The sequence below is a fragment of the Gossypium arboreum genome, chromosome 12 (genome assembly GCF_025698485.1).
Source record: "Gossypium arboreum isolate Shixiya-1 chromosome 12, ASM2569848v2, whole genome shotgun sequence".
NCBI lineage: Eukaryota > Viridiplantae > Streptophyta > Magnoliopsida > Malvales > Malvaceae > Gossypium > Gossypium arboreum.
In genome coordinates this window covers 7022371-7094459 of record NC_069081.1, presented here as the reverse complement: position 1 = coordinate 7094459, position 72089 = coordinate 7022371, and the positions used below count along the sequence as shown (strand labels likewise).

Here is a 72089-nt window from a genome sequence, read left to right as displayed (position 1 = left end):
GATGATATTACTAAACTTTGGCATATGTACCTAGGGCATATGATTAAGAATGACATGGTAGAATTGAGCAAAAGAGGACTTCTTGATGGGCAAGTAATTTGCAAACTGAAGTTCTGTGAGCACTGTGTTTTTGGGAAGCAAAAGAGATTTCGATTCACCAGAGGAATCCATAACATGAAGGCAACGTTAGAGTATATTCATTCTGATATATGGGGCCCATCTAGAGTGCCTTTGAGAGGTGAAGCTAATTATATGCTAACTTTTATTGATGATTTTTTCAGAAAAGTTTGGGCATTCTTTCTGAAGCAGAAAAATGATGTGTTTTTCGCATTTAAGTCTTGGAAAATTATGATTGAAAAATAGACGGGAAAACAAATAAAATACCTCCGCACAGACAATGGCTTAGAGTTCTGTTCTGATGAGTTTAATAGACTATGCAAGTCAGAAGGGATCGTGAGACACTTGACAGTTCGCCATACTCCACAGCAAAATGGCATTGCAGAAGGAATGAACAGAACGATCATGGAGAAGGTTCGATGTATGTTGTCCAATGCCAACTTAACAAAGTTGTTTTGGGCAGAAGCAGCCTCTACTGCATGTTTTTTTATCAACCGATCTCCATCCGTTGCCATTGAGAAAAAGACTCCACAAGAGGCATGGTCTGGTAATCTTGCTAATTATTCTGATTTAAAGATCTTTGGGTGTCCTGCGTATGCTCATGTTGATAATGGAAAATTAGAACCGAGATCCATTAAATGTGTTTTTCTTGGTTATAAAGCTAGTGTAAAAGGGTATAAGTTATGGTGTCCTGAAAATAGAAAAGTTATGATTAGCAGAGATGTTGTTTTTGATGAAACTGTTATGCTACCTAACTTATCTCTTAAAGACTCTTTAAATAAAGAAAATCAAAAGTAGGTGGAGCATCAGATTAATACAGAGTCGACTCCTCAAGCCAGTACAAAAATTGAGAATGGAGTTGCTTCTTCACCACAATACTCTATCGCCAAAAACAGAATTAGAAGAGAAATTAAACCTCCAAAGAAGTATGCCGAGGATGATCTAGTTGCTTATACTTTAAATGTGGCTGAAGATATAGATGCAAACCAATAGCCATCTAATTATTCTGAGGCAGTTAGCTATAAAGACTCAGAAAAGTGGATGTTTGCTATGCAAGAGGATATGAAATCACTCCAAGAAAACAGAACATGGGATCTTGTGAAACTTCCTAAAGGCAAAAAGGCTGTTCGTTGTAAATGGGTATTTAAAAAGAAAGAAAGGATTGAAGAGCCTAGATATAAAGCAATGCTTGTTGTAAAGTGTTACAGTCAAATTCCAGGAGTGGACTTCACAGATGTATCCTCCCCAGTTATGAAGCATAGCTCGATTCGAGCTTTGCTTGGTATTGTGGCCATGCATGATTTGGAGCTTGAGCAGTTAGATGTAAAAACTATTTTTTTGCATAGAGAACTTGAGGAGGATATTTACATGCAACAACCAGAGGGTTTTACAGTCTCAGAAAAAGAGAGTATGTTTGCTTATTGAAAAAGTCCCTTTACAGTTTGAAACAGTCACCAAGACAGTGGTACAAGATGTTTGATTCCTTTATGACTTCTCATGATTTCAAAAGAAGTAGTTTTGACATTTGTGTTTACTTTAAGAAAAATAGTGATGGTTCTTTTGTGTATCTACTTCTTTATGTTGATGACATGTTGATAGCAGCGAAAGATAAAAGGAGAGATAAGAAAGGTCAAAGCCCAACTAAGTGAAGAATTTGAGATGAAATATTTGGGACCAGCAAAGAAGATACTTGGTATGGAGATTCTCAGAGATAGAAAAGCAAGTAAATTGTAACTAATTCAGAAGGGATACTTTGAGAAAGTTTTTTGCGGGTTCAATATGCAGAGTGCTAAGCCTATTAGTACTCCTTTAGTAGCCCATTTTAGACCTTCATCGGCTTTGTCTCCATAATCAGATGATGAGATTGAGTACATGTCACATGTTCCATACTCTAGTGCAGTGGGATCTTTTATGTATGCTATTGTGACAGCCCTAAAGTGACCCTAGTCGGAAAGCGGTTTCGGGACCGCTAAACCGAGTCATCGAAGTATTTGAATATGATATTTATTGTCTAAAGTATGTGAATAAGAATGTGTGAAAGTTTTAGGCGTCGATTTAGTCGATTGCATGTGAATTTAGTTAATAGGACTTATGTGTGACACTTTTGAAAGGTGACAGGTTAATCTATAAGGACCTATTAAAGCATGTAGTGAAAACAATGGTTTTGCATGTCAAATACTCCTTTTTATACATGGTGGCTGGCCATGATGGAGCATATATTAGAATATGTGGTAAATCTCCATGAAATGGCCATTATTTTATGCAAAAGAAAGGAAATAAAATAAAAGAAATACTAAGTATAATAAAAGAAAAAGAAGAATAAAAGTGGGATGAAAAAAAAAAAGAGGAAATCGGTTTCTCCTTGGCCGAATTGAAAAGAGGAAGAAGGAGATGAAGCAATTTGTCATCTTAGGCAAAATTAAGGTAAGAAAGTTTATGCTAGTTCTTGAAATTTTAGTGGATATTGAGTGAGATATGAAGTTATTTTTGGTAAACCATGTTGAAATTTTGATTTTGGATTGAGTAAGGTTTTCGGCTATGGAGATTAATAAGGGTGATGGTTATGTTTCATGCTAAATCTACATGAACAATAGTAGTTGCTTACACCTTGATATTTATGAGTTCCTTTCTTGGTTCTACCTTAGATCCATGGAGTATATTTTTTTAATTTGGTGTTGATGGAGGTTTCGGCCATGGGTAGAAAAAAAAAAAACTATAGATTTTGAGATTTATGTTAGAAGCTAATGAGTGAGAGTTGGATGAATATTATGAGGTTAAAATTCATGGGATTATAAGCTTGTAAGATTGAGGATGAAATTTATGCTTTGTGAGGGTAAATGGTTTAAAAGGAGCATCCGGCCATGATGTAAGAATATGATGAAGTGATGTTAAATGCTTTGAATATTGAGTATGTATCGTTATAAGTTGAATTTAAGGTTTGTTAAGTTGTCCTTGTCATTGCCGAATGTGTGTATAGATAAAGAAAACTTGTTAAAGTGCTTAGTTAAGTGATATTAGGTTAATGATAGGTGTATCCGGTCATAAAGGTGTATATGAGGAAATGTTAGATTAATTGTGTTAAATTGCTCAATGTGATTAAAAATGCGTATGACCATTTTGTATTTGAGCTAAAGGTGGCCATATGACCTATCAAACTCCTTGTCATATTCGGCCATAAGCTAGCATAATGAGACTTTAATAAGTTAAGTTTGTTTGAATTAGCTCAAGAGCTTAGAGGACCAAAGTTGGATAAGGGAAGAGAAAAAGTGATCGAATAGCCGCCGAAATCGTTCGACCACATCCGAGGTAAGTTTTAAGATTTAATCGTTGAGTAAATTCAATCATAATAGGACATAATGAGTTGATTTAATAAGATATGATGTGGCCATGATATGTCTTAAACCCAAATGGTAAGTTCATAAGTGTTTGGACTTGGAAATTTAAGAGCAAATTGTAATAATTTGCTTGGACAGCAGCAGTAATGTGATTTTAGAAAATCACTATAAATTGTTGGTGTGGAATTATAGGCTGAATAAAATATGTAATCAAAGCTTAGTTGGTCTAGCTTCTTATAAAAGAGACCGTGGAAGCAAAGAAATTTCCTATAAAGAGATATTTAAAGTTGTGCGGGACAGTGTCGGAATGACTCGAAATCCCTGTTCTGTTTTTGGAAAATCATTATAATTTGTACAAAAATGGTTATAAGATAAGATTTATATGCTTAGACTCCTTAATGAGTCTAGTTTCAAATGGAATCAAATAGAACACATTATGAATTCTGTACAATGAAAAATTTGATTCGTAGTGAAGAGTGGTCAGATTAGTCAAACAGTGAAACAGGGGAAACTTTAAGAAAAATCTGGTATTGATTGGCCAAACCTAAAATTCTGAAAATTTTATGGGTGGAATATATATGAGACTATATTCAGGGAAAATTAACGGCAATTGATTTTGAGTTTTGTAGCTCCAGTTATAAATAATTTAGTGACTGTTCCTCAGGAAAACAGCTTGTGGTGAATATTTGAATTTGTTGCAAACATTGATCAAACTAATTGAGTTGCTTATAAGCTATGGCTGAAATTGATGTACAAGATAAATAAATATATGTGTGATATGTATATGTGGTAAAGCCGAATGGCTAATATGAAATATATGTGTGATATGTATATGTGGTAAAGCCGAATGGCTAATGTGAAACATATGTGTGATATGTATATGTGGTAAAGCCGAATGGCTAATGTGAAATATATGTGTGATATGTATATGTGGTAAAGCCGAATGGCTAATATGAAATATATGTGTGATATGTATATGTGGTAAAGCCGAAGGGCCAATGTGAAATATGTACGAGATATGTATATGTGGTAAAGCCGAATGGCCAATGTGAAATATGTACGAGATATGTATATGTGGTAAAGCCGAATGGCTAATGTGAAATATATGTGTGATATGTATATGAGGTAAAGCCGAATGGCTAATATGAAATATATGTGTGATATGTATATGTGGTAAAGCCGAATGGCTAATGTGAAATATATGTGTGATATGTATATGTGGTAAAGCCGAATGGCTAATGTGAAATATATGTGTGATATGTATATGTGGTAAAGCCGAATGGCTAATATGAAATATATGTGTGATATGTATATGTAGTAAAGCCGAATGGCTAATGTGAAATATATGTGTGATATGTATATGTGGTAAAGCCGAATGGCTAATGTGAATGTTGTAACATGTGATTAAATGTACATGAAATTTGGAAATATATTCCGGGTAAGACCCGATGACTACGTGTGGAGATTATGTCCGGGTAAGACCCGATGACTACGTGTGGAGATTTTGTCCGGGTAAGACCCGATAACTTCGTGTGGAGATTTCGTCTGAGCTAAAGGTCTCGCCGATAATCCGAGTAGAGGTTAAAGCTATAAGACTTTGTTATAAGAATTGTTTATAAATATATTCAATGCGAAAGGTTAAACAGGTATGTACTCCAAGTTTATTCGCAAGCTTGATTTGAACTAAATCATAAGGTAGTTATGTGATGCATACGAGAGCAATCCATGAGACTATTCCTATGAGTATGTGACATCGGATCAGTGTGAGAGGTTATGTGAAATCATACAATATATCTATGTCACATGAGCTCACTTTTATGTGAAAGTTTATCGCCTATTGTATATGATGAGATGTGCATATTCGGTAAAGGGATGGTATGCTAGAAGGAAGAGTGAAATAAAAATACGAACAACTATGTTATAATTTGATTGTTATCTGTTGACCTTGCTTAAAACTTACTAAGCATTGAAATGCTTACTCCGTTTACTTTGTTTTCTCTGTTTTATAGATCTCATTTGGAAGCTACAGGCTCGGGGATCGTCAGCAACTAGTCACACTATCACTATCCACTGTTTGGTACTGCTATGTTTTGGAATATCTTATGGCATGTATAGAATAGACTAGTAGTGAGAGGATATTTTGGTTAATGTATAGGACTACCCTTTTGTTGTAAGTCATGCACCTTTCGGTTTTGTGTAAATTTGGATAGCCATGCGAAAATGGCATAAGTATACTTTGATCATAGCATTATAATCGTTTTGTATGTCGTCCGTCGAGAGGTATGGAAATGTTGGTAACGGTTAGTCATGGGAATGGTTATTCATGATCACTTTTGGTATATGTATGACAGACTCTAGTTGATCCATGGAGGATCATGAAATAGGTAAAGTTTACCTTAGAAATAGATGCTGGCAGCAGCAGTGATGTGGATGTGAAAAATCTCTAAAAATAGTAGGAATGGAATTAAATAGCGAATAAATTATGTAATCGAACCATGATGAATCTATTTTCATAGGAAAGTGACGAAACATTCACATGAACATTAGATTATGAGATGTTAAAGTTTTCGTGAGACAGGGCCAGAACGGTTTCTGGATCCCCTGATCTGACTTTGGAAATTCATTGTAAATTAACCAGAGATATTTAGAAGTCATTCCATATATGTATAGATTCATCTTTGAGTCTAGTTTCTATAGAAACAAACGGCATCAGTATTGAAGCCCTGTACAGGGAGATATCCAAATCGTAATGCATGAAGGTCAGTGTAGTCGCACCCTGTAACAGGGGAGGATTTAACTAATAAAATGTACTAATTGGACTGACCAAAAATTCTAGAAAAAAATCTGTAGATGGATATATGAGTCTAGTTTCGGGGAAAAATTACGAATCTGATTTTCGAGTTGTGGAACTCAAGTTATGATTTTTAAGGTGACAGTGACACAGTTAGCCAGTCGTCTGGAAAAATTTTTAATTGGACTGTGAGAGTAAATGAATTAAGTCGGTTAGCACCTCGTGTTCGACTCCGGCAACGGTCTCGGGTACGAGGTGTTACAGCTATGGTTTGTTCACGTCTAGATTTATCATATGCAGTCAGTGCAGTTAGCAGATACATAGCGAATCCCAGTAAAGAACATTGGAAAGCAGTTCAGTGGATTTTAAGATACTTACGAGGTACTACTGATGTTTCCTTACAGTTTGGAAAAACTAGAGATGGAGTCATTGGGTATGTTAATGTTGATTTTGTTGGAGACCTTGATAGAAGAAGATCTCTCACAGGTTATGTCTTTATAATCAGAGGTTGTGCAATTAGTTGGAAAGCCACTTTGCAAACTACAGTCGCTTTGTCTACCACTGAAGCTTAGTACATGGCGATTACTGAGGCTTGTAAAGAAGCTATTTGGTTGAAGGAAGTCTTTAGTGAACTCAATGAAGACCTTCAAATCAGTACAGTATTTTGTAACAGTCAGAATGCAATCTTCCTTAGAAAAGATCAAATGTTTCATGAGAGAACAAAACACATTAATGTTCGGTATAATTTTGTTTGTGATATTATTGCTTGTGGTGATATTATTGTGAACAAAATTAGTACTTATGAAAATCCTACAGATATGATGACTAAGTCACTTCCTATAGCCAATTTTGAGCATTGCTTAGACTTGGTTAGTGTTCATTGTTGAAACCCTTAAGGGGTTTTATGGAAGAGGTGGAGAACTTGTTTGTTGAGAGTTCGCGATAAAGAACTTGTTCATTGAGAATTCGTGTCAAGGTGGAGATTGTTAGAATTAAGTGACTCGAATCCTTATTTAAATAAATACAGTGGTAAAATAAAATAAAAGTAAAATCCATATAGAACTACACTTCTTTTATTTTATTTTAGAAATTAAACTCCATCTATTTTATATTGATTAGAATAAGGTGTTTCAATCTTACTACACTCCTATTAGAATATGGTTTTACAAGCCTATAAATAGGCATAGTCTATTCCTCTTGTAATAATTCGAATTCGACATAGTGAATTTTCTTCTCCTCTGCCCGTGGGTTTTTTCCCAAAAGGGTTTCCATGTAAAATCTGTGTGTTCTTTATTTTATTTTATTTTGACAAATGCAATGATAAACAGGTTGATGAGTTGTTGAATAGGTCTCTTAGGCTCTTGGATGTGTGTGGTGTAGCCAAGTCTGGTTTATTGCAGGCCATAGAAGATACCTAGAAACTTCAATCAATTTTGAGAAAAAAATGTGATGAAGCTGAAATTATTGCTGAAGCTAAGGGATACTTAGCCTCAAGGAAGAAAGCAAAGAAGTGAATGAACAAGTCTTTGAGAGGTTTGAAGATTAAACCTGACTTGGAATATGATGTTGAAGCTACACTTAACATGTTGAGAAAGGTAGAGGGAGTTACCCTCACCATGTTTGAATCATACTTATATTAGATCAATGGCGCAATGATGCAACCAAAATCTCTTGACTGGTCATTGTTTTCCAAGCAGATGCACTCCAAGCCTGTAACTTAGGATGGAAAAGTAACAGAAACCAACGAATTCGAGAAAATGAATGCAGTTTTAAGCACTCTCATTGATTACAAGGCTAGAAAATGTAGCAACATGAGCACTGAGAATGCACAAATTAAGTTGGAGTCATTTTGAAATATTTTCAAAGTATATATAGTATTTCAATAGTTGCAAAAATGAAAAGTTAGTAACCAGAAGTTAATGCCAGTTGGTTATTAAAAAAAATTTGTCACTATTTATAGTGATGAGTTATGTAATAATAAATAGTAATAATTATGTATATATGTATTGAATAATTATATTTATTGCTAAAGATGATTATTCGTTTGGAAAGTTATGACCCTAAGAAGAGATATAAAGCCTCCTATAAATAGGAGTGAAAATTCATTTTTATGATATACCAAAAAAGTATAGAAACAAAGTTTCTTTTTATTCTCCTACCATCTTTTATATTCCTAGATTTTTTTTATGAAGAAATATTTCAGAAATTCTTTATAGAAGTTGATATCCTTTCTATGCTTCGCTCAATGCTTAGTGGACTGTTTCTGTCAGTGCAAAATGTAGATAGTCATTGGGCTTCATTGTATTCTTGAGGTTCATTTGCCAGTAACTTTTTTGCATACCATAATATAAGCGGGGCGAATAGGTCCTTAAAGAAAGTGACATTGATACATGCATTGAAACCATCATTAACTTTTCATAAGTTCATTTTTATCCCCACAAACCAACAATTTTATGAGAAATTAAATAAAGTGTCTGTTTATTATCTTTTCACATGACACTACAAGCATGGTACTATGAGGATGGCTATCAGCAAATTTGGTTGCATCGAGGTCAATGATCTTGTCAAAATTTGATTTAGAAGAAATATTTATCGTAAGGAAATGTATGTCCAATTTATTGTTTTACTCATTTTGAATGAATTAAATTTCAGCAGTTCTTATATAAACAGTGTTGAATAAAACAAGTTAGTAAACAGAAATAGATAAATATAAATAAATATTTATATATAAAATAAAATATAAATAGAATAATTTATATTTCAATTGTCAAATAATTAAATCAATAAAAACTGTAACAAAAAGTTGAAATCAAAAGGAAGAATAGAGATTTTACTAAATGTTGAGGCCTATTAAACATAGTTTCCTTAAGACATATTTGGCCACTCCTACAGTACTTGGAGAAACGTTGATCGAATGTCTCCCAGGATACAACAACAATAATGATCAAAGCAGTAGCACCACTGTGGTGATCAACGACCGAATGTTGCCTTTTTCTATCACCGGAACATTGAAAAATATGGAGAGGAAAAAGAAGAGTTTTGAGAGCACAAGAATTTCAGTGTGAGAGAGTATTAGTGTTGGAAAAGTTCTACAGAATACATAGCCTTTTTAGGTATTTAATAGGGAAATCTTCCATTAAAAGAGATTACGTCTGAGGAAAAATAATTTCATGTTGGGCTAAAATATTCGCAGACCCATTTTAGGCTGGTCTGAACATTTTGTGGCGCCCACGTCGTATAGGTGCATCCCAACCCCGTCGGGTTTGGACCTGCACCCCCTGCGTGCGAGGTAAGGTTCCAAGCTTAGTTATTCAATCACTCTTTAAGAGGGTTCCCATATATATGTACTTTTCACATTTGGTATTTAACCAATGTGGGATCTAAGCCTTTACTTTTCCTCAACAAATATTTCCAAGTAGCTTACTTTAAGCATCAATTTCTCATTCATCACTCAACCATTATGAGCATATGATATACCATTGTAAAGGTCTCATGGAGTAGAATATGAAACCATAATTTTATGATTCAACTTTCCATCTTTACCTATTGAGAATATGCCTCAAAGTTCCCATAAAATGTAATTTTTCCAACAATCCCCCACATGAATGAAAATTTATAGCTTTATCGAAAAACATTGACTTAATGTGGTGATAGAATCTACGATCAATAGTTGCATAAGATATGTAGGTATCTACCTTTGAACTTTTCTTTGTGAAAGTATACTTACTTTACTAGCTGACCAGTAAATGTAATATCCTTGAACTGTTCTTTCTTTTGTGTAAACGATAATATACCTCACACAACTACCTTCCTGGAAAGGTTTTAATTCTCATGGGTATGTTCATATAGCCGTGAACATCTCCTAGTTCTGTAAGAGTTCGAGAGAACTATGCCCTAATAGTCTCTTTGAAGTGGCCCCACTTCACTGTCACATAGGTGACTAATGTTGTTCGGCTCACCAAAACACACAATAGTCATTAAAAGCATTGTTTAACCTCTCTCATTTTTTTAGTCACTGTTTACATCATAGGAACGGACTTGGGATAAGAAACCCCCACGGTGACCTCACAAGGTCTATGCAATTAGGTTGTCCCTTTGAACCTAAATCTTTGGATCTCTAGTCAACTAGGTTGGATTTTCCTTCACATAGCGTCTTTAATTTTCATGGGCTTTAGTCCCATTCCTTTTGATGTTTTATCAACCTGATCTCGATTTAAACATTTAGTTAGTGGATCCACAATATTATCTTGTGATTTTACAAAATCAATAGAGATAACTCAGTTTGAGATCAGTTGTCTAACGGTATTGTGTCGACGACACATATGTATCGACTTACCATTATACATTGCATTCTGTGCTCTACTAATTGTTGCTTGGTTATCACAATATATGCATATTCTGGGCACAGGCTTTGGCCAATCAAGAATATCCTCCAAGAAGTTTTGAAGCCATTCTGCCTCTTCTCCAGATTTGTCTAAAGCTACAAACTCAGATTCCATTGTGGGTCTAGTTATAATCGTTTGTCTTGAGGATTTCCACGATACAGCTCCTCGTCCAAATGTAAAGACATATCCACTTGTGCCTTTGATATCTTGAATATCAAATATCCAACTGGCATCAGAGTATCCTTCTAAAATAACAGGATCTCTAGAATAATGTAATCCATAGTTCTGAGTATATCTGAGATATCTCAATATCCTCACAATTGCTTTCCAGTGGTTTTCACTTGGATTTCTTGTGAATATGCTTAAACTACTCACGGTGAAAGCAATACCTAGTCTAGTACAACTCATAAGGTACATTAGACTGCCAATGACCCTAGAATATTCCACTTTTTTAGCGCTTTCACCTCTATTTTTAGACAGATGTTGGCTTGTATCTACTAGAGTTCTGGCTATGTCGGAATCATCCTTGCTAAATTTCCCAAGAATCTTGTCCACATAGTGTGACTAAGTCAATATGAAACCTTCAGATGACCTTTTAATTTGGATACCCAAAATCACATCAGCTAGTCTCATATCTTTCATGTCAAATCTTGAATTTAACATGTCTTTGGTATGTTTTACCTTTTCATTGTTACTTTCAACAATGAGTATGTCATCAACATATAAGCATAGGATTATATATCCAATATCGGTAGTTATGACATACACACATTTGTCAGACTCATTAATCTTGAAGCCATTTTTCATCATGACATTATCAAACTTTTCATGCCATTATTTTGGTGCTTGCTTAAGTCCATATAAAGACTTCACCAATTTACAAACTTTCATTTCTTGTCTCGGAACTACATGACCCTCAGGTTGTACCATATAGATTTTTTCATCAAGATCTCCATTTAAGAAACCTGTTTTAACATCTATTTGATATACTTCTAGATTTCACAATGCAGCAATTGCAAGTATCACTTGTATAGAAGTTATTCTAGATACTGGAGAAAAAGTATCAAAGTATCAAGACCTTCCTTTTGTCTATAACCTTTTATAACCAATCTAGCCTTGCACTTATCAATTGTTCCATCTACTTTCATTTTCCATTTGAAAATCCATTTAGAATTTAATGGTTTAATTCCTGGAGGAAGATCCACTAGTTCACATGTATGATTTTGCATGATGGGATCAATTTCACTTTTAATAACATCTTTCCATTAGGTGCTTTTGAATGATCATATAGCATTATTATACGTTTGAGGTTCAACCTCTAGCATAAATGTTAGAAAATTTGATCCAAGAGACTTTTCTACCCTTGCTCATTTACTTCTTATTGGCTTTATCTCAGTTTCAACCTTGTTAGGACTATTTTCATCTATAGTCTCTAAAGTTCGTTTTGTTAAACTTGAATAAACTTTTCTAGCTTTACAAGGGAAGATATTTTCAAAGAATGAGACATTCTTTTATTATAATATGGTATTCTTGTGAATGCCAAGATTTTTCAATTCATACACAAGAAACCTATATGCATTGCTATGATCTGCATAGCCAATAAAAATACAATCCACCATTTTAGGACTTATTCTCATTTGCTTTGGTAAGAAAGTCATTACCTTTATAAGACACCTCTACACTTTCAAGTAGTTGTAGGAAGGTTTTCAACCTTTCCATAACTCATATGGTATCTTCTCCATTTTCTTGTGGGGAACCTTATTTAAAAGGTAATTAGCTGATAGAATAGTTCCCCCCACATGTTTTGTGATAACCCAGAGCTTCCTAGCAATGCGTTCATCATTTACTTTAGAGTCTGATTTTTTCTACTCGGCTACTTCATTTGATTGAGGAGAGTATGGTGGTGTCACTTCATAAATAATACCATGTTGTGCACAGTATTCACCGAATGGTTCAACATATTCACCATCACTATCATTTCTCACCATCTTAATCTTTTTATTAAGTTGGTTTTCAACTTCCTACTTATAGAGAATAAATTTCTCTATAGCTTCGTCTTTGCTCTTAAGCAAATACACGTAGCAATATTTTGTGCTGTCATCAATGAATGTAATAAAATATTTATTCACTCCTCTTGTTTGAACAAACTTTAAGTTACAAACATCGCTATGTATTAGATCATGTAGTTTTATATTTCTTTCAACAGTTTGAAATGAAGACCTTGTTAATTTTGTCTTAACATAAGTTTTACATTTATATTTATAATTAATGTGAAATGAGGGAATGTGCTCCAAATTAATTAATCTACGTAAAATATCATAATTAACATGTTCGAGTCTACCATGCCATAAATCAAATAACTCAAGCATATAAACAGAGGAAGAAGCGACATTTTTATTCATTGTCTCTGCTTTTATAGAGATTGCATTAAGTTTCCACATGTTATTTAATACATATCCCCTTCCTACATACATTCCCCCCTTAGAAAAACTAGTTTCTGGGATTCAAACACCAGCTTAAAGCCGTGTACACTAAGGAGTGTCCCAGAAACAAGGTTCTTATGTATGTTAGGCACATACAACACATTTTGAAGCTTGAGTTCTTTGCCAGAAGTCATCTGCAAAATCACAATACCCTTCCCCTTGATCCTAGAAGTTGCAGCATTGCCCATATGGAGCTTCTCCCCATTTTCACAAGGTTCCAACTCAAAAAAAAAGTCTTCGTCATAACAGATATGACGTGTGGCACCAGTATCAAGCCATCATTCTCTTGAATTTGAATCAACCATGTTGACTTTAGAAATCACAGCACATAAGTCCATATCTTCCACAACATTGATGGGAGTTTCCATTTTTTGTCAAGAAACAAAATTAGAATTAGAAAATTATCAAACTTTTGTTAGACGATAGAAATCTAATAAAACCCAAAATAAAAGTTTATATGGTCTAATAAAAAATACAATAAAACAATGCATCAGGTAGGTCACCCTAAAAGAGATGTGGTGTACTCAACACGCTTAAATACCAAGTCTTTCAAAGAACCAATCCTAAACATGCATTCTCATATTGTTTTTTTTTAAATTCACTGTTGATAAATTTCCTTTTTAATTCACAATTTAATGCCACAATTAAGCCAAAAAGTAAACAGAAAATTTCCCTTTAATTTTGTTAAACGGTAGAATTAAAATTTTGAAACAAAACCAAAATCAATTTTGTTAAGCGGTAGGACTAAATCTTGAAACAAAATTATGTAATTAAATCAAAATAAATTCTATTAAAAACGAGAATAAATCCTAGAATAGAATTATTTGATTAAGTCTTCGTTTGAAAAAAATTAATATTGAATAAAATCTTGTTAAACAGCGGAATAAATCACGAAATAGATTTTATTTAATTTAATTCTAATTTGAAAACAAAATTAAAATCGAATAGAATCTTGTTAATCGGTGGAATAAATCCTAAAACATATTTTATTTAATTTTAATTTCTCGTTTTAGAAATAATATAAAAAAGAAATAAATATGTTGAACGGCGGAATAAATCCCAAAACAGATTTTATTTTAATTTAAATGCTCGTTTTGGAAATAAAATCAAATTGTTATAAAATCCGTTGAATGACGGGAATAAATCCCGAAAAAGATTTTATTCACTTTTAGAAAATTTATTTTAAAAAAAAAGATATATATTTTTTTCTTTTTGCCTTGGTGTCTCGTTCTTCTCGGATTAGAGAATTGCAAATGATAAAGATCTATCTTAAGATATTGGACAAAACACGCTAGTGAACAAAATAGATAAATATAAATAAATATTTATATATAAAATAAAATAATTTATATTCCAATTGTCAAATACTTAAATAAATAAAAACCGTAACAAAAAGTTGAAATCAAAACAAAAGGAAGAATAGAGATTTTACTAAATGTTGAGGCCTGTTAAACACAGTTTCCTTAAGACATATTCGGCTATTTCTACAGTATTCAGAGAAACGTTGGTCAAATGTCTCACAGGATACAATAACAACAATGATCAAAGCAGTGTAAAATCTGTATTATGCAAAAATTAAATTTGAATAAGTGCCTGCCATTAAAAATTAATTTGCAACAGATAATAGTTATATTATAAAAAAAAGTATAAGTGTCTCATGGATTAATTTTTAATAAAGTAAATTACTAGTTTATTATATACATGATATACATGCATAGTTATGATTGGGACATATTTATATAATATATATGATATTTATATATTTTACAATCATGAAAAGGAGAAAGAAAGAAAGTTAATGAAAATTTTAAGCAACGCAAGATGCCTTAAGCCGGAAACATATGTTTGTTCGATGATTTCAAATACAAATAATCATTTCTATTTCAGTAAACTTCCAAACATGAAAGGTTATGACTTTTCAAAAGGCAATTATGTACTTATTGGTACATTATATAAAGATGTTTGGTTGGAGTTGAATTAATTTAATTCATTCCATCTAATTTGTGAGTGAATTTTTATTTCAAAAATATTCTTTTTTATGATATATATTTAATTTGAGATATGAAATTATTTGTTTATTGAAATCATGATACTAGTAATTAGCATTTGGATGACATTGACGAGACATTATTTTCATTATTAAAAATGAAAGTTTGTAGATGATTATATAATGTAAATAATTTTGGTTGTTGTTTTGTTAAATAACCTTTTAAGTTAAATGAATTTTATATATGATTGCACATTTTCTATTCTATGTTATAAAGTTTGTACTAGAAGTGGTTTTAACTAGAAATGAAATAAGTCATATTTATATATATGGTTAATTTTATAGTTAATGTAAAATAGTGGAAACCATTAACTTATATAATAAGATCAAAATTCTAGTATGAAATATTCTAGTTAGAATATATAACATGATAATTATATAGTTGAAATCGAGATCATATTGTGCATATTTGCAATGGTGCATGTGGTTTTTAACATATGTCTTGGATATGATCTATACTCTTGTGGTTCTATAAAGTTTTTGAGATGTAAATTTTGAAATTTACTTTGGAAGTCATGAATCGAGATCTCGTGAGTATGAAAATAGCACTATGAATGCTATTTGACTTATTTATGTGGTGGACATGATTTTGATTATAGTAAACAAATAATTGCTAATGTCCATAGGGAAGGGTGAATAAATGTGTAATTTTATAGTTACTTGATTGGAAAATTGATGGTCCCCTAATATGACTATATATGTTACACCCTTATACATATATGATGTGTTAAGAAAAATAATGTTATTTGACTATTAATGCAAAAAAAAAAGTTTTAAAATCATGTATTGACTTTGAAAAGAAACTATGACAAATAGAAAATATGTTGTTTAGTTTCACCAAGGGACTCTTTACAACAATTTACTTGGTGAAAAAGAAATGATGTATGGTTTCATATATTTGGTGATTGTGAAATTAAATTTTGGATATCAAGAAATAAATAAAGTAGTCAAATATAAAATTTTCATGATAAGAAAATATGAAGTGATCACTATAATTTCACAATAGTAGAAATTATATCATTGATAGTATTCTTTTGCGAAAAAATAGGATGTTAGTCTTGTGAATTTTCAAGACACAAATAAATATAAAGTTTCACCATGTGGTATAGATAATTAACATAGCTATTTTGAAAATTTGAAAATTTAGGGATATGAGGTATAAACTTATAATATTTTAGTTACTCATGATGAAAACTCAATTAACGCTGGGGATAACGTCAAGCCTTGAGTTCAATGAGACAAATTACATCATTAGTATGTGATTACTAGCATATAAAATAATATATAATATATCACTCCAAGGTAAAAAGTGTTAGGTTAAGGATAAGGAAAGAATGAGAGTATTAAACTCTTAATGGACCCATAACATAAATATGTTAGAGTGCAGAATTATGATAACACTCTTGATGAGATCTACTTATGTGAGCGGAAGTGTGACTGCTTCTTGGAGTTCAAGGGTTTGGCTCTAATAACACCCATGAAAAGAAGTTACAAATACATAACCGTAATAGTGTCACTAGATATTGTGCATTGACTGGTATTAAAATCATTGTGTGAGATGTGTTAATACTTGTATAATATAAAGTTTATTTGAATTTTAGATTTCGAAACATGTTGATATCTAAGAGATTAAAATAAAGTTATATGGTAAATATGGATTAAAATTTAGTGTTGTTCAAGTTTGTAAATAAATAAAGTTAGAAATGTTGTTAAGTAATACGGTTTAATTGTGACATTTGGTACCCAAACTCGACGATCGGTTTGGGTATAGAGTGTTACAATACATGTACAACATGTTTGCCTTAATGGAATTACAATGCATTTACGTCCAAATTCTGAGGGGACCATCATTCGAGTGTTTGGTTCAAATCTATCCCACATAATACCTAATCTTCATTCTAGCTCAATGCCTTAAAAATGCTAAATGGTTATTTAGCACTTAGCCCATGTAATGACAAGTCAACAAATACAAGGAATGGCTTAAAATTTTTTCCTTCGCAGCATACCCATAAAAAATCACAAATTTACAAGCTTATATTGTAACACCCCGTACCCGAGACCGTTGCCGGAGTCGAACTCGAGGTGCTAACGGACTTAATTCCTTACTTAAACAGCTTATACAATTCATTTTTAAAATTTCCAGACGAGCTGGCTAACTGCATCACAGTCACTCTAAAAATCATATCTCGAGTTCCAAAACTCGAAATCCAATTCCGTAAATTTTTCCTACAACTAGACTCATACATATATTTGGCAAAAACCTAGGAATATTATTCTTTCACCATTCTCTTTCAAACATTCACTTTTCATCTTTCTATCAAATTGAGGGAAAGAAAAGCTCAAAACATTGAAGTCGTCTCTAAGTAAGCATCAATTTTCATGGGGAAGATTCAAGCTTCTTGAAAACTGAACAATAAGGGTCTTTAATACTTGAGTTTGATTTGAGTTTTTGAGTTGTTTTTTCTTCAACTGTTGAGAACTTGAAAATTGAAAAATATGAGTCTTTGATGCTTGGGTTTGATCTGGATTTTTGAAATTTCTTTCTCAATTGAAATTTTAACTTTCTTTTACTAGTTTTTGGTTTTTTTTTCCTTTGTTCTTTTTTAGTTTTTACCTACAAAAGATCTCATCTTTTCCTTTATAACAGCAAATAAGATAGAAAACAAAATGAGGAAAAAAAATTGCCACCATCAGTTGATTAGCCTTGCATTTCTTAACTTCATGGTAAAGTTCTTACCTTTTGATGCTTTTTTTTGGGGGGATTATAATGTACTTGTTTTAGTACTTTGAATTTTTTTTTAATATTTCAATCTAGGTTTTATTTTATTTTATTTTCTTTTTTGAAATGATTTTGACACAAATGATATTCCCCACTGTGGTTAACGGGTGTTCGTTAAATCTCTACAATATTATGCTCTCAAACAGCTCTGCCTCACCCTTTGTTGTATGAATCTGTCATTGCTTTACTTGGTAGTGTCTGGTAAAAAGGAAAAAAAAACACAAGGCCATAATCACATGTAATACTCTTGTACACGGTAAACCAATGATTTTAATAGCAAAAAATGATTTCATAGAAAACTATTCTTTCTTTAACAATTAATATTGCTTTCTCGTTTTTTTTTTCCTTTTTTTCTTTTACATTTTATGCAAATTCTGCACAAAATAATATGTATATTTAGATTTCTTATGTAAAGTTTTCTCTTTTCTTTGATTAGAAGGGTTTACTCATTGGCTAGTAATAGTATACTATTTTTCTTTTCTTTTTTGATGAATTTTTTATTTGTTTGGTTGCTTGTGCGGGATTATCCAAGCATTCATGAAAGGGTTTTTTTTTTTTTTTTGGTTCTTCAAGTTTGGGAATGATTTGGTGGGTTTCATATCAAGTGGTTAATTATCTTTTTCTCTTTTGATGGAGAATATATTAAGGTCAACTAGATTTTCCTTCTTGATGGTTGTTTTGAATTCAATGAAACCAAAATTTTAAGCTAATTTTATATTGTTTAGCATCATATTATTTCAATTTGTTTAAGAAGGAAGATAAAGGTGGTAAGTTCTTTTTTAGATATAAAGAGAGAAAAAAAAATGGAGAAGAGGCTAATTCATGGATTAGAGAAGAACAAAATTTTCTCATACAGTTTGTCATAAGTTAGATTCATCTAGATTGGTATCTTTGCCTTTCAACCTACAGTTAGATGCAAACCAAGAGAGGACTTGAGGATCTAAACCTTCTAATTCGAAGTTTGATCACATCGTTTCTTTGATTCAGCAGAATCTGATCACGAACAATCAACGATCTGTTTCTCCATTGGTTCAGCGGAATCTATTTTTCTTTTGCTTGTTTCTCGAAGTCCAACCTTGTGATTTTTTTATCCTAGTTTAATTTTTTATGGGTTTCCAGTGAATTATTGTGTTTTGAATTTTTTTTGGGGGATATGTTGCATTTAATTTGATTTGGGTTTGCTTTTATTTTGTAGGTAAGCATGATTGTATGCTTTGAAGATATAATTTTACTTTGTAATTTCCGTAATTTCTGTAAGCTAATTATCAGGACGTGTTGCATTCTTTTCGTTTGTAATCTCTGCAAGGATTTTGGTTTATTCTTTTTAGCTTTGCATTGAGTGCTTTGAATGTAATTGCAGGATGATATATTGACATGGAAATATGTCATACTAATATTGTCACTTTTTGTATGTGTAAATGAGTTTTCTACTGTAATTGGACTCTTGAAAGCTGGCCATGGTTTGTGATGTTATTTAGATGCTAAGATGATGGTTGGATTATGTTGGTGCTACTTATTTAACAATATTTTTATTTTGATAGTAGCACTCTTTAACAATACTAGTAAACAAAATAACCAAAAAAGAAGAGAAATTTTAATACAGAAGCTTTGTAGATCTAGGCTTTTGGAAGGTTTTTAGGAAAACCAAAATGGAAAATATGAAAGAGGAGAACAAAAAAAGCTCTTAGTAAAATTTGGATAAATTCATATTGATGGCTAACAGTGGCGGAAGGCAGCAACAACAGCCACCAACAACAATGGTAGTCTGTTGGATTCTGGAAAAATGTAGGAGAGAAAGATGAAGATGAGATGAAGATGAATTTGGGGAGAAAGAGGGGACCAACGAATATGAAGAAGATGGAGAAAATAAAAAAAATATTTTAATATAATTTAATATAAAATATTATTTCCAAATTTCAAAATTATAAAAATAAAATATTTTAAAATAATTTAATAAAAATATAATTTAAATATTTTATATTTTAAAATAATTCTTTTGGTAGAAAATAAATATTAAAGGGCATAATAATTTTTAATATTAAATTGATGTGAAAAATACATTAAAATATTAAAGGGCATATTCGTCATTCGAGTTTTTTTTTTTTTGTTACTTGCTATTACATATCTATTTCTTTCAACTAAACACATGAATACTGTAATAGCCTATTTTTGCCCGGCCCATTCCAATATTTAAAATAATAAACCCCCAAAAAATAAAAATAAAACAAAGTTCAAATCTAGTACAAAATTACAAACATATAATTTGGCCCAATTGGAATGGCCCATTACTTGAAAAGATTTAAGGTCCATCTATAAGCTTGACTCATATGGAAATATAATCTTTAAGGATATGCAATCTTAGATATGATATTCAATCTTAGATATGATATGCAATCTCGAAGATGTGATCTTGTAATCTTGGAGATTTAATTTGTAGATATCCTTTAATCTTAACCGTTGATGTAATTGATCTGTACCGTTGGATTTGGGGAGGCTTAACTATAAATAGAGGCCTCTCCCTTCATTCTAACACACTTGAGTTTTGGGAAGCAATAAGAATTCTTGAGAGCATTCACTCAAATTTCTCTCCTCTTGCGTTCTTACTCTCGTGGTTTGTTCTTATTTTATTCTTCGCTCTATCTTAGTTTTTCAACCCTTTTTTATTTTAATTTCTTCATTTTTCAAATATGTATATTTATTCCTATCTTTTATACATTTGATTATGTATTTTATATAATATAATTGTAGTAGCCCAAATTTAACTGAGCTCAAATAAAACAAAAGAAAATAAATAAATAAATAAATAAATATCTATTTATTAAACAGTCCATTAAAAATCCAAGTTACAAAACCCAAACATAGGGGCCCAATGTCTAAACATAACAAACCGACCCAAACCCCACATCGGGCCCAAATTTTAAAACACGTTACACAACAGACCCCTAAAAACACTTGATCCATCTATCAGGCTAACCCAAATCTAAAAGCAGCCCAAAAGGCCCAAATGACTTAAGAGAAATAGGAAACCCTAGGGTTTCCTGAAGACTACAGCGCCGCAGCATCTTCTGGAAGCCTCGGGGAGCATCTGTTCAACTCCCCAAATCGAGGCCATCAATACACTGTTGACACGCCATTAATGCGCTGTCCAGAAGCTTGTCTCTCTCACGACCGTCCAGCTCCTGAATCAAGGTCCGATCGACTCTGTTCCAGCGACCTTTTCACTGCCGAGATCATTGCCCCTGATTGTACCACCATCGGCGCTTCAGCATTCATCATGCCAGCGGCCCTTGAATCACCGAGATCCTCGCGGTCACCTGCAAAAAAAGGAAAGAAATCAAAGCAAAATTGCAGCAAATAGATTAGAACAGGGTTTGGAATGAAATCTTTTGATTTCTTTCCAAAATAGACAGTAGATTAATGCTAAGAAGCCTTTTCTCAAATCTGTAAGAGGGGGGGACACAAGAAAAAATGTACACACGCATAGAGAAAAAAAACACCAGAGAGATATACCAAAAATACTGTATACAGAATATTTTTGCAATAATACACCAGAGATTTTTACAGGAAACAGAGGTGATATATCTTTGCTTTTTATTTTTTTTTTCTCTTCTAAATAACATGCAAACATTTTTCAGGATAGCGTTTAGCGTTGAAATCTCTTCGTGAAGTCGAAACGTTTCGAATTCTGGCCGCCGTACATGACGGCTTTGACGGTTGCGCGTGGGCGCGTGAGATGGATGGAGGTCCGGTGACACTCCGAGAGCCCCTCTTCAACTCTCTTTTAAAGAGTTTTTTTCTTTTTTTTTTAAAAAAAAACAGACTTCAGAAATGATTTTTAAACTTAAAATTTGGCTTATATAGCCTAAACGGAACGGTGCCGTTTTGGTTTAATTCAATAAGCACAAAACGACATCATTTTTAGACCAGGATCCGCGTGTTGACCCGATTACCCGGGGAGGATCCGCGTGTTTTTGAAGATTGGGTTAATTACTCAATTGATCCTCCCACATTTTTTATATTTATAATTTCATTTTATTCATTTTTAAATTTAGCTCTAATGTTTTAATTTTGTTTCAATTTAGTCCTCACAGTGATTTTAAAACAGTATTTGGGAAACGGTGTCGTTTTGGGATTAGGGCTAAATTGCCCAGTGAGTCCTCTGAATTTAACGCGCATTTCAATCAGGCCCAGAATTTTTATTATTTTGCAAATTAACCCCCAAATTCCTTAATTAAATTTAATTTTAATCCTTATATACCTTTAATTTAATTTATTTAAAATACTTTATATATATATATATTTAATAAACATTAGTTATGTATATAACAATTATATTATTCTATTTCTAATATTTGTAACATTATATATAAATTTTATTATATGTTATATATATTTATTATATTACTTATTTTATTATATTTTTATATGTAAAATATTTGTTACATTATTATTATTATTATTATACATATTTCATATTATATTTCATTATATTTATTTAAGTTTTTCATCACATATATATTATCTATATTATTATCATGCATAATTAAATATTGTATTTTAATTATATATGTATATTTTTAAATAATTACTCACTTTATTTTATATTTTAAATACGTATTAAATCTTTTATATATTGTTATATTTTATTAAATGCTAGTTTCATAATGTTATTAAGTGTTGTTTGTTTGATATATTTATGTTACTATATTATTATTATTATTTTATATTATTATCACATTTGATTTGTATATGTATTTATATGTCTAATTGTATATCATGCATCATTTTTTATTAATTATTACTTTGTATGTTCGTATATTTTGCTTATCCATCTTCAATATATGCTATGTATATCTTAATATGTATGTTGTTATGTAACTAAGATTTGCTATATTTATGTATGTGTCTAGTATATGACCTTTATATTATTGCTATCATATTATTTAAATGCATGTTTTAGCTACCTATTATTGTAATATGCTATCTTACATGTTATAATGTATATATATGGTTCTTCATGCGTTAATTAAAAGCGAGATTCAAAAGTTTTCAAAATTAAAAGGGCAATGCTTGGTATTTGGAAACTTCAAGAAAGGTAGTGCCCTAACTTACTGGGTTGCGACTTTTCTCGTTGAGTTCAAATAGTCAAGCACTCTTCTAAGTTTTTAAGGTTTTCAAAATACGAGCAACTGTCTTGGAATTTCAAAGCATTGTGTCCTAACTCACTAGAAATGGTGTTTTGTCATTTTGAGATAGGGATTTTCAAAAAGGGCTAGCTTAGCTTCGAATGTCTTAAAAATATTGCATCCTAACTTATTGGATGTAATATTTTGATTCATTTGATACAAGTGAACCCTAATTTTCAAAATTAAAATATCCTAAAGAGGATTGCATCTTAAAACTTTCAAATTTCCGACATTAAAGACACTTGATAATCAATTAGGTACCAATTTTGGGCGTTACGAGGGTGCTAACCCTTCCTCGTAAGTAACCGACTCCCGAATCCGTTTTCTCAACTTTCGTAGACCAAAATTAATGTTTTAAAAACAAAAAATTTTATAAGGTGATCCAATCACACCTAAAAAGATTGGTGGCGACTCCCGTTTTCATTTTTCTTAAAGTCGATTCCTATTTTCCAAAACTCGATTTAAAAATGGTTTTGACAATAATATTTTACCTTTTTATATAGTTTATTTTCAAATATATATTTTCTATGCATGTATATATATTATATTATCATTTCATGTATTTTGAACTATTGCATTATATTTTTATAATTTGTAAATGTTCTATTTATTCATTTTTTAGTGTATGTCATTTATCTTATTTGTGCATAGTTTCATTTTTTTATATGTTATGTTTAATTATTTCTTTTATGTGCTATTTTATGATATATATTGTTGTATAATTTTTGCATGTATTATGTTTTTCTTTTAGTTTACTCATGTTTTTATTTGTTTATTATCTTATATTTACCTAGTATGATTTTTTCATTAAACGTATGTTCATGTTATTTAGTTTTGTCTTAATGATATTATTTATGTTTGTATGGAAATGTTAGAATATTTTGTACATCTATGCTTCATGATGCATTAATATGTCATCTTAAAACATCATTTAAAATAATATTCCAAGGTTTTTTTTTAAAAAAGGCAATGCTTGATGTTTGGAAACTTCGAGAAAGGTAGTGCCCTAACTTACTGGGTTGCGACTTTTCTCGTTGAATTCGAATAGTCAAGCACCCTTCCAAGTGATTTTTAGTTTTCAAAACTTAAACAATTATTTTGAGATATCAAAACATAGTGTCCTAACTTACTAGATATGGCGTTTTGTTGTTTCAAGATAGAAATTTTCGAAAGACGAGCTTAGTTTCGAAGGTTTTAAAATGTTGCGTCCTAACTTATTGGATGTGATGTTTTGACTCGTTTAAAATAAGTGAGCCTTAATTTTTAAAATTGAGACATTCTAATTAAAAGAGGTTTGCATCTTAAAACTTTCAAATTTCCGACATTAAAGACACTTGATAATCAATTAGGTACCAATTTTTGGGCGTTACGAGGGTGCTAACCCTTCCTCGTACGTAACCGACTCCCGAATCCGTTTTCTCGACTTTCGTAGACCAAAATTAATGTTTTAAAACAAACCATTTTATAAGGTGATCCAATCACACCTAAAAAGATTGGTAGCGACTCCCGTTTTCATTTTTATTAAAGTCGATTCCCATTTTCCAAAACTCGATTTAAAAATGGTTTCGACAGCTTGGCGACTCCGCTGGGGACTAATAAGAGAGTCAAGCCGTGTAATTGATTATCTCTTATATTAATGTCGGAAATTAAAAATTTTAAAATTTAATCCTCTTTGCATTACATGTGTTGCTATATTCTGATACGCATTGCATTTGCATGACCGTTGTGGTCACACCTTTAAGTGGGAGTGGGAAGCTACGCCTTCATGAGGTTTTTGCCTCCGTGTAGGATAGTGGTTCACTTTCAAGATACATCCGTACCTATGGTTTCGTGAGATTTTCATCTCCGTGTAGCCATAGGGAAATGTATTCCCCTGAACTGAAATCGATTCAAATGAGCCTATAATGGGTGAGGATCGAGGAATCTGCTGGTTCGGATACCTCAAACTTTAGAAACAAACCACATATAGAAAAACCATAAGAGCTCAATATAGATAGAATTATACTTAGTTTATCTTTGTGTTTATTAATATCATATGATACTGACTGTTTTCTTTCTTTTGTGCATGTCATTTTGCATTTAAAAGGTATCGATTCATGGTCAGTTTCTAAGTTAGAAAGTTTTATTATGGAGAACGTACTTCTTGATAGAATGGAGAGCAATGCTAACGTCTATAAATGGTCAAAGGAAACGCTGAAGGATACACATCAAAATTATAGGGTTACACTCGCATCAGCGTGGCGCAAAATAATCTCCAGGAGTTCAAGGAAATATGGGATCAATGGAGTAATGAAGCCAAGCAGTTGTTCTACAATAACTAAGGGACTTGCGATTTGCTTGAGGAGGATAGATGAGCAATTCAAAGTGAGTGTGGGAGTATTGATGGACACCTCTACCATTATAGCATTTCTCTTTCATATGCAGACGGTTGCCATGTGGATGGTAAGGGTATTGGAAGGAAAGTGATTGATAGAGTGCATGAGACCTACAAAAATGAGTTGGATGGAAAGAATTTTGTCTATGATGGTAAAAAGTTGGTTTTTTTCCCGAAAGGGTTTCCACGTAAAATTTATGTGTTCTTTATTTTTATTTATTTTATTCTATTTTACTTTTCACAAATTGGTATCAGAGCTTCCAGGTTATTCATCTCGATCACGGTAATGGCGTCTTTGAAGTATGAAATTCCGCTGTTGGATCGCAACACCAGATTTGCGTTGTGGCAAATTAAGATGCAAGCGTTCTTGCAGATGGATCTAGAGGATGCCTGCTAGGGATAGATAAGATGCCTTCGACATTAACAGATGAAGAGAAGAAGCGTAAGGATCGAAAGGCATTAACACAATTACATCTCGCATTTGTCCAACGAAATTTTGCAGGATGTGATGAAAGAGAAAAGCGCATTGCATTATGGAAGAGGCTAGAACAAATATGTATGTCGAAAACTCTAACAAGCAAGTTGCATATGAAGCGGCGTCTTTATGCTCATCGTTTGGAGGAAGGTGCGTCGTACACGAACACTTAACGGTGTTTAAAGAAATTCTCTCAAACTTGGAGGCCATGGAGGTTCAATATGATAAGGAAGATCTAGGGTTGATTCTACTTTGTTCGTTGCCCCGTCTTATTCAACCTTTAGAGACACGATTTTATATAGCCATGAGTCTCTCACAGCTTGATGAGGTTTATGATTCTTTAACCTCGTTTGATAAGATGAAGCATCTTGTGGTTAAACCCAACTCTCGGGAGAGGGTCTCATTGTTCGTGGGAGACAAGACCGGAATGTTGATGATGATCGTGGTAGAACACAGGAACGGAATCCTCGTGGTAAATCTAAGGGTAGATCGAAATCTTCAAACAGAGGTAAAACTTGCAACTTCTGCAAGAAGAAAGGGCACATTAAATCTGAGTACTATAAGCTACAAAATAAGATTAAAAGGGAGGCTGCGAATCAGCTACCAAACAACAAGCTTGAGTTTATTGTTGTACTTATCAGAAACAATGGAAATGCAAGCCCCGATGGCCTGGATAGCTTAAGTAAACGTGAAAGAAAGTGATTAAAGAAGACCGTATCATACAAAGACCTTAGAGATTAGCTATGCTACGAAGGTACCGAGGCAGGATGCTCTACGTGGGTAGAAATCTGAAAGCTCTCAAGAAACATTGAGGATATAGGATATTATTTTAAGGTAGCACACTGCAGAACGGGATACCTACCTGTTCGCTAATCTATCTCAAAATAATCAGAACAACTTCACAGGTATTGGAGGAGGTGCCCTTAGCTGCACGGATTACCTCACAGGTGAGGTTGTAGCTCAAACTCAGGAGGCAGCTGATTATTTACAGACATTGGCAACACAGGCTGACATATTGAGCACCAATATGAGCTACAATCTGATCGTGGCCAAGAGTTTGTTTTATTGTTAAAACTTTAGGCATTAGGGCGAAAGCGTATTTGTAATCCATTTATATGTAAAGATATTCTTTTTCTAAATAAATTTCTCTAAATGAGATTGAATCGAGATCGATACCTTTTGCATTCATTTGCATCTTATAGCATTTCATTGCATCATTTGCATTCAAAATTATAAAAAGACCCTAATTAGTTAAAGTTGTTAAAAAGAGAAAGAAAAAGAGAGAGTGAAAAGAGGGTCACCGATGAGTGAAAAACAAGTTGAATGGGAATTAACGACGTTCCCTTACATATCCCCGAATTTTGTGTCAGGAGGGATAGCTTACACGGAGAAGGGGGTTTGGAAATGAAAATCATCCCATCAATGTCATACATGAGGAAGGGACTGAACAAAGAAACCTTGAGGGCATTCGCCCTTACGAACCGGGAAGTTCTTTAAACAATTGGACTACAGAAGAACTTCCTGTAATCTTTAAGAATTTTACAGAGTAATATTCAGAACACTCTTGTTGCTCTAAAGCCTAGGAGTAATGAGATTTATTTTGAGAAGTGGGCTCATGTTCAGACATTTTTATTTTCAATAAAACATACTTTTATTATTTATCTGAGTAAATATTCTTTCATTCTGATTCTTTTGACCTTTGACATTCTTTATAAATATTCATTTCATGTAAATAGTCATTCTTGAATTCGTTTATTCCTTGTATATTCTTTTGTGTGCCTATCATAGATCCCTAGATATCAATGACACGGGCAACGATACTACAGATTCAGAGTTCCTTTTGAGTGCAATATGTGTTTAGAGGAATCTCAGTACTTTGAAGGTGACAGAAATTGTGACTTGTTTCTGAATTTGTTGAAAATGGTTTTTACCCCATGAAGTGGTGGTAGGAAATATAGTCTTAGAGGAAGGAAAGATTGCGAAATTGGAATTAGTTGAGGAGACAAAACAAGACCTTGTTGAGACTATTATAGGAATTCAAAAATGTGGTCCAAAGACACATGCAAGAGGATTTGCAATTTCCAGGATAAACATGAGTTTTTGGGGCACTGTTGGTCCATCATGGAAAGGGATCGCATCAATTGTACAATGAATGCCAAATTTAAAGGAGTCAAGACTTATGGGGCATGTATGTTATGGGCCCGAGCTCGTCAAAAGTTTCAAGCTGACAATGACTCATCTTTGTGGACGTCATCTACTCCATTAAGAGGGGGAGATAGCTTCATATGCCAATATTACAAAGTCAAAAGTCATCCATTTCAAAAAAAAAAAAATTATATATAACTGCGCAATGCCAAAAGTTTACAGTCTTTTCAAAGATAATGCGCCATACCACAGTACAATAAAGGTTGCCAAAAGAAAAGAAAAAGAAAAAAAAACAAATTATAGAAGATGACCGAGACTGGTAAAAATTGGCATAAGAAACTACTGCCTACTCTCTATGCTTACGCTGGGGCAAACACCTTCAATTCCAGTTGTTTCAAAGGTTCCAACCATCATCCTTGGAATGGGTGCATTGTTTGGCTTTCTTGAGCAGTCTGATGTGCCATCAATAGCTGCGATGGTTAGCTCCAGGCGGTGGCCATTGATTTCCAGCTGTGGGGCATCAGGCCGTACACAGTCTCTGAAGCTTAAAATGATAGATTTTTACTTCAAAACCAGTTTCTGACAAAGTGGATGACGGTATCATGAAGGAAGCTCTCTTAGACTTCTATACAAGTTCAGAGAAGAAGAAACCTGATCAAATTATTATTTTTAGGGATGGGGTTAGCGAGTCTCAATTCAATCAAGTTTTATCAAGTTATTGAGGCTTGCAAGTTCCTTGACGAGAAGTGGAACCCTAAAGATTGTGGTTATTGTTGTACGAAAAACCATCATACCAAGTTTTTTTTAGCAGGGATCTCCTGACAATGTGCTACATGGTACTGTCATTGACAACAAAGTATGCCATCCAAAGAACAATGATTTTTACCTTGGTACCCATGCTGGAATGATTAGAATCACGAGGCAGACCCACTATCATGTTCTCTTAGACCATGTTGAGTTTTTGGCTGATGATCTGCAAGAGTTTGTTCATTCTCTATCCTATATGTATCAAAGGAACACCACAACCATATTAGTCGTGGCTCCTATTTGCTACGCTCATTTGGCAGCTTCACAGTTGGGGGCAATTTATGAAGATTAGGGATGCTTTAGAAACATCATCAAGTCATGGTGGGATGTATGCTCTGGGAGTAATCTCTGTACCTCAGCTTTCCAGGTTGAAGGATAAAGTCAGCAACTTCATCCTTGTCAGCTGAGAATTATTGAACCATCTTTTTGTAGGGTTTGACAAACAACAGCCAAGACTGCCGCTGGGGCAATCCCTTTCTCATGGGTTTATGAATCAAGATTTTTCCTTCAAGCTTTGATGGAGTCAAGAATTGAATATCTCTAGTAAAACTTAACTTGAAAGTATTTATCCTAAGCAAATGTACCAAGAATGGATGATACAGACTTATGACAAATAAGGTTCGTCCAAAAGAATTTCATAAAGGAAACCTTGTGCTGAAAGAGATCCTTCCCATGCAAAAGGATGCCAAATTGGGAAGGGCCATATGTTGTGAATAGGGCTTTCTCTAGAGGTCCACTGATTTTGACAAGAAATGGATAGGAAGAATTTATCTGATCCAGTGAATTCGGACTCGGTCAAGGAGTACTTTGTCTGAAGGAAAAGGGAAGCCAAGGTGAAAACCTGCAAAGGGCACTTTGGGACTTCTATTCCAAAAAAAAAAGAAAAAAAAAGAAAATAAAAAGAGAAAAAAAATAAAAAGAAAAAGAAAAAATAGAGAGGCCAATGTGAAAACCCGCAAAAGGCGCCTTGAGACCAAAGGGGTTTTGAGTTGAAAACCTGAAAGGGCAGCTCAAATTTGGAAAGTCATGCAGTGACCTTGCTATACCAGATTCGACGAGAAGTGAAGTATGTTACATATCGAGGCATCAACGAATTACTTTGGATTTTTTAAACACATTTTGAACTCAAGAAAGTCTTCATGGAGTTGGTGTATAGGCGCTCAAGCAGCGATATCTAGGGCATCTAATTTCTTTCCTATTTACTATATTTGGATTCTTTTTCTTCGCAAAGATATGTTCTCAGGTTAATCTTTTTGCATTCCTTCCAATAATTTGTCCAAATCTAATTATCCTCAGGATCAATTTATTTGTCTCCCATTATTCATAAAGCATGTTGCATTGAAATAATGATAGATGAACTAAAATATCTTCACAAACGAAGTTTTGCATATTACTCTGGAAATTTCTAGATAATATAAGAAATTGAAACAAGACAATTGTTTAATGAATTCCCATATGTATGGGTTAGAGATACTCGAGAGATTTTCTTCTTCAGCCCAAAAGGTGGTTGGACGTTTTAAGCAATATTGATCTTAAGAAAGGATCATTTCATAAACATCTTCAGTGGGTCGTAACATTCGGGGAATGGTATGGTAGACCAAATTGATGGAGAAGATTCGAGTCATACGAGCAGAGTATGATTGATATGTCGAGAAGAACGAGGTGGAAAGCTCGATAGATGAATGAGTGATGATGTCAGAAATAGGAGTTATTTTCATAAACATTTTGCATCATAATATGTCTAATTAGGAGCATTTGACTCATTTCGATCATGGCATCTTAATTATTTGGCATAAGCATAAATTCCAGGAAATCAATTCTACAAGTGGATTCCCCAGTGGACAATGTAGCAAGATTGATTGAAAATTACAAAATTCAGCGCCTTAATCCCCTAAGTAGTAGGGTAACAGGTTAAATTTACAGATCTTATCTCCCCTAAGCAGTAGGGTAACAGGTCAAAATTGCGGATCTTATCTCCCTAAGTAGTAGTGGAGTAGATCGAAGATGCGCCTTAACCCCCTAAGCAGTAGGGTAACAGGTTAAAGTATAGCAAATCTGGCCTTTAGGTGTTCATGCTGAAGCAGATCCAAGATGATTTGGCATCTCTGTATTGTCAGAGAACAAATCGAAGAAACAGATTTGACATCTCCATATTCGACGGAGAGCAGATCGAAGACATAGCAGATCCGACCTTTGGATGTTTTCACATCGAAGCAGATCCAAGATGATTTGATATTCTTGTGTTTACAAGGAGCAAATCAAAGACATAGTAGATCTGACCTTCAGGTATTTACACTGAAGCAGATCCAAGATGATTTGGCATATCTGTATTGTCAGAGAACAAATCGAAGAAACAGATTTGGCATCTCCATATTCGATGGAGAGCAGATCGAAGACATAGCAGATCTGACCTTTGGATGTTTTCACATCGAAGCAGATCCAAGATGATTTGGCATTCTTGTGTTTACAAGGAGCAAATCGAAGACATAGCAGATCTGACCTTCAGGTGTTTACACTGAAGCAGATCCAAGATGATTTGACATGTCTGTATTGTCAGAGAACAAATTGAATAAACAGATTTGGCATCTCCATATTCGACGGAGAGCAGATCGAAGATATAGCAGATCTGACCTTCGGATATTTTCACTTTGAAGCAGATCCAAGATGATTTAGCATCCTTGTGTTTACAAGGAGCAAGTCGAAGACATAGTAGATCTGACCTTCAGGTGTTTACGCTGAAGTAGATCCAAGATGATTTGACATCTCTGTATTGTCAAGGAACGAATTGAAGGTAGCAGATTTGACATCTCTGTATTCGACAGAGAGGATCGAAAACATCAACATGACAATCCTGAGTTTGCAAGGAGCAGATTGAGGACCATGAAGTCTAAAGCTGATGAGACCGGGCAAAATGGGTCCTTTTATAGTCTTTGTTCTATTCTCATTACACGACAATGAGCAAAGAGGGGCAGCTGTGATAGGCCATTTTTGCCCGGCCTATTCCAGTATTTAAAATAATAAACCCCCAAAAAATAAAAATAAAACAAAGTCCAAGTCCAGTACAAAATTACAAACATATAATTATGCAATCTTAGATATGATATGCAATCTTAGATATGATACAATCTTAGATATGATATGCAATCTTGAAGATATGATCTTGTAATCTTGGAGATTTAATTTGTAGATATCCTTTAATCTTAACCGTCGATGTAATTGATCTGTACCGTTGGATTTGGGGAGGCTCAACTATAAATAGAGGCCTCTCCCTTCATTCTAACACACTTGAGTTTTGGGAAGCAATAAGAATTCTTGAGAGCATTCACTCAAATTTCTCTCCCTCTTACGTTCTTACTCTCTGTAATTTGTTCTTATTTTATTCTTCATCTATCTTAGTTTTTCAACCCTTTTTTTTATTTTAATTTCTTCATTTTTCAAATATGTATATTTATTCCTATCTTTTATACATTTGATTATGTATTTTATATATTATAATATTTAACCTTTTATATAGTTTATTTTCAAATATATATTTTCTATGCATGTATATATATTATATTATCATTTCATGTATTTTGAACTATTGCATTATATTTTTATAATTTGTAAATGTTCTATTTATTCATTTTTTAGTGTATGTCATTTATCTTATTTGTGCATAGTTTCATTTTTTATATGCTATGTTTAATTATTTCTTTTATGTGCTATTTTATGATATATATTGTTGTATAATTTTTGCATGTATTATGTTTTTCTTTTAGTTTACTCAATGTTTTTATTTGTTTATTATCTTATATTTACCTAGTATGATTCTTTTCATTAAACGTATGTTCATGTTATTTAGTTTTGTCTTAATGATATTATTTATGTTTGTATGGAAATGTGAGAATATTTTGTACATCTATGCTTCATGATGCATTAATATGTCATCCTAAAACGCCATTTAAAATAATATTCCAAGGTTGTTTTTTTAAAAAAAAGGCAATGCTTGATGTTTGGAAACTTCGAGAAAGGTAGTGCCCTAACTTACTGGGTTGCGACTTTTCTCGTTGAATTCTAATAGTCAAGCACCCTTCTAAGTGATTTTGAGTTTTCAAAACTTAAACAATTATTTTGAGATTTCAAAACATAGTGTCCTAACTTACTGGATATGGCGTTTTGTTGTTTCGAGATAGAAAATTTCGAAAGTCGAGCTTAGTTTGGAAAGTTTTAAAATGTTGCGTCCTAACTTACTGGATGTGATGTTTTGACTCGTTTAAAATAAGTGAGCCTTAATTTTCAAAATTGAGACATTCTAATTAAAAGAGGTTTGCATCTTAAAACTTTCAAATTTCCGACATTAAAGACACTTGATAATCAATTAGGTACCAATTTTTGGGCGTTACGAGGGTGCTAACCCTTCCTCGTATGTAACCGACTCCCGAATCCGTTTTCTCGACTTTCGTAGACCAAAATTAATGTTTTAAAACAAAACATTTTATAAAGTGACCCAATCACACCTAAAAAGATTGTGGCGACTCCCGTTTTTGTTTTTTTTAAAGTCGATTCCCATTTTCCAAAACTTGATTTAAAAATGGTTTCGACAAATACTATTACAATACTCATTCCAGTCTATCCAATTATGTCACTTTTATGTCTATTCAATTCCATTACAACCTTATTTCATCTCACAAAATGACTATTCCATTACAGCCCTATTCCATTCCAGTGAACTAAATGTGTCATTAATGTTTATTTATTGCATGGAAACTTACCAGCACATAGCTAATCACTCTGCTAAACAAAAAATTTTGGAAGAGTTATAACATAACAACCTTGAAGAAACTGTTTTCATAAAATCAAAGAACTATATCTCATCCAAATATTTTGAACTTCTTGTTGATGCTACATCAACCTCATCTTCATTCATCAGTAAGCCATAAACCAAATAGCCTCCAGGACTTCTATGGTGGTGTTGATAAGTTGCTTCGTTTGCCATTTTCCCACCAAGTTTTAGCCCAAGAAAAATACAATGAATGCATTAATGAGTTGTTGCATGGATCTCTTTAGGTTGTTTATTGTCCCTTATCTCAAGGCCAAAAGTGTTGAAAAGTGGCCAACCAAGTTGTTGTGATGATTTTGTTGAAGAGCTTGCAGCTTGTATGCATGTTGCAGCACATATGTCTGCTACAATAGAAAGTTCCTTGTTTAGTTACATTGTAATTTTGTTTAGCTGAAAATGAACAAGCTTGATGACAACTTGATGTGTTTAAGTAGCTGAATAATTTGTTTGGTTGGCTTGTTTTAGTGTACAAGCAATGTTTCATAGCTTATTAGGCTAATTAGTGGTAATAGTTGTGTTTGGTAGAAAAAATTTATCTATAAAAGTCATGTATTGCTTTGTTTATGGTCATGAAAATCAGCCTTTCCTTCTTTGTTGCACATTTGTGAGCAAGTAAAATGTTTCATGCATCTTGCTACTTTGTTCTTTGTCCCATTTTCTACTTTTGTTGCTGATAAAACACCAACAATTGGTATCGTGCGCCTAAGTCTTTGAGGGCTATTGATTTTGCTTTTGTTGCTTGTTAAGAAAGACAGAAGTTCTCAAAGCTTGTTATGTTTGAGGGATGATTGTTAAGACCATAGCAGCTCACCCATGTAAGACTTCTAAAAAATCTTGGGATAACCTGAATGAGGAGTTGATGGAGTAAGAACAAGCCAAAAAATTGCCAGCTAGGTGGTGGATGATCTAAATGTAAGCCAAAGGTGGGTGCAAGCCAAAGTGGTGGACAGTCTAAGTGCAAGCCAAAGTGGCGGAGATTCTAAATGCAAGTCAAAGTGGCAGACAGTTTAAGTGCACTCCAAAAGTGGGTGAAAGTCAAAGTGGCAGACAGTCTAAGTGCAAGCCAAAATGGAAGATAGTCTAAATGCAAGTCAAAGTTAGTGTAAGCAAGACTCCATATGAAGAAAAAATTTGACACAAAATACTGGGATAGTTAGATGTGCGACTCAGATTTGGTTGAGAATACGACTAAGGTTGTAGATGAATTATTTGAGTAGGGTCAGCTTGAGACAAAGCATCTTGGGACTGCCAAGCTAAAAAAATTGACAATTGATATTTGCAACATGGATACCAAGGAGAAGTGTAGAAAAGTGGCCAACCATGCTGCTATAATGATTTTGTTGAAGAGCTTGCAGCTTGTATGTATGCTGCAGGTCGTATGATTGCTGCAATTGCAAGTTCTTGTTTAGTTACATTGTACTTTTGTTTGGTTGAAAATGAACAAGCTTGATGACAGCTTAATATGTTTAGGTAGCTGAATAAATTATTTGATATGCTTGTTTTAGTGTAAAAGCAATGTCTCACAATTACTAAACTGATTAGTGGTAGTAGTTGTGTTTGGTAGAAAATATTATTTATAAAAGTCATGTATTACTTTATTTATGGTAATAAAAATCGATTTTTCATTCCTTGCTGCACGTTTGTGAGCAAGTACAATGTTTCATGCATCTTGCTACTTTATTCCTTATTTCCTATTTTCTGCTTTTCCTGCTGATAAAACGCCAACAAAAAGAACAATGAAAGAAGACCAACTGGTTGTTAGTTTCCAGAATCGAATAGCAAGTAGGAAGAGGCATTAATAAATTTGAAAATGTTGATGCTAGTTGTGGGTTAGGAGATGAACACGGTCTGGAGTAATCCACATAGGCTGACTACATGGCCATGTGGGACATACTACTTAGACACACGGGGGCTTCATGGACTATGTGCATACTGGAGTCAAAATTTTTTTAATTTTCTCTTGACACATATAGTCATAGAGAGTTACATGGCACGGTGACATGATCGTGTAACCCACACACCCCCTTGGCATAGTCGTGGGAGAAGCGAACAATAAACCCACACAGCCTAATTGAATCCACACGACCTGACAACATGGTAAGTTAAGTAAATTTCATATTGACTTACTAAGGATTCCATATGGTTATCCATTGTTTCCCTTTTCTTTCTATATGAATTCAATAAGAAATATATCAGGTGATGGTACCTTAAAAAGAAAAAAAGGGAGAATTTTTAGAATTGAAGGGAGAATTTTAGACTATGTGGCAAAGTATGAATGAGAATTCATCCGACTTAGTAAGTACGCCTGAGAGATTGTGCCGACAGAAGATGAAATGTGCATCTGTTTCGATTGGGGTCTGAACGAAGATATCTGAATGTTAGTGGGAGCACTTGAATCGAAAGAGTTTGTGATTTTATCTGAAAGAGCACAAAAGATGGAAGACATGTGCAACAGAAAGAAACAGGCCAAAATGAAGCTCTGAGATTCCGATAAACGGAGTATGACTAGATTGTTTTGAGCTTCTCCATCGAAAAAGTCAAAAGATGTTCATAGTCATTTTTCATTTCTGTCAAGATTTTCGAGGGGTCGAGAACATTTAAATTATTCGACAGCCTTGAGAATAAGAAAACCTGACTTTAATTAACGCTATCAATTGCACAGACCATTTAAATTAGATAGCTAGTTCCCATGACATCATCCAATTGCACACCCAATCAAACCATGCCGATTTGTTCTTCAATGAAATAAAATGACAATTACGGATCAAGCTATGTTTAACAACCGTGTATTGTTCAAAGCATCGAACAAGGAGTCTTTCTCGAAATGAAGCCAAAAGTGATACTAAGAGACATCTTTATCTTTCTCGTAATTTAGAGAAAAAAGTGAATATCAAGGCAAACATGAGATGAAGTGCCGTTTCAAATCTCACAATTCCAACACCAATTTTTTGTTACCCTTAGGCTAGACTGAAATTTAGCTAGACTTGATAAAATAATAAGCAATGAAAAATACAAAAGAATTTTTTTTTTAATTAAAGCGGGAAAGAAGGAACAAATGTGGAGATATTTGAAATTCCTAGTAATGGGACTTAAATTTACATATAGAGAGTTGTTACTTGTATATATAGTAGAAGATAGATAAACAATGAAGCACCAAATTTAGTAGAATCCATATCCAAAATTCATTGAAAAATGTAAAGGGCTCGGAAACAGAACATTTTTTTTCTCTTTTCGAGATGATGATGATAACAAGGCCATGGTTAACTTGGTAAGGGAGATTGCAACCGTGACTTGTTACATGTTTGAGAATTTGTTGTCCCGTATCTCAGGGCCAAAAGAAAAATGAAAGAAGGCCGGCTGGTTGTTAGTTTCCAGAATCGAATAGCAAACAGGATGAGACATTAATGAATTTGAAAATGTTGATGCTGGTTGTGGGTCAGGAGATGAACACATCATGTTGAGATGCAAAACCAGCAAAAGGACTCGTATCGGCTAAAAAAATGGTAGTAATAATAATAAAAGAAATAATTTCATTCCCATACATGTGTTGCTGCATAAAAAAAATAAATTGTTAGAAGCAAGTGGATTTTGCCTCCTTGCAGAACCTAATCAAAAGACAGCAATAACGAGAGGAAGACGAGACAAGTTAAAATCAAATGGTTCATTAATACAAGGCATTGAATGTAGTACCACTGTGCACATTATTATATAATATTTGTATATATGGATATTATGGCATTGAAAACTAGTAGTGTTTGTTGCTACCGAAGGGTGATGAGTTGTGATGATTGTGGAGAGGAGACACAGCAGAAACATTTTGGCGATAGTTGTGGGGATCGAGATCGAGCTAGTTCATGTTGCTTGCTTCCAATTGATATTTAAAATGGTTGAGATTCCTCGTGTCTGCCCTCAACCTGTAATATATATGTTGAGCATATGGTAAGGGGACTACAGCAAATAGCTAAGCAGAGTTGAAGACACATATCACTTTTGCATAACAAGAAAATGGCAGCCTCTTACCATGCTCGATCGAACAACTTGCCCTTAAGGCAACACCCCATCGTTTCACAAATCGACGAGACCTTGAACCGATTGAGGGCATCTCAATCAGCCTCTACATCATCATCGATAGGCCACAATCTAAGTGGTCTTCAGGATTTGCATAAATGTGTTGATGTATTGCTTCAATTTCCCCTCACCCAACAAGCTCTCGCCCAAGAGAAGCAAAGGGAAATGGTTGAAGAGCTTTTGGATGGATCTCTCATGCTCTTGGATGTATGTACCACTGCTAAGGATGCCTTGTTGCAGACAAAGGAATGCACACAAGAGCTTCAATCAATTTTTGCAAAAGATGTGGAGCCGAAGGGCTTGCTAATGAGTTTAGGAAATACTTGACATCTAGGAAAACCATGAAAAGGCAATCTGCAAGGCCTTACGAACTTGAAGCATATCTGAATAAACTCAAGTACTCTGGCGAGAATGGAGCTGTGATTAGCGTCTTAAGAGATGTAGAAGCGATTACCATTAGCGTGCTAGAATCCGTATTGTCCTTTATTTCAAGGCCGAGGCGAATCAAAATCGAGCCGTTGGTCGCTGGTTTCAAGCTAATGCACCGGAAGAAAGAAATGTGCGAGGAAGAACGAAAGCAAATGAAATTTTGAATGCTAAAGCTGCAGTGCGTTCTACATCAAATCCAAAACATGAAGCATGTCGAGAACGTGCAAAAGGAGCTTGAAAGCTCGAGTTGAGCATCCAAGATCTTGAAGAAGGCCTTGAAACCCTCTCAGCGTATGATCAAAACTAGAGTTCTTGTTCTTAATATCATCAATTTGTTAAATATTGGCATCGCAGTTGTACATATATACTGTAATTTTACAGAGGTTATACAATAGAAAAGAAATACAAAGTGTGAAAAATAAAATAGAATAAAATAAATTAAAATAAAGAACACATAAATTTTACGTGGAAACCCTTTCGAGAAAAAAACCACGGGCAGAGGAGAAGAAAATTCACTATGTCGAAAAATTTTTACTCTCAAATACAAGAGGAATAGACTATGTCTATTTATAGGCTTGCAAAGCCATATTCTAGTAGGATTGAAACACCTTATCCTAATCAATATAAAATAGATGGAGTTTAATAAGGTTTAAAAACCTTATTCTAAAATAAAATAAAAGAAGTCTAGTTCTATATGGGTTTTACTTTTATTTTATTTTCCATCGTATTTTATTTAAATAAGAATTTTGGGTCACTTAATTCTAACAATCTCCACCTTGACACAAATTCTCAATGAACAAGTTCTTCATCGCGAACTTTCAATAAACAAGTTCTTCACCTCTTCCAAAAACCCTTAAGGGTTTAACTTCAACAATGAACACCAACCAAGTCTAAGCAATGCTCAAACTTGGTTATAGGAAGTGACTTAGTCATCATATCTGCAGGATTTTCATGAGTGCTAATTTTGCTCACAACAATATCACCACGAGCAATAATATCACGAACAAAATGATACCGAATATCAATGTGTTTTGTTCTCTCATGAAACATTTGATCTTTTGTAAGAAAGATGGCACTGATTGTCACCCTTTGCAACAAGCCTTGCTTTATATCCGGGTTCTTCAACTCCTGAGTCCCTTCTTTCTTTTAAACACCCATTTACAACGAACAACCTTTTTACCTTTAGGAAGTTTTACAAGATCCCATGTTCTGCTTTTTGTGGAGTGATTCCATCTCCTCTTGCATAGCAAACATCCACTTTTACGAGTCTTCACAGACTAATCGCCTCGAATAATTAAATGGCTCTTGATTCGCATCTATATCTTCACCACATTTAAAGCATAAGCAACTAGATCAACCTCGGCATACTTCTTTGGAGGTTTAATTTCTCTTCTTGTCCTGTTTTTGGCGATAGAGTATTGCGGTGAAGAAGCAACTCTATTCTCAATTTTTGTCTTGGCTTGAGGAGTTGATTACGTATTAATCGATGCTCCACCGCTTTTGGTTTTCTTTATTGGAAGAGTCTTTAAGAGATAAGTTAGGTAGCATAGCGGTTTCATCAAAAACAACATCTCTGCTAATCACAACTTTTCTATTTTCAGGACACCATAACTTATAGCCTTTTACACCACTTTATAACCAAGAAAACGCATTTAATGGATCTTGGTTCCAATTTTCCATTATCAACATGAGCATACGCAGGACACCCAAAAATCTTTAAATCGAATAATTAGCGGGATTACGGACCATACCTCTTGTGGAGTCTTTTCTCAATGGCAGCGGATGGAGATCGGTTGATCAAAAACATGCGATGAGAGGTCGCATACGCCCAAAATGACTTGGTAAGTTGGCATTTGACAACATACATCGAACCTTCTCCATGATCGTTCTGTTCATTCGCTCGCAACGCCGTTTTTTTGTGGAGTATGACGAATCGTCAAGTGTCTCATGATCCTTCGACTTGCACAATCTATTAAACTCATCGAGCAGAACTCTAAGCCATTATGCATGCGGAGGTATTTTATCATTTTCCGTCTGCTTTTCAATCATAATTTTCCAAGACTTAAATGTGGAAAACACATCGCTTTTACGCTTTGGGAAGAACGCCCAAACTTTTTCGGAAAATCATCAATAAAGGTTAGCATATAATTAGCTCCACCTCTCGAAGGCACTCTGGACGGCCCCCACGATCGAATGGATATACTCCAACGTTTCCTTCGTGTTATGGATTCCTCTAGTGAATCGAACTCTCTTTTGCTTCCCAAAAACACGGTGCTCACGAAATTCGGTTTGCAAATTCCTTGCCCATTAAGAAGTCCTCTTTGCTTAATTTCGCCATGCCATTCTCACTCATATGCCCTAGGCGCATATGCCAAAGTTTAGTAATATCATCATCGACAAGGAAGAGGAAGCGGCAATTGCATCACCGATATGATAGAACCACATAAAACATATAACTTGGCAATCTTTCTTTGCCCTTTCATCACAACAAGGGACCCTTTGAAATCTTTAAAACCCACTTTCATTTGTGTATCTGCCCTTTTGAATCAAGAGTACTCAACGAAATTAAATTTCTTTTCAATTCGGAACATGCCGCACGTCACTAAGTATTCGACAACTCCATCAAACATCTTAACTTTAATTGTTCCAACACTGCGATTTTACATGAAGCATTATTTCCCATCAAAACAACACCTTGAATCTTTGTTTCATAAGTTGTAAACCAATCCCGATTGGGACTCATGTGGAAGGTGCACTGAATCAAGTATCCACTCCTCGTTTACTTTAGAATCATTGTGAAGCAACTAGAAGTTCACCATCGTTTGTAGTCTTCTACAACATCGACTTCACCGAATTTTAATTTGTTTTCCCTTTGATTCGCACCTCCTTTTAATCTTATTTTGTAGCTTATAGCACTTTCAGTTTAATGTGCCCTTTCTTCTTGCGAAGTTGCAAGTTTTACCTCTGTTTGAAGATTTCGATCTACCCTTAGATTTACCACGAGGATTCCGTTCTGTGTTCTACCACGATCATCATCAACATTCCGGTTTTGTCTCCCACGAACAATGAGACCCTCTCCACGAGAGTTGGGTTTAACCACAAGATGCTTCATCTTATCATACGAGGTTAAAGAATCATAAACCTCATCAAGCTGTGAGAGACTCGCGGCTATATAAAATCGTGTCTCTAAAGGTTGAATAAGGCAGAACAACGAACAAAGTAGAATCAACCCTAGATCTTCCTTATCATCTTGAACCTCCATGGCCTCCAAGTTTGAGAGAATTTCTTTAAACTTTGTTAAGTGTTCGTGTCTGACGCACCTTCCTCCAAGCGATGAGCATAAAGACGCCGCTTCATATGCAACTTGCTTGTTAGAGTTTTCGACATACATATTTGTTCTAGCCTCTTCCATAATGCGTGGCGGTTTTCTCTTTCATCACATCCCGCAAAATTTCGTTGGACAAATGCGGATGTAATTGTGTTAATGCCTTTCGATCCTTACGCTTCTTCTCTTCATCTGTTAATGTCGAAGGCATCTTATCTATCCTAGGGGCATCCTCTAGATCCATGTGCAAGAAGCGCTTGCATCTTAATTTGCCACAACGCAAATCGGTGTTGCAATCAACAATGAATTTCATACTTCAAAGACGCCATTACCGTGATCGAGATGAATAACCCTAAGCTCGATACCAATTTGTGAAAAATAAAATAGAATAAAATAAATAAAAATAAAGAACACATAAATTTTACGTGAAACCCTTTGGAAAAAACCACAGGCGAGAGGAGAAGAAAATTCACTATGTCGAAAAATTTTTACTCTCAAATACAAGAGGAATAGACTATGTCTATTTATAGGCTTGCAAAGCCATATTCTAGTAGGATTGAAACACCTTATCCTAATCAATATAAAATAGATGGAGTTTAATAAGGTTTAAAACCTTATTCTAAAATAAAATAAAAGAAGTCTAGTTCTATATGGGTTTTACTTTTATTTTATTTTCCATCGTATTTTATTTAAATAAGAATTTTGAGTCACTTAATTCTAACACAAAGATTATACAATCTTCTTTCTCAAAATTCTACCTCTTGTGAAATCATTTAGTTATATTTCCAAAATGGTTGCGTAATTTTTACTTCAAACATATTCAACCACGAGCAAGAAAAAACTTGAAAATACTTTTATCCAAGACATGCTAATATCCAAAACTTACACCCCAATCCCGATAATTTAAACCTACCTTTAATTTTCCCAAGTTGAATTATAGAGCCTCGTCATCACAACTGGTATCTTGGAATATCTCGAAAACATTTCTATGAATATGTGAGTGCCAGATTCCTCTTGTCCCATTGAAGACAATGGAAGACTTGCTAAAAATTAAAAACTCCATGCCCGTCAGTTTATCACATGGAAGATGGCAATGAAAAGATACTAATTTGATATTATGTTAATCATAAAATTTTCTTATTTTACGGGAAAAGGAAGGAAGGATCAGAAAGTAGATCTTGTTCAACTTCAGACCTTTCTTTACTTGGTTATCAAATTTGTTGGGTTTTTGAACAATTTATCCGGAGGAAGTATGAAGCTCAGTATAAAACTTGAGCAACAACGTAATAAATCAGGATAAAGAATGAAGGAAGATTGAGCTTAAAAAAGTATCGATATTTGCAGGATAAACAAATAGAATTTTACTTGGTGAAAGAAAGCAAAAATTGAGAGAGTATTTTTCTTGAATGATTTCTATTGAAATTCATTGATTAAAAAAGATGGCATAATGCCAATACATATACTAGTCATAAGCTGGTCAGCTTTGACAGGTATCACTTACTATTTTTAGGCTTTATTGCAACTTGTACAACTTGCACATTGCAACTTGCAAATCACAACTTGCACAATTAGGTTAGCTGATCTACCAATCTTATCAGCACCCAATTACATTAAATACACTACCTACTTAGTTATAATTTAACTAAGTTACAAAATATTAAATAAAGTAACAAAATGAAACCGAAATTGAACAGTAGCATCAACTTCAGTAGTTGCATGTACTTTATGTGCTGTAAGTGCGGCTTGATCTGCTTCTTCATACTTCATCCGCATAACTTGTTCTACATAGTTAGCTCCTTGGCTGCTTTATGTGCTGTATGCATACTTTATTTGATAATAATACAACAGCTTGATCCTTTTCTTTACAGCTGCATGTACTTCATTCGGAGATATTCCAACAGCTTGATTTTCCAGCTTGATCTTCAATACTTCATCCGCATGACTTGTGTTGCTTGGTCTGCTTCTTGGCTGCTTCTTATGCTACATGCAGGCCAACTTCAACACTCCTCCTTGGCTTGCATGCTGCATAGTTCTGACTGATCCCTTTACAACCAGCCTTGATTTGAGTTTGTTCAAACTACCATCAGCATTTTGCTTGGCTCGAAACACCCTTTTCACTCCAATAACCTTCTTGTTGGCTAGTCTTGGAACTAAATCCCAAGTTTGATTCTTATCAATCATGCCCATCTCATTGAGCATGGCCTACTTCCATCCTTGTTGAGCTTCAGCTTCTTCAAAATAGCATGGTTCAACAGCAGCTACTTCAGCTCTTTCATAAATCTCAGCCAATGGTCTAATGCCTCTAACTGGTTCATCATCAATGTCCATTTTAGGACCATTTTGATTAGCTTCAGCTTGATCTGTTGCAAGATCTTCAGAGACTGCCTCTGGTTCATTTTTATCCCAATTCCAGCTTGACTTCTCATTGAATACTACATCTCTGCTTACAAAGACTTTGTTTGTTGAAGGATCAAGTATCCTATAACCCTTCTTGATACTGCTGTAGCCCATCAGAATACCAGGTTGAGCTTTCTTATCAAGCTTGTCTCTTTTTGCTGCTGGAACATTAGTGTAACATACACATCCAAAGACTCTTAGGTGAGCTAGTGATGGTTTGAATCCGAACTAGGCCTTGAATGGAGTTTTCTGAGCCAAAGCCTTGGTTGGGAGCCTATTTTGGAGGTAAATAGCAGTGTTAACTGCTTCTGCCCAAAATGTCTTAGGCAAATTTCTTTCAAACATTAGGCACCTGGCCATATCCATCAAGCTTCTGTTCTTTCTTTCACTTACACCATTTTGTTGAGGTGTATAAGTGTTGGTGAGCTAGTGTTTGATGCCTGCTTTATCACAGAACGAATGTATCCCGGATGAAGCATACTCAGTCCCATTATCAGACTTTAATGTCTTCAACTTGCAACTTATTTCAGTCTCTGCTGCAGCTTTAAACTTCAAAAATACTGAAGCCACTTCTGATTTTTGTTTCAAAAAATAAATCCAGCAATATCTCGAGTAATCATCAATGAATAAGATGAAATACTTGCTGCCACTCAGAGATTGAGTCTTCATTGGACCACACACATCAGTGTGTACAAGTTGCAGTCTTTCAGAAGCTCTTCATGCTTTGTTTGTAGGATATGGTAGTCGTGCTTGTTTTCCTAGCTGACATACTTCACAAACTTCTTCCTTTTCAACTGAGTTGGTGAAGTTTTCAACCAAATTTTCTTTGGTTAGCTGAGTCATTGAGTTGTAATTGACAAGGCCAAGTCTTTTGTACCACAGCTTGGATTCATCCCGAGCAGCTGTGTAGGCACTGTCTGTACCCTTTTTCCAGTCCACCATAAAGCTTTTGTCAGCCATGGTCACTGACATGAGCTTGGATCCATTTGGATCATTGATTAGGCACTCCTTGCCTTTGAACACCAGAGAATAGCCCCTTTTTAGCAATTGAGCTATACTGAGCATGTTTCTATCTATTTTAGGCACCAAAAGTACATTTGAAACAAGTTTCATACCTGTAGGAGTTTCAACCAGCACATCTCCTTTGCCTTCTGCTTTGATGAAGTGTCCATTTCCAGCCTCCACCCATGTTTTGAAGCTTCTGTCAATTTTCTTGAAGATAACAGTAATAGGGGTCATGTGGTTTGTGCAACCATTGTCAATTAGCCATCGTTTTGTGGCTTTTCTTTTAGTAGCTGAGCAAGAGACATCAAAGACTCATTCTTCTTGATCACTTTCTTCTTCTGCCACTTGAGTTTCAACTCTTGGCTGTTGAGGTTGATTTGGCCTCTGTTTGCCTTTGTTTTTGCAAACTTTGTCTGCATGGCCTATCTTTTTGCAGATTTTGCACTGCACATCAGGCCTAAACCAACATACTTCACTCGAATAACTTAGCCTTTTACAGTGTGGGCAAGATGGATATTTTCTTGCACCATCTGTCTTTGGCTTGTTTGACCAGGTTTTCTTCCCCTTGTATCTAGAGAAGCTTGAGGCTAGTCTGGTTTTGGCTTGTAAGGTACCTTCTTGATGCTCCTCCAGTCTACTTGCTCTCCTTTGCTCTTGAGCATAAAGAATATTGATTAGCTCTGTCAATGAGATGCTGGTCAACTCCCTCGAGTCTTCAAGAGATGAGATCTTTGCCTCATACCTTTCAGGTAAGGTTGAGATCACCTTCTCCACAATTCTTACTTCACTAAATTGTCCTCCAAGTAGCCTTATGTTGTTTACTACAGCCATGATTCTGTCAGAGTATTGCTTCACTGTTTCTTCCTCCTTCATCTTCAAGTTTTCAAAGTCCCTTCTTAAATTCAGTAGCTGTTGCTGCCTTGTTCTTTCAGTCCATTGGAACTCCTCCTTCATCTTATTCCAGGCCTGCTTTAGTGACTTACAAGCCATGATTCTTGTGAAAATCACGTTAGACACACTGTTCTGGATGCAAGACATGGCTTTGTGCCTTTTAGTTAGTTCATCAGAATGTTGTCTGATTTGAGCCACTGTTGGATTGGCTCTAAGAGGTGCTGGTTCAACTTTTGATTTGATAACCTCCCATAGGTCAAATTTCTGTAGGTAAGTCTTCATTTTTATTACCCATATGTGGTAGTCTTCTCCATTGAACACTGATGGTGGCGCTGGTGAGAATCCTGAGGAAGACATGGTTTTAAGGATTGAAATATGACAGGTCCACTAAGAATTTGGCTCTAGATACCAATTGTTGGGTTTTTGAACAATTTATCCGGACGAAGTATGAAGCTCGGTGAAAAACTTAAGCAACAACATAATAAATCCGGATAAAGAATGAAGGAAGATTGAGCTTAAAAAAGGCTCGATATTTGCAGGATAAATAAACAAAATTTTACTTGGTGAAAGAAAGCAGAAATTGAGAAAGTATTTTTCTTGAATGATTTCTGTTGAAATTCATTGATTAAAAAAGATGGCATAATGCCAATACATATACCAGTTATAAGCTGATCAGCTTTGACAGGTTTCACTTACTATTTTTAGGCTTCATTGCAACTTGCACAACTTGCACAACTTACACATTGCAACTTGCAAATCACAACTTGCATAATTAGGTTAGCTGATCTATCAATCTTATCAGCACCCAATTACATTAAATAAACTACCTACTTAGTTCTAATTTAACTAAGTTACAAAATATTACATATGTAACAAAATGAAACCGAAATTGAACAGTAGCATCAATTTCAGTAGTTGCATGTACTTTATGTGCTGTAAGTGCGGCTTGATCTGCTTCTTCATACTTCATCTACATAACTTATGCTACATAGTCAGCTCCTTGGCTGCTTCATGTGCTGTATGCATACTTTATCCGGTAATAATACAACAGCTTGATCCTTTTCTTTAGAGCTGCATGTACTTCATCCGGAGATATTCCAGCAGCTTGATCTTCCACACTTTATCGCATGACTCATGTTGCTTGGTCTACTCCTTGGCTGCTTCTTATGCTGCATGCAGGCCAACTTCAACAACAAATTGCATGAAAAATAATGGTAAGTGCTAACACATACGTAGAAATAATGAATCAATTGACTGTTTTTCCTTAATATATTTGAAAAATGTCACCAACTCCCGTGCATTGCCAACTAGGATGGTTTCAATGTGTACAAAGAAATGGCAAGGATATATATATTAAAGTGCTTGGATAGTGAGCTGGAGAGATGGTAGAGGGGAGGCATTTCATGAACATTGCTACCAACCTTTGATCGAGATCTTAATTAATCATGTCAACATTAGCAGATAGAAGAAGCATTTGAGATTCCCTTTGTCTTTATGGATAGATATGAATATACATATATATAACTTGGGAGCAGATGCCTAGTATTTCAGTGAAAATTGCAAGAAACGTTTATTCAACAAATAGGCTTCTTTGCTTAGAACAAAAAAAATGGCAGCCACTCGATCCAACAGTTTTCCCCGCTCATCTACACAACACCCACTAGCAATAGAAGTTAATGAGCATTTGAATAGATTGAGGGCTTCTGAAGAGGCATCTACTTCATCATCATCAATAAGCCATAAACTAAATGGCTTTCAAGATTTGTATGATTGTGTTGTTAAGTTTCTTCAATTGCTTCTGTCCCACCATGCTTTAGCCCACGAATGTGCTGATGAGTTGTTGAATGGTTCTCTTAGACTCCTCGACCTTTGCAGCACTGCTAAAGATATTGTGCTGCAAACAAAAGAAAGCGCAAGTGAACTTCAATTGACTTTGTGTCAAAGTAAAATCGGTGAAGCCGAAATTGTAAGTGAAGTGAGGAAATACATGAGCTCTAGGAAAGTTGCCAAAAAGACTATCCACAAGTCATTGGGAAACTTGAAAATCATACAAAGGAAAAACACAGTCTCACTTTCAGAAACTGTTAGCATACTGAAGGAGATTGAAGCAGTGACTTGTTCTATGTTTGAGGATTTGTTATCTTTCATCTCCGGACCAAAGCCTGGAAGTTGGTTATCAGTTTCGAAACTATTGCATCAAAGAAGAATAGCGTGTGAAGATGCTGGAAGAAACGTGAATGAATTCGAAAAGGTTGATGTTACTTTGAAATCCTTCGGAATAACCAAATCTGATATCATAAATCTTGATATGCAAAACAAGCTAAAAAACTTGGAGTTGTTTATTCAGTATCTTGAAGATGGACTTGAATGCCTCTTCAAGTGTATGATCAAAGTAAGAGTCTTGCTTCTTAACATCCTTACCCTGTAAAAAACCAAACCCAATTTTGGATTACATCATGTATAGAAATCAAATATACATACATACATACATACATACATACATACATACATACATGTATACATGCATATAAATGAAATACTCTTTTCCATTTCCATACGACAAAAGCTCCCTGTTATTTTTCCTCTCTCAGTAGCATTTGTTTTGACCTTCTTTTCTTCTAGAGAAAATAAAAAAGTTACAGAAAACAGTAATTAGATAGTAATGAAACAAAGTTAACCTTGGGTTTTTGTACTAGATAGTAATGAAACAAAGTTAACCTTGGGTTTTGGTATTTTACTTTCTTCTTATATATGATGCAATTAATTTATCAAGTTTGAGGCTGGTAGGATTCCTTTTGTCTCTAAATTAAACAATAATCAATCCATTCACACGGATGTATGCATTAATAGTGATAACAGCAAGCTTATATTCAAATCTATCACACGTTTCAATTAATGAAAAATGGTGAGGCCAGCTTGTTGCCAAATATCAACCATTAAACTCCACTCTCTTTTTTTTTTCTATTTGTTGGCAATATGTGTAGAAATTATCAAGTTTGCATGCAGATATTTCCTCCCTCTGCCGCAACAAGATAATCATATAATAAACTCCACCCATTTTTCTGTTTGTTGCCAACATGTGCAACATGCACATATTGCGTGCAAATCCCTTGTTTTTACAAATAGTTGAATTGTAGTAGGAACAAAACAACTCTCCAAATAGGTAAGGGAGGTGAGTTTATGACAACTGAATTCAACACCTTTCGTGGGGCAAATGGAACAAACAAAGAGTTCACAACACCTTATACATCTGAGCAAAATCACGTAGCAAAACGCAAGAACTGCACTGTTGTTGAAATATGCAGAAGCATGGTGAAACAGTTGTCGCAACAGTAGAATACGCAACTGAAATTATGCACCACTTGGTCTTCTAGTCTATAAAGACTAGATCTTTTCAAAAATGGTAAGAAAAGTGACTAAATGGTAAAGTTCTCATTTCTACCGTAAAAGTTAAAGACCTAAATTGCGAAATCAATAAACCAAAAAAAAAATATAAAACTGAGTCTAAAGTTAAATTTAAATTTGCTAAATACCTAAAATTCTAATTAAAACCTAAAAAATAAATAAATATAAAGGGCCTAAATTTTATCAAATTTAAGTAAGATCTAAACACCTAAGCAACTCAAATAAAAAAAAGAACTTAACTTTTAGATGTAAATTTATACACAACTAATTATCACAACATACCAATTTCATCAACATTCTATGTAGAACTTGTACATTCAACCATCCCGGATGACTTGATAATGATGATTTTACTGTTTGCATATTCTACCATCCCGAGTGGCCCAACAATGATGGCTTTGAATATTTGCATGTTCTATCATCTTGAGCGGCCTAACAATGATGGTTTTGAATCATTATATCGTGTTAAAGTAGCAACACCAACATTGTTAATGTTGCTTATGTTTGGTCAATTGCTCTGATTAATTGTTTTCTGTTGATTTGTTAATTGATTCTTTAGTCAATGTTTAATTTGATCAGTTGTTCTTGTTTTCTAGCACGGTGGGTTGTCATGGGATGTGTCCCTAGTTTTAAGGGTAGTGCGGTGTAATGGGGTGTAAGCCTATATAAGGCACTCAATTGATTTTAGAAATTATCTATCAGTTTAGTTCAGCTTCCCTTATTTTTATTGTTTTCCTCTATTATCTGCTATGTGTTCCTCATTTTGGTATCTGTGCTAGGTTTTTATATTGTTTGTTGTGTCTCATCTTGGCAAAATCAGCAGCCTTCATGCCATCGGTGGAGTTAAGAAACTCAATAATAAGAACTTTAACACTTGGTATACATGTATAACGTCGTACTTGTAAGGCCAAGACCCGCGGGAGATGGTGAATGAAAGCGAAAGCATGCAATTGGTGGCAGAGTCTATAATAACCCATTTTTCAGTTGTGTAAGAAATGATGGTTTCGAAACCCCATTTTTGATATTCGAGTCCTTCCATATTATTATTTAACATTTATGAGGTTACTATAAAATTTAATTAAAGTTTGATCCATTAATTTATCAATTTGATAGTTAATTATGGTACAAGAACTAAATTCTAAAAGTGGTAAAAAATTTTCGCTATGAATTTTAATTAATTGAAGACCACTTGATCAATTGAGTGATTTTTAACATAGTGAATGGTGGTGATGGACAACTATCATCCACTTAATTAGCTAATTAAGGTTAACATTAGTTAAATATTAATTAATTAAGTTAATTATAATTAATTAAAGTTTAATCTTAGTATAAAAGATAAATCAAAGAAAAAAAATAGTAATTTTTCATGTTCATCTTCTCCCCACCGTATCTAAGAAGAAGAAAAAGGGTTTCAAAGCTTTCAAACTTTGGTCCCTAAATTGGTAAGTGACTTTAAGTCTGTTTATTGTAATTTTTATATTTCTGAGGTCCCAGAAACTTGATTTAGCTAACTTGTGCACAATTTGTAAAACCTTTAAAGTTTTCAAAATTTTTCATTTTTGATTTATTGAAGTTTTTGGTGCTAAATTATTTGATTTTAAGCTTAGAAGTGAAAAATGACAAGTTTGTAAATTTAATTGCTAGTTTTTGAAAATAAGGACTAAAATGCATTAATTTTGAAAATGGTATAATATTTCTACAATTTTGTATAATATAGGGTTATAAAAGGATGAAACTAAGACCAGTTTCAAAATCGATACTCAAATTTGAAAGTTATGGCAATCTCAATTTTAGGGACTAAATTGAATCAAATTCAAAACTTTAGGAAATATTTGAAAAGTGAAATTGAAGTGACTTATTTTTATAATAAGATGAAATAAGGTATTTGGAATTGATAAATTGAAATGAATTATCGTATAGATCAGGAATTGAATCAATCAAATGATAATTGAGGAAAACGCAAAATTTTGTATTAGTTATCGACATCTTATTCGTTGTTGTTGTTTCTGCCAAGTAAATTCATATGGGACTTACTTTATTAATTCATTATTTTTTTTTGTTTTGCTTTCTAGTTTGAATTGTTATGAATATAATGTCTTTTGCCATCTAATGGCCTAAATCTTAAAATATGAAATATATGAAAAATACGAATAGGCGCATGGTATGGAATGGATGTGAAATGTTATATGATTAGATGATATGTATATGATATTGTTACAAGGATTAGAATGGTACAAAAACTATAACGGTGCTCGTGTGAACTTAGTAATCAATTAGGATACGAAAAGCATACCATTAGGGTCCCAAAAAGGAAAACAAGTGTTTGATCAAGGATTAATATGATGAATTGAGATCTAGCATCTATTGCAGATTCTCTGAAACTTGTGAGAGCAACTTTAGCTTGAAGCTTGTGTGAGAAAATCAGTATCATGTATCCGATTTCAATTTTATTATAATTCTCTAGATGAAGATAGAAATGAAAACGGTATTAAATGGCAACAAAATGATTGAAAAGAATTCTTATGAATGGAATTATACATGTTTGCAATTTGATTATTGATAAGTTCTAAAAGTAACATGTTTTAACCTCATTCTTAATGAGTTTTTGGGTGATTATTCGATGTTAATTGTGAATTTTATGCTCCTAATCCTTTACATACATGTTTTGATGCTTAATAGAGCACTTGAGAGCGAAAAATGAGCAAATATCGAAAAATTGGAGCAAGCTACAGGAAAAACACGAGCTGACCCATTGCACACAAACCAGCCACACGGTCATGTGACCCACATAGACACGTGGTAGGTCATCTCGTTTTCACGAGATTTCACACCCAACTTTAAAAAATCACTATTTATAGGTTTTTCGAGCATTCTAAGACATATGGTTGACCTCAACTATACTACTGTTCGATAAGTGCGCTTGCCTTAGTTGAATTTTTAGTTAGTTTTACGACCATCAGTGGGTGAAATTGGAAGTTACCCTAGCTGATTAAGGGAAGTTTATGATGAATTTTTATGAAATTTAAGTTCTAATTTCATATTAAGGTGGTTTTATTAAGTAATTTTGATAGAAAATGGTATTTAGGACCTAATTGTGAAAAAGTTGTGAATTAGAGGTTGGTGTTGAAATTCAGAATATAAAAGGTTGTGAAATAGTTTATAATGATAAAATAAAGTGTTAATTGAGAAAAATTAGTTCAATTGATGGGTGAATTGAGCAGGGACTAAATTGTAAAAACTGTAAATTTTGGGGTAAAAGTGTAATTTCAAAAGTTGAAGAGCATAAGTTGTGAAGTGAAATAAAAATGAAATAAATGCTAATGAGTGAAAATATTTTATATTATAGATCAAGAATCCAAAGACGAACAAGGAAAAGAAAAAGTTACGGAATAGTTTCTAGATTTTGAAATCTTCTACAAATCAGCCGGGTAAGTTCATATGGTTGAATTTAGATGTTTATTTGTGAATGATTGAATGATATAATGTGTTATTATATATGAATTTGCTGTGGGATTGTGAAAATTTTGTTAAAATGAAAGAATAAAAGTGGAAATTCAAATTGGGAAAAACGAAGGATTGAGTATGTTCGTATCGTGACATGTGATGAATTGATAGATAAGACCATGGTTGATCCATAGCAAAGTTGTGAAATGTAGGTATGGTATTAACCATACTGAGTTAAGAAACGTAGGTATGAAATTTCCCATACCGAGTTGTGAAATGTAGGTATGGTATTTCAACGAGGAAAACCATATTGAGTTGTGAATCGTGGCACTGAATAATGACTTACTAAATTTCATAAGCTGTTTCTGTTAGAATTAAGTGACCCAAATTCTTATTTAAATAAAATACGATGGAAAATAAAATAAAAGTAAAATCCATATAGAACTAGACTTCTTTTATTTTATTTTAGAATAAGGTTTTTAAACCTTATTAAACTCCATCTACTTTATATTGATTAGGATAAGGTGTTTCAATCCTACTAGAATGTGGCTTTGCAAGCCTATAAATAGACATAGTCTATTCCTCTTGTATTTGATTCAAATTTTTCGACATAGTGAGTTTTCTTCTCCTCTACCCGTGGTTTTTTTCCCGTAAGGGTTTCCACGTAAAATTTGTGTGTTCTTTATTTTATTTTATTTATTTTATTTTATTTTTCACAAATTGGTATTAGAGCTTCCGGGTTATTCATCTCGATCACGGTAATGGCGTCTTTGAAGTATGAAATTTCGCTGTTGGATCGCAACACCGGATTTGCGTTGTGGCAAATTAAGATGCAAGCAGTTCTTGCACAGATGGATTTGGAAGATGCCCTGCTAGGGATAGATAAGATGCCTTCGACATTAACAGATGAAGAGAAGAAGCGTAAGGAGCGAAAGGCATTAACACAATTACATCTGCATTTGTCCAACGAAATTTTGCAGGATGTGATGAAAGAGAAAACTGCCACTGCATTATGGAAGAGGCTAGAACAAATATGTATGTCAAAAACTCTAATAAGCAAGTTGCATATGAAGCAGCGTCTTTATGCTCATCATTTAGAGGAATGTGCGTCTGTACACGAACACTTAACAGTGTTTAAAGAAATTCTCTCAAACTTGGAGGCCATGGAGGTTCAGTATGATAAGGAAGATCTAGGGTTGATTCTACTTTGTTCGTTGCCTCTGTCTTATTCAACCTTTAGAGACACGATTTTATATAGCCGCGAGTCTCTCACAGTTGATGAGGTTTATGATTCTTTAACCTCGTATGATAATATGAAACATCTTGTGGTTAAACCCGACTTTTAGGGAGAGGGTCTCATTGTTTGTGGGCGACAAGATCGGAATACTGATGATGATCGTGGTAGGACACAGGAACGGAATCCTCGTGGTAAATTTAAGAGTAGATCAAAGTCTTCAAATAGAGGTAAAACTTTTAACTTCTGCAAGAAGAAAGGGCACATTAAATCTGAGTGCTATAAGCTAAAAAATAAGATTAAAAAGGAGGCTGCAAATCAAAAGGGAAAACAACCAGAAAATTTTAGTGAAGCTGATGTTGTAGAAGACTACAGCGATGGTGAACTTCTAGTCACTTCTGTCAATGATTCTAAAGTAAGTGAGGAGTGGATACTTGATTCAGGCTGCATAAGTGAGGAGTGGATACTTGATTCAGGCTGCACCTTCCACATGAGTCCCAATCGGGATTGGTTTACAACTTACGAAACAATATCTGAAGGTGTTGTTTTGATGAAAAATAATGCTTCGTGTAAAATCGCAGGTGTTGGAACAATTAAAGTTAAGATGTTTGATGGAGTTGTCAGAACACTTAGTGACGTGCGGCATGTTCGAATTGAAAAGAAATTTAATTTCGTTGAGTACTCTTGATTCAAAAGTGCAGATACGGTGAAAGTGGGGTTTTAAAGATTTCAAAGGGTCACTTGTTGTGATGAAAGGGCGAGAAAGATTTCCAAGTTATATGTTTCTGAGGTTCTATCATTCTTGGTGATGCAATTGTCGCTTCCTCTTCCTTGTCGATGATGATATTACTAAACTTTGGCATATCGCCTAGGGCATATGAGTGAGAATGGCATGGCGTAATTAAGCAAAGAGGACTTCTTAATGGGCAAGGAATTTGCAAACTGAATTTTTGTGAGCACCTTGTGTTTTGGGAAGCAAAGAGAGTTTGATTCACTAAAGGAATCCATAACACGAAGGGAACGTTGGAGTATATTCATTCTGATCTGTGGGGGCCATCCAGAGTGCCTTCGAGAGGTAGAGCTAATTATATGCTAACCTTTATTGATAATTTTTCCAGAAAAGTTTGGGCGTTTTTCCTGAAGCAGAAAAGCGACGTGTTTTCCGCATTTAAGTCTTGAAAAATTATGATTGAAAAACAGAAGGGAAAACAGATAAAATACTTCCACACAGACAATGGCTTAGAGTTTTGTTCTGATGAGTTTAATAGATTGTGCAAGTCAGAAGGGATCATGAGACACTTGACAGTTCGTTATACTCCACAGTAAAACGGCATTGCAGAACGAATGAACAGAATGATCATGGAGAAGGTTCGATGTATGTTGTCAAATGCCAACTTACCGAAGGCATTTTGGGCAGAAGCGGCCTCTACTGCATGTTTTTTGATCAACCGATCTCCATCCGTTGCCATTGAGAAAAGACTCCACAAGAGGTATGGTCAGTAATCCCGCTAATTATTACGATTTAAAGATTTTTGGGTGTCTGCGTATGCTCATGTTGATAATGGAAAATTGGAACCGAGATCTATTAAATGCATTTTGCTTGGTTATAAATTTGGTGTAAAGGGTATAAGTTATGGTGTCTGAAAATAGAAAAGTTGTGATTAGCAGAGATGTTGTTTTTATGAAAGCGCTATGCTACCTAACTTATCTCTTAAAGACTCTTCCAATAAAGAAATCAAAAGCAGGTGGAGCATCAGATTAATACAGAGTCAACTCCTCAAGCTAGAACAAAAATTGAGAATAGAGTTGCTTCTTCACCATAATACTCTATCGCCAAAAATAGAACTAGAAGAGAAATTAAACCTCCAAAGAAGTATGCCGAGGTTGATCTAGTTGCTTATGCTTTAAATGTGGCTGAAGATATAGATGCGAATCAAGAGCCATCTAATTATTCTGAGGCGGTTAGCTGTGAAGACTCAGAAAAGTGGATGTTTGCTATGCAAGAAGGGATGGAATCACTCCACAAAAATAGAACATGGGACCTTGTGAAACTTCCTAAAGGTAAAAGGGTTGTTCGTTGTAAATGGGTGTTTAAAAAGAAAGAAGGGACCCTGGGAGTTGAAGAACCTAGATATAAAGCAATGCTTATTGCAAAAGGTTACAATCAAATTCCAGGAGTGGACTTTACAGATGTGTTCTCTCCAGTTGTTAAGCATAGTTCGATTCGAGCTTTGCTTGGTATTGTGGCCATGCATGATTTGGAGCTTGAGCAGTTAGATGTAAAAACTGGATTTCTGCATGGAGAACTTGAGGAAGATATTTACATCCAACAACGAGAGGGTTTTATAGTCTCGTAAAAAGAGGACTATGTTTTCTTCTTTGAGAAAGTCCCTTCTGATTTGAAATAGTCACCAAGACAAGTGGTACAAGAGGTTTGATTCCTTTATGACTTTTCATGATTTCAAAAGAAGTAGTTTAGCAGTTGTGTTTCCTGTAAGAAAAACAGTGATGGTTCTTCTGTGTATCTACTTCTTTATGTTAATGACATGTTGATAGCAGCAAAAGATAAATGAGAGATAAGAAAGGTTAAAGCCCAACTAAGTGAAGAATTTGAGATGAAAGATTTAGGACCAGTAAAGAAGATACTTGGTATGGAGATTATCAGAGATAGAAAAGCAAGTAAATTGTACCTAAGTCAGAAGGGGTACATTGAGAAAGTTCTTTGCAGGTTCAATATGCAGAGTGCTAAGCCTATTAGTACTCCTTTAGCAGCCCATTTCAGACTTTCATCGGCCTTGTCTCCTCAATCAAATGATGAGATTGAGTACATGTCACATGTTCCATACTCTAGTGCAGTGGGATCTCTCATGTATGATATGGTTTGTTTACATCCAGATTTATCATATGCGATCGGTCAGATTAGCGATATATGGCAAATCCCGGTAAAGAACATTGGAAAGCAGTTCAGTGGATTTTAAGATACTTACGAGGCACTACTGATGTTTGCTTACAATTTGGAAGAACTAAAGATGGAGTTATAGGGTATGTTGATGCTGATTTTGCTAGAGACCTTGATAGAAGAAGATCTCTCACAGGTTAGCCTTTACAATCGGAGGTTGTGTAATTAGTTGGAAAGCCACTTTGCAAACTACAGTCGCTTTGTCTACCACTGAAGCTGAGTACATGGCGATTACTGAGGCTTGTAAAGAAGCTATTTGGTTGAAGGGACTATTTAGTGAACTCAATGAAGACCTTCAAATCAACACATTATTTTGTGATAGTCAGAGTGCCATCTTTCTTACAAAAGATCAAATGTTTTATGAGAGAATAAAACACATTGATATTCGGTATCATTTTGTTCGTGATATTATTGCTCGTGGTGATATTGTTGTGAGCAAAATTAGTACTCATGAAAATCCTGCAGATATGATGACTAAGTCACTTCCTATAACCAAGTTTGAGCATTGCTTAGACTTGGTTGGTGTTCATTGTTGAAGTTAAACCCTTAAGGGGTTTTATGGAAGAAGTGGAGAACTTGTTTATTGAAAGTTCGCGATGAAGAACTTGTTCATTGAGAATTTGTGTCAAGGTAGAGATTGTTAGAATTAAGTGACCCAAATTCTTATTTAAATAAAATACGATGGAAAATAAAATAAAAGTAAAATCCATATAAAACTAGACTTCTTTTATTTTATTTTAGAATAAGGTTTTTAAACCTTATTAAACTCCATCTATTTTATATTAATTAGGATAAGGTGTTTCAATCCTACTAGAATATAGCTTTGCAAGCCTATAAATAGACATAGTCTATTCCTCTTGTATTTGATTCAAATTTTTCGACATAGTGAATTTTCTTCTCCTCCGCCCGTGGTTTTTTTCCCGAAAGGGTTTCCACGTAAAATTTGTGTGTTCTTTATTTTATTTATTTTATTTTATTTTATTTTTCATAGTTTCCTAATTTGATAATAAGTAATACAAGAGGAGTGAACCAAATGAAAGAGATTGAGTAGTTGTTAATGTTGAGCTCAACTATGTGAAGTATTATAACAATGGTTGTGGATGGCAGGGAACTATAGTAAATGTTTTGTTATTGTTTGGAAATATTATGATTGGTAAGCATTACTTTTAAACCTATGAACTTACTAAGCTTCAATAAGCTTACTTGTGTGTGTTTGATATTTTTATGTAGATTGAATTGAAGAGAAGTTGGTAGATCAGATCAACACAACAAGGCACACTATTCAGATCAATTCTGCTAGCTTTTGTTTTATGTTTAAAGATTTATATGGCATGTATAGAGTTTAAATGAAATGAAGTAAAGATGTTATAAACTAGTTAACAATATTTTGTACTAAAACAGTTTTTGGTTAGTAGTAGTAGTTTGAATTTGAAAATTCACCATAAATTATGGAAATTGAATTAAAAGTTTAATAAGATATGAAATTAAATCCTATTGAATCTAGTTTCACATAGAAGAAACGGTGTAAGCAAAAGACTTTCATATTAGAAGATATTTGAATTTTTGTGAGACAAGGTCAGAGTGATTTCGAGCTCCCCTATTCTGACTTTGGAAAATCATTAAAAATTGTAGAAAAATAATTGTGGGTTATAATTTATATTCTTAGAATTATAAATGAGTCTAGTTTCAAAAAAAAAAACAAACAAAAACATCACCAGAATTCTGTACTATGAGATAATTAATTTTTAGTAAAGAAAGGTCGAAATTATCAAATAGCAGAGCAGGGGTAAACTTTAAGAATAAACTGTACTTTCTGGCTAATCCATAAATTCTGAAAATTTTATGGTAGAAAGATATACGAGTCTAGTTTCAAATGATTTTTATGGATTTTAATTTTGAGTTCTGTATCTCCAGATATAAATAATTTAGTGACTATGACTCTAGTGGATAGCTTTGATGTGAATATAAGTAAATAATGGAATTGCTGTATAATTATTCCTTAAACTTCGGTAACATCTTGTAACCCTGTTCCGGTGACGGATGTGGGTTAGGGGTGTTACATATAACACATATTAGACAAAATAATAAATAAACTTAATTTCAAAAAAAAGCTACAGAATTAAATTACTAAATTCAAATGATTCATTGGCTTCCAACCTCCACATGCAAAATTTTGCATGAAATTAAACAATCTCACCTTGCATTTAGGCCTTTCGATCTTCGCCCAATCTCGAATTCTTTTAATTGAATCACATGATGTGCCTGATATCACTTCAAGGACGTTTGAAATTCCCAGTAATAGGACTTACATTTATATATAGAGAGTTGGTACTTGTATATATAGTTAAAGATAGATAAACAATGGAAGACCAAATTTAGTAGAACCCATATCCAAAATTCATTGAAAAATGTAAAGAGCTCGGAAACAGAAAAAGTTTTTCTCTTGTTGAGATGATGATGATAGCAAGGCAATGGTTAACTTGGTAAGGGAGATTGAAACCGTGACTTGTTACATGTTTGAGAATTTGTTGTCCCTTCTCTCAGGGCCAAAAGAACAATGAAAGAAGACCAGCTGGTTGTTAGTTTCCAGAATCGAATAGCAAACAGGAAGAGACATTAATGAATTTGAAAATGTTGATGCTGGTTGTGGGTCAGGAGATGAACACATCATGTTGAGATGCAAAACCAGCTAAAGGACTCGTATTGGCTAAAAAAACAGTAGTAATAATAATAAAGAAATAATTTCATTCCCATACATGTGTTGCTGCATAAAAAAAATAAATTGTTAGAAACAAGCGGATCTTGCCTCCTTGCAGAACCTAATCAACAAGACAGCAATAACAAGAAGAAGACGAGACAAGTTAAAAGCAAATGATTCATTAATATAAGGCATTGAATGTAGTACCACCCTGCGCATTATTGTATAATATTTGTATATATGGATATTATGGCATTGAAAACTAGTAGTGTTTGTTGCTACCGAAGGGTGATGAGTTGTTGTGATTGTGGAGAGAAGACACAGCAGAAACATTTTGGCGATAGTTGTGGGGATCGAGATCGAGTTAGTTCATTTTGCTTGCTTCCAATTGATATTTAAAATGGTTGAGATTCCTCGTGTCTGCCCTCAACCTGTAATATATATGTTGAGCAGATGGTAAGGGGACTACAGCAAATAGCTAAGCAGAGTTGAAAACGCATATCGCTTTTGCATAATAAGAAAATGGCAGCCTCTTACCATGCTCGATCAAACAGCTTGCCCTCAAGCCAACACCCCATCGTTTCACAAATCGACGAGAACTTGAACCGATTGAGGGCATCTCAATCAGCCTCTACATCATCATCCATAGGCCACAATCTAAGTGGTCTTCAGGATTTGCATGAATGTGTTGATGTATTGCTTCAATTTCCCCTCACCCAACAAGCTCTAGCCCAAGATAAGCAAAGGGAAATGGTTGAAGAGCTTTTGATTGGATCTCTCATGCTCTTGGATGTATGTACCACTGCTAAGGATGCCTTGTTGCAGACAAAGGAATGCACACAAGAGCTTCAATCAATTTTGCGCAGAAGACGTGGAGCCGAAGGGCTTGCTAATGAGCTTAGGAAATACTTGACATCTAGGAAAGCCATGAAAAAGGCAATCTGTAAGGCCTTAAAGAACTTGAAGCATATACAGAATAAACTCAGCACTCCTGGAGAGAATGGAGCTGTGATTAACGTCTTAAGAGATGTAGAAGCAATTACCAACAGCGTGCTAGAATCTGTATTGTCCTTTATTTCAGGGCCAGAGGCAGAATCAAAATCGAGCCGTTGGTCGCTGGTTTCGAAGCTAATGCACCAGAAGAAAGTAATATGCGAGGAAGAACAGAAAGCAAATGAAATTTTGAGTGCTGAAGCTACAGTGCGTTCCTGCATCAAATCCGAAAACATGAAGCATGTCGAGAACGTGCAAAAGGAGCTTGAAAGCTCAGAGTTGAGCATCCAAGATCTTGAAGAAGGCCTTGAAACCCTCTCCAGGCGTATGATCAAAACTAGGGTTACTGTTCTTAATATCATCAGCTATTAAATATTGGCATCGCAGTTGTACATATATACTGTAATTTTACAGAGGTTATACAATAGAAAAGAAATACAAAGATTATACAATCTTCTTTCTCAAAATTCTACCTCTTGTGAAATCATTTAGTTATATTTCCAAAATGGTTGCAGTAATTTTTTACTTCAAACATATTCAACCACGAGCAAGAAAAAACTTGAAAAATACTTTTATCCAGCACATGCTAATATCCAAAACTTACACCCCAATCCCAGTAACTTAAACCTACCTTTAATTTTCCCATGTTGAATTATAGAGCCTCATCATCACAACTGGTATCTTGGAATATCTCAGGAAACATTTCTATGAATATGTGAGCTGCCAGGATTCCTCTTGTCCCACTGAAGACAATGGAAGACTTGCTAAAAATTAAAAACTCCATGGCCGTCAGTTTATCTCATGGAAGATGGCAATGAAAAGATGCTAATTTGATATTATGTTAATCATAAAATTTTCTTATGTTACGGGAAAAGGAAGCAAGGATCAAAAAGTGGATCTTGTTCAACTTCAGACCCTTCTTTACTTGGTTATCAAATTGCATGAAAAATAATGGTAAGTGCTAACACACAGGTGGAAATAATGAATTGGTTGTCTGTTTTTTCTTAATATATTTGAAAAATGTCACCAACTTCCTTGCATTGGCAACTAGGATAGTTACAACGTGTGCAAAGAAATGATAAGGATATATATATTAAAGTGCTTGGATAGTGAGCTGGAGAGATGGTAGAGGGGAGACATTGCATGAACATTTGTTGGTGTAATGAGCAATAAGCAAGCAAGATCAGCTAAGACTTGAGCAACAAGGCTCGAAACTTGCAGAAGAAACAAACAGAATTCAAAATAGAATTAAAAGCTAAAGCAATGAAGAATTGAGAGTATATTGAAGGAAATCTGATAATTTTTCATTAGATTGAATAATGGCATAATGCTAATACATAAAACCAAGCATTCAGCTTGTCAAAATCAGTATAAGGTCACCTAATCAATACCTACTACCACTAATACATTGAAACTTTGAAAACCAAGCTTGTACACATGAACAAGGCTGGTTAACAGCTCAATCCCAATCAAATTACATCAAACATAAATCTAACATAGTTCAAAATGGACAAAATTACATTACATCAAACTAAGGTTACAAAATGAACAAAAAATCAATAGCTACACTTGCTTCAGCAGCTCCTGCATGGCTCAGGTTGCATGACCTACTTCTTGGCTGCTCCTAGTGCTACTTGCTGACCAACTTCAACACTCCTCCTTGGTTAGCATGTTGCTAACTCCCATTTCAGCTCTCAATTGTAAGAATCTTAACACACTAAGGGCTTTTGTCAAAATGTCAACTAGTTGCTCTTCAGAACTGCAATGAACCAGTTTTACTTCCTGTGCTTGCTCCATTTCTCTTACAAAATGAAGCTCAATGTTGAAGTGTTTTGTCCTTCCATGGAAAACTGGATTCTTTGCAATTGCAACAGCCACTACAGGAAAATAGACTTTTAGCGGCGTTTTTTTTTTGCCTTTAGCGGCATTTCTAAGCGCCGCTAATACTTTTAAAGGTGCTTTCCCAAGCACCGCAAAAAACGTCACTATATGCAGCGCCACAAAAGTTCACGGCGTTTTTTAGAAAAAAATGCCGCTAAAGACCACGATCTTTAGCGGCGTTTTTTATAAAAGCGCCGCTAAAGACTAGGACCTTTAGCGGCGCTCTTAAAAAAACGCCGCCAAAGACCAGGACCTATAGCGGCGTTTTTTTCCAAAAGCGCCGCTAAAAGTACAGGTCTATAGCTGCGTTTTTCTAAAAAAGTCGTTATAGGACAAGAACTTTAGCGGCACTTTTTTAAAAAACGCCGCTATAGACCTGTACTTTTACAAAAGCGCCGCTATAGACCAATAGCTTTAGCGGCGCTTCTGTAAAAAAATGCCGCTATAGACCTGTACTTTTAGCGACGCTTTTGTAGAAAAACGCCGCTATAGACCTATACTTTTAGCGGCGCTTTTGCAAAAAAACGCCGCTAATTTGCCCAGTTTTGCAATATATATTTTTACACCTATATCCAACCCTCCTGCAAGAAATTCAATAAAAAACAACAAATCTACCATAAAATCCAACCCAACCAAAACACGCAAATTTAAATAATACAAAATTATCTGAAAAATATATTATATAAATTGGAAATGAATATTCAAAATATTCTTAAAATAATGTTAAAATTTACAAGAAAACATGTCTATGATGGCGGATTTTGAAATTGGTGGAACATAGTCATCATAGATGAAGCTCTTCTTTGGAGTTCATTGTATTTCTGTTCGCTCCGCCTCCTCTCTTCTTGCCTCCGCCTCCCTCATTCTTGCCTCTGCTCTAAGTTGAGAAATTTGCTCATCTGTGCTAGCTTGTATCTGAACTATCGATCTTTTAACCTCGAACTTGACTTGACTTTGACTCGGAAGGCATGTATTGGTGTGAGGTGGATCCAAAATATTGGGTCGGGTTAACACGGATCCTTGAAATCTAACCCGACCATACCTTTCAGGACCCAAAACTTCATTAATAATTACATTATCAATATCCTCAAAATTATCGAACTATCGATTGAAGCGATCGCTTCATACTACGCCTTTTATCTTTAAGTTTCTCCTAATAAATCGGTTAAAGAGTTAGAAACGAAATATACAATAAAAAGAATACAACATAACATTATTTAAATTACACTAATAAAAACGACTAATTAAAACATTATAAGTAAATATTATAAATATTTATAATGAATCAATTTTATTTGCTAAATATACCATAATTTCGCATGACCTCGGATGACATCGGAGTTCCATCTTTTTCACTGTGTAATGTCAAAAGTTGAAGGCGTCCAACTTTTGACCGACGAAACTTCCTACAATATAGTAGTAAAAATATTATTTAATAGTAAAAGTTATTAATACTTGATAGATTTAATAAATCCATAGTACCTCGGCTTTGAGCTACACAAGCAAAACTTTTCGACCCTCTTTGCATGCGTAAATTTTTGTTTTTTTACTGCTTGCTTGTTCCAACTCGCTCACGGTCCTACATAATGAAATTATTATTACGTATATAGTAAATACTATAAATCAAAATATTTCTAAGTGTGACAGCCCTAAATTGACCCTAGTCGGAAAGTGGTTTCGGGACCGCTAAACTGAGTCATAAAAATAATTAACCGTCATAGTTGATGCTCATTATATGTACATATGCATGTGTGAAAATTTCATGTTTGGATTTTGTTAATTGTAAGTGAATTTTATCAAATAGGACTTGTGTGAGAAAATTTAGAAATGTGCTAGGCAAATGTAAAGTGGTCTATTAATGCATGTTGTGAAAATGATGGGTTTGCATGTCAATTTACCCAAAATTTAAGCATGGTGGCCGGCCATGCTATGAGTGGAAACATGTTGCAAACATGTTGGGTTAGTGGTTATGTTAGAAAGAATAAAATAATGAAAAAAAATGGAATATGATGAAAACAAAGGAAAAAAAAAAGTGTCTATCCTTTCACATTTTTCTTCCTTGGCCGAATGTTCTAAAAAGAAGGGGGGGAGAGCTTGAGAAAATCAGCTATGGTAGTTTGCTAGACTAAGGTATGTTTGATGTTGTCCATGAGATTCATGCATGTTTTTAGTTGTTAGTTTGAGTTCTACCTAGCCCATGGTTTAAATCTTTGCTATGGGATGGAGATGATATTCGGCCATGGGTGTTGTCTTCTTGGTTGATGTTTGATGTTATGGTGATGAGGCATGAAGATGAGTTAAGTTTCGGCTAAGGTGGATTTGTGTTGATGTCATTTGCATGCTAAGTGTGAAGCTTTGTAATGATACATGTATATGGTGCTTTTGATGTTGTGAATGGAAGTAGTGGAAAAGTAAAAGAAAATTTATGTAGAAATGTGGTATATGTGGATTTGTAGGATGTTATAAATATATGTGAAGCCATGCTAGATTAGGAAGAATTAGGTCAAGTGTTCATGAGATGAAATTTTGTGTTTAGGTGAATTAAAGATGATAGTATAGTTGATATCATGTATATATGTATGCATATTCGGCCATCAAATTAAGAGCATAGGTGATGTTGAGTCTAAGCTTTGCACATTCGGACATATATATATATATGCATGTGTGATTGAATTATTGATCGTAGGGCGATAGCATATGGTTATTAGCCGAATAGCTAAGAACATAAGGTAGCAAGATAAAAATTTTACCATGCCGTTCCGTATGTCATTAAATCATTAAAATGTGAATACCAATATATGTAGCAAAGCGGTTGAATGAGTTAATTTATTTGTTTAAGCTCAAGATCCTAAAGGAGAGGCGTCCAACAAGGGGAAATCGAAGGTCATCGAGTAGCCGACTTGGAATTATTTTACCCAAACAAGGTAAGTCATTAAGCATATAGTTGGTATTGATTTAAATGATCGTAATACCTATGCAATTGTGGTTAATGAGATGAAATGTATACAAATGTATATGTATGTAGAGATGAAATTGTCAAATGTAAAAAGGAAGTGAAGCGTATAGAGTGGCTGATTTTCGGCACTAAGTGTGCGGGCTTGAAATGCATGGCACTAAGTGTGCGAGTTTAAAGTACATGGCACTAAGTGTGCGTGGTTGATTATTAAGCACTATGTGTGCGAACCCACTATATATATATTTTCTATCAATTATTTATATTAAGGGTGCGACCTTACCGAGTCGATTTCGGACAGCGGAAAGGGTAAGTACCTTGAGTTCATGGCTAATAGGTGCTATGTTTATATTTGGAGTTGAGCGTGGTAAGTTTTGAACCTATGTGATGATTATAATTGAAGTCACGTACATAAGGTTCATCGTGGAATAGGTGAAAGTTTGCTTAGTTGTATGATTGTAACGAAAATAAAATGATGTATGGAAATGCCTCAATTATTCTATTGAATAGCGTATGAAATGTCAATGTAGGACTTGGAATGAGATTGAATCGTAAGGTCTAAGAAACTATGGCATAGTTCGGTATGGATGGAGTACTTAGCCTCATTTCGTTGTTTCCTCTTGTGAAAATTTTATTAATGGATGGTAGTGTAATGCTTATGACTTACTGAGTTATATACTCATTCGGTGGTTGCTTGTCACCTATTTTAGGTTTCTTGGACTCGACTTTTTGCGTATTCGGGACCGTCATCGAAGTCATCACACCGACTAGCAACTTTTGGTATTTTCTTCTTAGTTGGTCTAGGAGAACATTTCGGCATGTATAGGCTATTATGTTTTGTTGAAATTTGGTATGTAAAACTTTGGATAGCCATGCGAAAATGGCTTATATACGTTTTGAGCGTAATGTTATAGTCATCTTGAATGTATATGTTCATTAAGAGGCATGGAAACTATGTAATAGGTAAAGTCTACCTTAAAATGGATCTTGATAGCGGCGATGGACGTGGATGTGAAAAATCACTAAAAAGTAGGAATGGAAATAAATAGTGAATAAATTATGTAATCGAACCTTGACTAATCTATTTTCATTGGAAAGTAACGAAATGATCATATGAGCAATATATTAGGAGATATTTAAGTTTTCGTGAAACAGGGCCAGGACGGTTTCTGGATTCCCTGTTCCGATTTTGGAAATTCATTATAAATTAACCAGAGATAATTAGAAGTTTTTCCATATATGTACAGATTCCTTTCCGAGTCCAGTTTCTATAGAAACAAACGGCATCAGTATTGAGGACCTGTACAGGGAGATATCCAAGTCGTAATGCCTGAAGGTCAGTGTGGTCGAACCCTGTAACAGGGGAGAATTTAACTAATAAACTGTACTAATTGGCCCTACCAAAAATTCTATAAAAAAATCTGTAGATGGACATATGAGTCTAGTTTCAGGGAAAAATTACGAAACTGATTTTCGAGTTTTGGAACTTAAGATATGATTTTTAAAGTGACAGTGACGCAGTTAGCCAACTGCCTGGAAATTTTTAAAATGGACTGTGAAAATGAATGGTTTAAGCCGTTAACGCCTCGTGTCCGAATCCGGCAGCGGTCTCGGGTACGGGGTGTTACAATAAATTTGGTATCAGAGCTATGGTTTAGTCGGTTCTAGGACTACCATAGCGTGTATGAGTCTAGCTATACATGCCTTAATGTTAGTGCTTAATAATGTGATGACTTCTGACGGTTAAAATTTTTGTTTTGATTAGCAAATGGAACCCGGGGTAGAGAGACCCTTAGCGGATGACATTGAAAGTGTAGCGGCTGCTCCTGCGCAAGGGACACCGCCTGTTGAACCTCAGTCATCTGCAAATAATCAGGATGAGGGGGCAAAACAAGCCTTCTTCACCAAGATGAATGAGTGGGTCGCGCAATATGCCCGAACCATTCCTACTGTCCAACCATTCCGAATTTGAATAATCCACCCAAGAGCCCGTAATGCCATCGATTCTTGATCACGTGATTTGAGTAAACCACCTGTAGACTTGATTAGGAAGCGCGAGCCGAGGAGTTCAAGGCCATAGTTCTTGATGATGCCGAAAGGCCGAGTTCGCTTGATAACACCATTCGGTGTTCGATGGTATCATGCACACCCGATGAATGTCTAAAGTGTGCTATATCCTTGTTGTGAGACTCAGCCTACTATTGGTGGAGGACCTTGATTTCCATAGTCCCAAACGAACGAGTTACTTGGGATTTCTTCTAAGCGGAATTTCGAAAGAAATATATTAGTCAACGGTTCATCGATCAAAAGCGTAAGGAATTCTTGGAACTCAAGCAAGGCCATATGACAGTATCTAAATACGAACATGAGTTCGTAAGACTCAGTTGGTATGCCCGGGAGTGTGTGGCTGATGAGGTTGCTATGTGCAAGAGATTTGAAGAAGGATTGAATGAAGATTTAAAGCTACTAGTGGGTGTTTTGGAGATAAAAGAATTCGTAACACTAGTTGAACGAGCCTGCAAGGCGGAAGAACTTGGAAAGGAGAAGAAGAAGCTGAATTTAAAGCTAGAGACTATCGTAAAAGATCGATGGGTAAAGCTCTATTCTCGTCTGTAAAGAAGTTCAGGGAGGACACTAATAAATCGAGGACGACTGCGGGAACTTCCATTAGAGCACGACTATCGACAGACTCCCGAGCTACTTCGGTAGCTAGTGTGGGCAATAATCGCCAAGAGAAACCTGAATGCCCCCAATGTGGAAGACGACACATAGGTGAATGTTGGGGTAAGTCTACTAACAGGGCCTGTTACGGATGCGGTTCGAAGGACCACTTCATTAGAGATTGCACGGAGCTTGATGAGAAGAATAGGATGCAAGGTGCAAGACCTAGTGGAATGATAGCTAGAGGTAGACCACCGAGAATTTCAGGAGGTAGGAGTGGTAGTCAGAGAGGGGCCTCTGATACGGCTGTTCGAACCGAGACCCGTACTCCTACTAGAGCATATGCCATTCGCACACGAGAGGAGGCATCCTTCCCTGATGTTATCACTGGTACTTTCACTCTCTTTGATACTAGTGTGATTGCATTGATTGACCCTGGCTCTACTCATTCATACGTATGTGAAACCTTAGCATTCAGTAAGACTCTATCTGTCGAGTCTACTGAGTTCGTAATTCGAGTGTCAAACCCTTTGGGTCAATACGTACTTGTTGATAAAGTATGTAAGAAATGCCCTCTAATAATCCGAGAATCCTGTTTTCCGGCTGATTTGATGCTTTTACCGTTTGACGAATTTGATGTTATTCTGGGTATGGATTGGTTGACCGTACATGATGCAGTGGTGAACTGTAAAAGGAAAACCATTGATTTAAGGAGTACAAATAATGAAGTAGTCCAAGTTGAGTCTACTAATTTAAAGGGGGTGCTAGCGATAATATCTTTAATGACCGCTCAGAGATATGTGAAAAAGGGGTGTGAAACAAACCTTGCGTATGTACTTGATGACAAAGAGTTAGAAAGGAAACCGAATCATGTGCGGTGGTTTGTGAATACCGGACGTTTTCAGAAGAATTACTGGGTTTACCACTGTTCGGGAGGTAGAGTTTGGCATTGAGCTTGTACCTAGGACTACGCCAATTTCGATAGCTCCGTATCGTATGGCACCAACCGAGTTGAAAGAGTTGAAAGCTCAGTTGCAAGAATTGACGGATAGAGGTTTTGCTCGACCAAGTTTCTCACCTTGGGGTGCACCAGTATTGTTTGTGAAAAAGAAGGACGGAACCATGAGGTTGTGCATCGACTATCGTCAGCTGAATAAAGTGACAATAAAGAATAAATATCCGTTACAGCGTATTGATGATTTGTTTGATCAACTAAAGGGAGCTTCGGTGTTTTCAAAGATAGATTTGAGATCGGGTTATTATCGATTATGGATTCGAGATTCGGATATACCCAAAGCGCTTTCGAGCGAGATACGGTCACTACGAATTCTTAGTGATGCCGTTTGGGCTCACTAATGCCCCTGCGGTATTTATGGATTTAATGAATCGAGTATTGAGACCATACTTGGATCGGTTTGTGGTTGTGTTTATTGATGATATTTTAGTTTATTCACAAGGTGAAGTTGAACATCTTGAGCATTTGAGATTAGTATTACAAATTTTACGAGACAAGCGAGTTATCGCAAAATTGATAAATGTGAATTTTGGTTGAGAGAGGTTAGCTTTTGGGGCACGTGGTGTCCGACGGTGTCGTGGTGGATTCGAACAAAATTTCGCCATACTCGATTGGAAACCTCCAAGGAATATTCTTGAAGTTAGGAGCTTTTGGGACTTGCGGATACTACCAACGTTTTGTAAAGGGCTTTTCGATGATAGCTGCAGTTGACAAAACTACTTCAAAAAGATGTTGAGTTGAATGGTCGAACACTATCGGAAAGTTTCGATCGACTAAAAAACCTTTAACCGAGGCCCCGGTGCTAGTACAGTGAGTCCGCAAGGAGTTTGTTATTCAAGTGATGCATCCTTGCTTGGGCTAGGTTGTGTGTTGATGCAAGAAGGTCGAGTTGTGGCTTACGCGTCGAGACAATTAAAGCCGCATGAGAGAAACTATCCGACCCATGACCTTGAATTAGCAGCCATAGTGTTCGCCTTGAAAATATGGCGACATTACTTGTTTGGAGAGAGATGTCATATTTATTCGTAACACAAGAGTCTTAAATATTTGATGACTCAAAGAGATCTAAATCTGCGACAAAGACGTTGGCTTGAGTTGTTGAAAGACTATGAACTTGTCATTGGTTATCACCCGGGGAAGGCTAACGTGGTGGCTGATGCTTTGAGTCGTAAAGCACTGTTTACTTTGAGAGCGATAGATGCTCACCTATCCGTTTCACCCGATGAGGTGCTAGTAGTTAAATTAAAGGCCAAACCATTATTGATTCATCAAATACTTGAATCCCGTAAAGTCGATTTGAATTGGTCGCTAAACGAAATGAATGTGCCTCGAATGAGGAATCGAGTTTCGGATTGACAACAATGATTGCTTGACGTTCAAGAGTCGATTATGTGTTCCAAGAAATTGAACTTATTTCGATAATTTTGAATGAGGCTCACGATGAGTCGAATGTCAGTCCACCCGGTAGTACTAAAATGTACAACGATCTGAAACGTCAATTTTGGTGGCCGGGTATGAAACGAGACATTTCTGAATTTGTTTCAAGGTGTTTGATATGTCAACAAGTAAAAGCGGAACATCAAGTGCCGTCGGGATTACTTCAGCCAATCATGATACCCGAATGGAAATGGGATCGAGTGACAATGGACTTTGTATCTGGGTTACCTTTGACTCAGAGTAAGAAAGACTCGGTCTGGGTTATTGTTGATAGATTGACCAAGTCTGCTCATTTTATCCCTGTCCGTACGGATTTTTCGCTCGATAAATTGGCAGAATTATACATCTCCCAAATTGTTCGATTGCATGGGGTACCTATTTCTATCGTGTCGGATAGAGACCCAAGATTTACATCGCGATTTTGGAAGAAGTTACAAGAAGCGTTGGGTACTAAGATGCATTTAGCACCGCATTTCATCCCATCGATGGCCAATCTGAGCGAATAATTGGATACTCGAGGATATGTTGAGATGTTGCATCCTCGAGTTTAGTGGTTCATGGGAATGGTATTTACCTTTGATTGAATTCGCTTACAACAATAGTTTTTAGTCAAGCATTAAGATGGCGCCTTACGAGGCTTTGTACGGTCGAAAATGCCGTACACCATTGTTTTGGACCGAGCTCGGTGAAAGTAAAATTTTGGAGTGGATTTGATTAAAGATCTTTGAGCAGAAAGTAAAATAATTCGTGAAAGTCTGAAGGCAGCCACAGACCGTCAGAAATCGTATGCGGATTTAAAACAAAAGGATATCGAGTATCAGGTGGGAGACAAAGTGTTTCTTAAGGTCTCACCTTGGAAAAAGATACTCAGATTTGGCCGTAAGGGAAAACTAAGTCCGAGGTTCATTGGGCCGTACGAAATCTCCGAACGAATTGGTCCAGTTGCGTATAGATTGATCTTGCCCCCTGAACTTGAAAGGATTCATAACATTTTTCATGTTTCGATGCTTCGACGTTACCGATCCGATCCTTCGCATGTAATAAACCCCTCCGAGATTGAAATTCAAGCCGATATGAGTTATGAAGAAGAACCGATCCGTATCCTAGCTCGTGAAGTGAAAGAGTTGCGAAACAAAAGGGTTTCGTTAGTGAAAGTGTTATGGCTCAAACACGGAATGGAAGAAGCTACTTGGGAACACGAGAACTCTATGAAAGAACGATACCCAAACCTATTTACGGTAAGATTTTGGGACGAAAATTTCTTAAGTGGGGAGAGTTGTGACACCCTAAATTGACCCTAGTTGGAAAGTGGTTTGGGACCGCTAAACCGAGTCATAAAAATAATTAACCGTCATAGTTGATGCTCATTATATGTACATATGCATGTGTGAAAATTTCATGTTTGGATTTTGTTAATTGTAAGTGAATTTTATCAAATAGGACTTGTGTGAGAAAATTTAGAAATGTGCTAGGCAAATGTAAAGTGGTCTATTAATGCATGTTGTGAAAATGATGGGTTTGCATGTCAATTTACCCAAAATTTAAGCA

The 72089-nt window shown here is 34.8% G+C and overlaps 4 protein-coding genes and 1 long non-coding RNA gene across 5 annotated transcripts; 4 read left to right on the top strand and 1 right to left on the bottom strand.

Annotated features, from left to right (window-relative positions):
• The first annotated feature begins 17433 nt into the window (after nucleotides 1-17433).
• Nucleotides 17434-19373, top strand: LOC128285701 (uncharacterized). Its single transcript, XR_008276243.1, has 2 exons — nucleotides 17434-17521; nucleotides 18928-19373. It is a non-coding gene; the product is annotated as an uncharacterized LOC128285701 (long non-coding RNA).
• An 18378-nt stretch (nucleotides 19374-37751) lies between these two features.
• LOC108477636 (uncharacterized) lies at nucleotides 37752-38141 on the top strand. Its single transcript, XM_017780156.2, has one exon. It carries the CDS (start codon nucleotides 37752-37754, stop codon nucleotides 38139-38141), a length of 390 nt encoding a protein of 129 aa, XP_017635645.2.
• A 7141-nt stretch (nucleotides 38142-45282) lies between these two features.
• Nucleotides 45283-46218, bottom strand: LOC108477637 (uncharacterized). The gene has a single exon (XM_017780157.1). It carries the CDS (start codon nucleotides 46216-46218, stop codon nucleotides 45283-45285), a length of 936 nt encoding a protein of 311 aa, XP_017635646.1.
• A 1252-nt stretch (nucleotides 46219-47470) lies between these two features.
• On the top strand, nucleotides 47471-48289 carry LOC108477638 (uncharacterized). Its single transcript, XM_017780158.1, has one exon. It carries the CDS (start codon nucleotides 47471-47473, stop codon nucleotides 48287-48289), a length of 819 nt encoding a protein of 272 aa, XP_017635647.1.
• An 11834-nt stretch (nucleotides 48290-60123) lies between these two features.
• LOC108478931 (uncharacterized) lies at nucleotides 60124-60966 on the top strand. Its single transcript, XM_017781384.2, has one exon. It carries the CDS (start codon nucleotides 60124-60126, stop codon nucleotides 60964-60966), a length of 843 nt encoding a protein of 280 aa, XP_017636873.1.
• Nucleotides 60967-72089: the final 11123 nt, after the last annotated feature.

Coding starts and splice junctions, on each gene's coding strand:
- LOC108477637 (XM_017780157.1), bottom strand. CDS start 46,218: ATGTCTTCCTCAGGATTCTCACCAGCGCCACCATCAGTGTTCAATGGA.
- LOC108477638 (XM_017780158.1), top strand. CDS start 47,471: ATGGCAGCCACTCGATCCAACAGTTTTCCCCGCTCATCTACACAACAC.
- LOC108478931 (XM_017781384.2), top strand. CDS start 60,124: ATGGCAGCCTCTTACCATGCTCGATCAAACAGCTTGCCCTCAAGCCAA.
- LOC108477636 (XM_017780156.2), top strand. CDS start 37,752: ATGGCAGCCTCTTACCATGCTCGATCGAACAACTTGCCCTTAAGGCAA.